Source organism: Perna viridis, chromosome 13, assembly GCF_037379345.1.
Source record: "Perna viridis isolate PV_CMFRI_1.1 ecotype Kerala chromosome 13, ASM3737934v1, whole genome shotgun sequence".
Lineage (NCBI taxonomy): Eukaryota > Metazoa > Mollusca > Bivalvia > Mytilida > Mytilidae > Perna > Perna viridis.
Window position 1 is genome coordinate 15,117,176 of NC_142457.1, and position 70,784 is coordinate 15,187,959.

The following is a 70,784-nucleotide window of genomic DNA, read 5'->3' on the forward strand; positions in this document are numbered from 1 at the left end:
TTTTAGGCAACTAAAAGAGTCAATGTAAATTGATTCAGTACATGAGTACTTTGATTTTCCTATTTTAATGACAATTTAAAATTATTAATACATGTTTATTTATCGTGATATTCTCGCTATGCTGTTGTTTAATTGTTAGACCATACATGGGGATGTTTTGCATTTAAAGATCGTAAATAGTGGTTTTTACTGACAAAAAGCTGGACATCCCCGATTTATGTGCCCGTGATAGGTCTAAGGCCCTTTTTTAAAAAAAAAAAATGTATTGGAAGTATACTTTTAAAGACAGTTTTCAGAAACTAACATTCACGCATGTATTAACATTATTTACTTATTGTCTTATAATATAGGGTTATTGCATGATACTGGTGAATATCGTCCGGGGCAGAATATTATATTGCACGAGCTTGCGAGTGACAATATTCACCAGTATTCATGGAATAACCCTTTCATTATATAGTAATAAATATTTCTGTTAATATTATACTAATTTGTTGGATATAATGCACTTGACCACGTTGTATATGTTTTATAGCACTAACTCAAATCTGATGCATAATAAATATATGAACTAGTGCAATATGAATTTACGATTGTTTGATAAATTGTAGTAAAATTGAAAGGAATCCATTTTTTGTTTGTATTATTTGAAAGAAAATTGGAATCACAATAACTTTCACCAAACACAGAAGTATGTTGAACAGTTCAAAACACATTTTAAGTGAGTTTTATTCCTGGGAACTGTGATAAATCCAGTGGAAGTATTCGCTTGAACTTTTTTACGGGTGGTAGTAACGATTCAAAGTTCGCCGTGCGCTGACCGCTGACCTTCACATACAGATTCCTTTTTCTGCTTGTCTATAAAGTCTTTGACTCCTTGTCTGTCAACATTCAATACAGCATTATTTGCCTCCTCTTGACGTATTTCTTCAAATTCCGCATTTTGTAACAACCTGTCAATACATCCCGTTCAGCCATTTCGTTAAGCAGACGACAACAGTGCAATAAATTTTAAAAAAATTTTCAAAGAAAGAGGTGATTTTCAATAACCAAAACCGACAGACACCACTAATATAGTTCTAAATGTCGGTGGAGACTTTTACTATATAGATACATATTCAGACAGTAAATACCGCGTTACCATTAGTTATAACTCATACTATAGAGACAAACAAAAAACTACAGCAAAAAGTTCCTAATAGAGATTCAGAAATGACCATACAAATGAGGTAAAATATCTTATCAAAGTTTGTCAAAGAACCAAGAAATGCAAAAACATACTGCAAATCATTTAAGATCAACAGTGAAGATCCCAAGTCTATAGGACTTACGGTTTAAAAGTTTAGTAACCAACCGAATAATTTCATTTTAGGTCGCGAAATCGCGTAACCAGGGAAACCTCATATCTTTTCGAAACTTTGTCAAATAGTACTGCCCCGGGTTTCTAAAAAATATGGAGCTTTCGGTTTGTGTTCATCTAAAGCGGTTTAAGAATTTTTTTACAAAATTAGTTTATCCGCTACGGGGCAGATAACTCTGGACCAACAATGATCACGTCTCACAGGGTGAATTCCAAAGTCTTCTGTCAGGTTGCAAAAGATTGTCAAAATCTGTCGTGATACGTTCAGCCAAAACTTTGGGAAAATGTCTGGCGGAAAAAAAAGAATAATAATAATCAGAAGAAATCCAAATGGAAAAGACCTTAACTATTAACTGAATAACATTCTAGAACCAATGGCAATTCTGAAATTTTCAATTTAGCACAAAAATAAGTTTTAGATTCATCTACAAAACTTGAAAAGGCAAGGTTTAACTAATGACCAGAAAAAGAACTAAAATTGGCCACATGACTACTGAAACAAATTAGTAACACATGCGTGATAAAAAAAAAGGAAACTATTGATCCTGTTGTAAATAATACCATTATGATTTTATATTGACAAGTCGGTTAAGAAATTGAACAAAAATAATTATCCTGGATAAAATGATCTTAGTTTCTTTTTATCAAAATTGATACCAACCTTGAAAGAGATAATAAAACCTCATTCCAGTGGCGCTAGTAAGGTTACTGGTGCTGCTGTTAAAACCGACTCCATAAAGCGCACATAACTTATCATCAGCTCTGAAGGCCAACATCACACACTTTTCCGAATTTAAACAAAATTCTGCACATTTTAACCGACTCCATCGGAAAGTCATAGCTAATGACGATCCTAGGAACAATTTGTCGGATAAACTCGGAACCAGTTCGGAATGCATGCTCCGGTGTGTATTTTGTGGTTTGCTTAGTGCGAAGAATAAGGGTGTAAGAAGACATAAGCCAGTTTTCATATTTTCGTTCCGTTTTTTTTTAATTGTTTCTGCCAACAAAATGGTCTTAATAAAAACACGAATATCGGTGTAAGTATAGGTCCGAACAATTGTGGTAGGTGAGCGAATCGGTGAGTATGCTTAAGGAAAATAATTCAAATGAATTATATAATGTTATTTAGTATACTTTGTTTCCGTTTTATTAATGTTACGTGATGTTTTCGATTTATCAACATTTTGATTGGTAAATGTTTGCATAATTGATCAATTTACAGAGAGTCAATATGATATCCATTAAGAATCATTTGTTGATTTCATTCATAAATTTTTCATTCTCGTTTTCTGAATGTCTAAATCTCAACTTCATGTGTTGATTTAATCAAAGTCACTTTTGATGACATTTTTGAAATTGATAAAATTGTACAACTGAATAAACGCGAAGTGGCAATTCATCCAGACATATACACAAAGCTTTTCCCTCATAACTGGTTACACTTCTACTTTGCATAAAAAGGCGGGGTTACATGTATGTATTGTGTATGGCAGATATGTTACTTTCAAAGAGCTAAGGGAATGCAACATGATGCTTTAACATAAATCATTGACAATAATCATCGGTTGCGGGTATTTCTACAAAAGCAGGGACGCTTACTTACCGGTGCACCCGGTCCATACTCCCAGTTTTTACTTTTGTTACTTTGTATGTATAATTTAGTTACTTTATGTTCTTTGTTGTGTTTGTCTGCTTTCCATGTCCATGTCTAGTCTTTGTCCCTGAATAACATTCTTTTGATTTCCGCTAGAATCTTGGTCCCTTTGTTACTCTTTAAATGACTAATGAATAACCAGAGTAAATTTAGATCAATTCATAGCCAGCGAACAATCCAATAGACCCATTAATGGTAAGTTTATGAGCATGCCCAATATACACTTCCGCGAAGACGGGTTTGGGTAGAACAAAAGAAGTTTCCTCGCGGAAGTATACTTTGGGCACGCTCCACGCAGGCTTATCGACTATCTCACTGTCACAAAATGGTCTATTACAGGTAGGTATAATAGAGGTTACTCAAATCTCACTATGTTTTTCAAGCAAAATTTCTGTTGCATGCAATAAGACAAATGTACTCATCTAAAATAGATGCACTCTTTGACACGTTTAGGTTTCCCGCACGCACGATACCTAAACGCACGCTAAACGCTTGAACCAAACGCACGATAAATGAACGCTTATTGCGTGCGTTCTGATGCACGATACGCGAACGATGAAAATAATAATATTGTAATGAATAAATAATAGTAAATATAAAAATAGTAATTACAAATAATGAAAAAGCAAAAAATGATAATAGCAAAAAAAAATCATAATAACAGTTGAATAAAGGAAACAATGAATGTACATGTGCAAAAATAAACGAACGCTTCTATCGTGCGTTTAAACGAATGCTTCTATCGTGCGTTTAAATGAACGCTCCTAACGTGCGTTTAAACGAACGCTTCTATCGTGCGTTTATCCTGCGTTTAAACGAACGCTTCTATCGTGAGTTTATCCTGCGTTTAAACGAACGTAAAACGATGTATAATGTAGTACAATACAGTTAGGTCATTTCTGAAAATTTTGTCTCATTTTGTTAAAAAAACAGCTGTTTTGAGGCAGTCCACACAGCAATTTCTAGTGTTTTGTCATAAAAAAGTGCATATTTTTTAAATCCTTGGTGTGTGGAGGTTCAAGCCATTTATAAGTAATTTAATGATTATTCTTATAAAATCCAGTAGCCATGGTAACATACTGAAAAAATATTACTGAGTTTTAGTACAAATCAGAGGTGCCTTTCCAAAACTAACAGCCAAATACTATGTTTTATAAAATATCAGGCACTTAGACACTACCACAGGATGAAAGCATGCATGGAGTAGGTGGAAAAAAGGTAAAAATAATAAGACCCTTTTCGATTCATTCTCTCACAATTTTAGTCCCAAAAGTTCGTGCGAAATAAGGTATTTTGAAAATCAGCCATCTGATGCTGAGGAGAGAACCTAATACGGCAGGGGACTGAAACGTTCCGCATACCATTTTTTATTTAAATTACACCTGTTTACCATAACATGTATTACATCTGTCTGTGTATAAATGCTTATCTACATTTAAACAATATATCCACCAAATTTCAACTTTTAATTTTAAGTTTTACAAAATTAGACAGGGGTAACTTGGTGTGCGAAACAGTGCGCCTTAATGTAACTGTATAGTGCACCATAAACGCGCGATAAACGATCCACGAACGTTAAAATGGGAAACGTGAACGTTTCAAGTAGTGTATATGATAGATATCTTGTAATGTTTTGTCATTTTAACTAAAAATCGTGTTAAAAATATAATACATGAAAGGTGTGTAATGCATGTTTTTTTTCTACGTTCATATGTTATGCCAGTCAGCTAAACAAAAAGTCGTCATTTCAATCATATATGCATCCCGATTATTAATTTTTGAACAGGATTGTGTTAGAATATTTCTAAGATCATAGTTGAATAGATACTCCAGACAATGACCGTTTCATGCGGAGTAATAAGTGTAGATATATTTTCATGGACAGAATTAAAAAGAATAAAATAATTGTCCGTCAAGGAAATTAGGTCTAGAATTGGAAACCACTTTTCTGTTAAAAACCCATTAAAATAATATTTTCTTAGAAAATATATAATTTGCAACATAAAATAAAGGTTTGTATAGTCCGATTTAATTAAATTATCCGGAAAATGGATAGCTGGATTAAAAATGATAACCGACTCACTGCAATATTTACGTATAAAAGCCAATATGACGACAAACGTTGAAGGACTTGTTTTAGCTTCATCGCCAGTCACTGCTCATTCTGGTAAAAAAAATCATTGGAAATAATCAAAATTAAAAATGAGCAATTCAACTCAAGGTCTTGAATGGCACCAACGGTACCTATTTGCAACGTTTATTTTTGAAATTGTGTTTGTGTTTCCAACAGTGTTTGGAAATTCGCTTTTAATCCATTGCATCCGGGCAAACAGGAGCCTTCACACAAGGAGTTTTATTTTGATGGCAAACTTGGCTGTAGCGGACCTTCTATGCGGACTTTTGTACATGCCGTACGATATCGTGGCCTATATTTTCCCACAATTTCAAGACTACAAAATAACTTGTTTACTGCGGAATTCGTTAGCTATCTGGGTTGTAGGAGCCTCGATTCTGAACTTATTGCTAATGTCGATAGATCGATTCTTAGCTATCTCAAAGCCTCTTCTTCACCTAACCTCTTCGAAGAACTACCTTGTTGTTTTAATAACTATATCATGGGTGGCGTCGGCGTCAATCGCACACTTGCCACTTTTTGGCTGGAATTCCTGGAACGAAACCGAGAAATGTACCGGAGGATGGCTGGTACCTATAGCAACAGGATACAACACAATGTTATCACTGGTATACGTGACGTCATTAACTATAACGTTCATACTTATGTTCTCGGTTGTTAGAACGGCAATAAAAAAGGCGCACAATAATGAAAGTACCAGTGGATCTCTTTCAAAATGTGTTTCCGCGTCTCGCTCTCAAAGATCTCTAGAAAAAGCGAAAATGTTTGTTACCGTTTTGGTCATTTTCGTCTTGTCTTGGCTTCCGTATACAATTTTGTCTGCGTTGGAGAGCAGCAGTGTTTTTGGAGGAAATGAACACATTTCAATTGCGAGAAGCTACAGTAGCTTTTTAACAGTGGGGAATTCCTCAGTAAACTGGGTGATCTATGGATTTAAGAACGACCGTATCAAACGTGCGTTTGTAAAGGTTCTATGTAGGAGAAAAGCCGAAACGCGCAACACCCGATCCATTTATTCAGTGAGTCCAGTAAGTTGTTCTATGGTCATTGGACAGGGAGACAGATATCAAACTGCAGCAACTTAGTTTACATACTCACAACCAAGAGGACAGGCATAGGGTTGTCGTTTGCTTTATGTGTTCCAAATTCAAATTGATTCATATACATAATTTATACGTTGTTTTTGAATCGTAACTTCGTCTGAATTAAGTATAAAAGAGAGAACTGATGTGTTCAATTAAATTGTTGGTCTTGAATTGCAGTCTTCTCTGTAGACCTAATAACCGCTCCCTAGGGACGGATCCAGAATTTCATGTTTTGGAGGCGTAAATAGAATGAAAAGCCTAGCGAAGGCAAGCATGGAAATTGGCAAAATTTATGAAAAATCTAGATCTCATGCAAAAAGAATTTTCCCCCAATTTTATAGGTGGGGGCATAAGCCGGGTTCGCACCCTATGAATCCGGGTATGCTCCCTGATACAAGATGCTTCTCACCACTGGATTACGTAATGAAACATTTACAAAACATGAACTGACTTTACTGGTTTATCTCCCTAGAAAGTTTGCGTCATAAAATTCGTTTTATATTTAACTTGTTGAAAGTTAACACTTCGTCCCCTTCTCCAGGGCGTCTAAAAAAAAAACCCAAAAAACAAATAAAAACAAAAACAAAGACAAAAACAAAAAAAAACAAATAAAACAAAAACCAACAAAAAACAAAGCAAAGAAACCACAAACAAAACAAACAAACAAACAAACAAGGTGATCAGATCAAGTTTTTTTATAAAGGGGTAGGGTGGGTGGGGTTGTTCCAAACTTTCATTTGCTCATCGTTTTACAATTTTTGCACACATTATCAACATTTTCCATTTTTTAACAGAAGAGGGTTTCCACCTCAGAGGCTCGATCCCTTGTTTTGCCGCTGCACTTTGAGATATTATATATTGAATAATATATTGAATTTCATTATTTTCTCCATAGACAAACAAAATGTGGATGCTGTCTAGAAATTTTACAAGTACTATCCTTAAAAAGGAGATAGCCGACGCAATAATTTTTTTTTCTTTTCATTTCTAAATTTCCACATTTTTCTTTCAAGAAAAATTTAACATATGACACGCAATTACAAACTTGCGATCAGGTGGCTTGCATTTCCATAGAAGAGCGTCATTAAGGTCAAAGGGTAAAAAGTGAAATTATACTGACTGCGTCGAAAAAAAATATTTCTTTTATTTTTTCATATGCAGAATAAGTTAACGCTCAGATTAAAAAAAAAGTAACCCTGTTTTGGAAATTAAGAGAATAAGGCGAAATGTCAAACAAACAAGTAACAAATACGGAATATTAAACCAACACATTGTTTTTTTTAGTTTGACACATATAAAAGCAGGAATTAACTAACAAAGAGTTGACTAGCTATACCTGAGTTACAAAATGTATGAAGATATTGAACAGAAACAAGTGCCAAATGGACTGTGCTCCATGGCGGGGGGGGTGTCTGGTATTAAAGTTTGAGGATATTTCTGCAATATGTATTACGTATCAACGGTACATGGGTATGGTGTATTTTATACACTTACATTTACTTGAACAGAAAAAAGTAAAATGATTCAATAATTCCCTAGTTACTTAATACTGAACAATTTAGATTTTCAAATATTTTCTTTTAACTTCCGGTTGCTGCTGTAAAAAAATCAATTATTTTTGCGCTGGCGCAAAAAAAAACTGACTGAAAATATCCCAGTTCCCCTCCCCCACGAGAAGAAAATGGTATGTGCTTAATTCATGAGAATTTTGGCAAGGTGAGCTAAACTTCTGGAACCCCCTACACCCACCACTGTCTGCATTGGGTATTCCTGATTGTCCCACACTGGAAAATTGCAGGTAATTCAGGTAAGATTTTTTGTGGGTCATTGAGGGAACGGTATGTGGGACAATCAGAATTTAAAATGATGAACGATCGGGGACTGTTTTGATTGTAATTTTGCTGTGTAAACATAATTATATTTATTAATTGTTCATACATGTAGTAATGACCAATTTTATACAACACTTTCAATATTTAATATTTTTATTTTAAATTCAGTGTCAATATCACATTTATGACACTATAAGTTAAGTCATAAACATAAAGTATTTACAAAATAATGTAACACATATGCAGCCATGTTTGTGTATTTGGTCACTGCAACTTCATAGTTCTGTATTGTTGAAGTCTGGTGTTGATCAGTGTGTATTTTTTGGGGTTTGCTAGTCGGATACCATCGGCTTGGTACTAATTTATGGTAATTTCATAGGCAATTTGCTCTTCTTCGTGGTACTTGCTTATGGTGTAAATATTTTGATGTGAGTGCTAAATCATATTCTTTAAGCAATCGTGTCCTCCTTCGATCCAGGTACAGTTCTGTCGTTGTTTTCACAAAAAGTCGTAAGTGTGAAATTGACCGTAAATTATGACGTCACAATACTGTTTTGAGTTCTTTGGTTAATGGTTTTGTCTTGATCCATTATATACTAATGTAGCCAATGAGTGATTAATTATTGACTGTTGAATTATAATCTTTAATGTCCTCTGTATTATACGTGCACATGTATTCGATTTCGTAAAATTAGTGTACTAAACGTATTTTGTTGCAGTTTCGTTTATTATTAAGGGAATTATAAATTAACATATGTTCAAATTTAAAACTTTTAAAAATTGACAAGAAAAAAATCTGAGCCTACCAATCATTTGAAAAAAAAAAATTAATGTGTTTTCTACCCTGAATTACTTGTGGGGCAATCAGAACTTTTTGTGTGGGACAGTCCTAACTATGATTTTGTTTCAGAAGTGGGGCAATCGGAAATAAAGTGCCTGCGCATTGTATAAAGGTAATTGGATTTGAGTATAATTATACGTATCCTGCATTTCGAACGATCAGAATTATGAAGACGTACGTTTTTAACATTAATCACTAAATATATTGTTCATGACATTCGATTTTACAGCGGCATTTTCTGAATTTCCGATACATAGCTCAAGTAAGGTTGTACATGTTTGGTGAATTATCTATTTTTGGTTATTACAATGACCCAAGTTATAATCAACGGCCATTTCACTTTTTGGAATATAATGATGAATTCCTAACATCGCCATGTATCTACAGGGAAGAAAGTGAAAGCCGTATTTTTCAAATATTCAGTCTAATAAGAATTCTTATGACTTTGAAGCTGAGGCGATATTTACTTTAAATGAGCTGTTTTAATATCAGTTTATATGTCAGCGTAACCAAGGATTCCTTTTGCATACGAGCAATTATAACTTACGGCGCACAAGCTGCTTGGAAAATGTTATTATATATCATATAGTCTATATATTAGGTCGTAATTCCAATAGTCATGACCTGATCGACCAAAATCTTATCTAGGAGTGTTCCGTTCCAATATTGTATATTAAAGAACGCGCAACATGCACTCTTCATCAATCCGAAACGCCAGAGTTCACCCTCGCTTTCAAGTACTATTCTGTCTAAGAATCGGGCAATGGGTTGCACATCATGATTCTCAATTTGGCCCTTCATTTGCTTCAAACGTATTTAATACTAGAAACCAAACAAATAGCTATCTAAATTAATTCTGAAGCATCTGTGACGTAAACATTGTTTTGGATTGGTTACAGGGAAACAGTGCGGTACTATTTTCCCGCCATTTGTCCTTAGTACATTTCAACAATTTAACCTGTCAATATCTTAAAAAGAGTAAAATTTACTAACACTTTTATGCTTATTTCTGTAGGTTATGATGTATAAATACCCGACCAAAACAATAACATTTCTGCGCAGTTTTCTTCATTTGCCACACCTTATACACATTTTGCCTGATTCTTATACAGAAAAGTGCTTAAGTTTTTTCTGTTGCCTTTTTTGAAGTTGTAACAGCTACAGATTTCACCGCGTTTTAAGCTTCGGTATTTCAATATCTTCTAGTTTAACATATTTTATTTCCCCAATAAACTTATCACGGAAGCCCATCGTTGAGTGAAGAGACAAAGAAAGGAAGAAAATTTCAAAAACTTCAAAAGTTGTTCTCACTAACTTGATAAAACTGTACGTTATTCTCACTAACTTATAATAATACCCCACACTCCCAATTTGAAACAGGTATCGTTCGACATCTAAATTGATATGAATTGAAATCTGAAATAGGACGTGTACAATGCAATGTGGGTGGATTATGAACTTGCATATGATAAAGTGATGATTGGGGTTTTTGACCTTGAATATAAATGCAGGCCTCTCACGGTTGATGTTAGTGGTTAGTAGAACCACCTGGTGTTGGTAGTGAAGAACTCGGTCAAAGTATGTCCTACTAGTGGCTGGGCTGTTGTGTTGACGGTCTGTCCTATTACCAGAATTCACATGTAGATTGCGCAGATGATGAATGTATAGTTTCTCATTTTATGCCTTGACATTTTTAAAACGTGATCTTCTATGTAAACGCGAGTTACCTGGTAATAATTCTTTTTTCCCAATTGGCTAAATACCGGTGACTTAATGGCTACCAAAAAAGTGTTTCGGAATGAAATGGCGTATTGCGCATAATTATCTTATATTGAATTGTAGAAAATTACAGATAAAAAGAACGAAAATTTTTCTTATTTTTAATGAAAGTCTTTGTTTTATATAGCATTTAGGGTTCAAGCCAGTCACTTATGACACGGCACGTTGGATTCGTTCCTCTAAACTAGGATATGAATGTTAAATAAATGTAGACACCATGATGTCGAGTACCATTATCTACAAGCAGTCTCTGTCAGAAGAAATAAGGAAAAAGGATACAGGAATACCTACAAAATGGCCAAAAGTCACAGGTAAACTTTAAGAAATGTGCATGATCCTTAATTATGTAAGATGTAAGGTCATAGAGTTGATGATCCGCCTAAAACCCAACTCGGGATGTTTCATTATTTTCTCAGTACCACAAAATCTTTCATTACGAAAATACATGGAGACAGTCATGCACAAATGGTGGTCGTCTTTGAAAACCATTCACAACATTGGCGGTCAACAGTATCCAAATTACCTCAAAAAGCTGTCTCCCAGGTCTTCCAGAACTTAGAGCTATGATGTAATTAACGACAATAAAACCAAATACGGCAAAGATTTGAAGAAATATGACTTTAAAGTGAAAATAAAAAATCCGGTGCGACTAGTAGGACATACTCTGACCGAGTTCTTCACTACCAACACCACTAACTCAGGTATGTGATTTTTATAGAAGCAGCACAATATTGTTTGTAGATATTACAGGGAAAATTGGAATCCTCCTAGGGCGAATCGGAAATCCAATTTCTACTAGGACAAATTGAAAGGATTTCGATCATCTTCGGAGGATTCCAGGTCGTCATGGATTCCAATTTCCCCTATAACATAGACATGATGTTGGAAAACCAGCGGTTCAATAACTTTTATAATCGAAGAAGTCACAGTCTGCACATTTTTCAAAGTATCAGAGTCTTACACATTGTACCCTTTGATCTTCAATTTAATTTTTTTAAGTTGATACACGTAGGCTTTACCTACAAGTGACGTAAGTCTTTGTACTCTTATAATGACTTTCTTGATGATGCACCGCTGTTTTTTTATGGGTGCTGTCTCGATCAAAAAGAGTATTGGATATAACGAAAATGGATATGGTGAATATGTCAAAGAGTTAATAACGTCAATGGGACGAAAAATATCAGTTCAAAACAATCTATGGGTCTTCATTGAATGACAAGGAAACCGTCACACACCAGGGTTGGCTGCAACTGGCTCTAAAAACAACATTTTAGACAAGTACAGCGAAATATTAGTAGTTGCTCACATAAACACCAGCAGCATTAAAGTAAACTGAAAGTGAAAACGAAACAATACACTGTACATGTACAATATCATAGATGCCTGGCATTCCTGACTTGGAACCGGTGCAAGAAATACGAGACTTATTGCGTCAATATTGCATTTGCAAACACGTTCGAATAACATACATCATTACCCAATTCATGTTTCAGCATGCTACATTTATGGGACGTCGACTATGAGCGATATTTTTCCAAACTAATTGCCCTTAGTCACTGGGTCGATTCCATTGTTGGTGTACCGAAGATTCCCGAAAGTATACGCACCAACTTGACTGATATCGAACTATCATAATTATTTACCGATATTTGTGGTTGAACAGAATTCGATTACCATTAAACACCAAGAGTGTGCATTCCTTGTATTAAACATGGCACTACATCCATGTTGTTCCTTTGACATACTAAAATAGAACTTACAGAGACTGGAATAGGGTAAGTAAGTATCGTTCTAGTTTCATTTTCTTTACCGGAATGTCCGACGTAGAACGTATTAAAAACCGAAGACCGAGCTGCATTTAATTGTTTACTTCCGGGTACTCGAAACGGTGTATTAACATGCAAAATCTTCCATTTTATTATTTTTCTAAATACCTTTATCATGTAGAAATAGATATTTGTCATTATTTTTTTATCGGCATTTTTACACAAACCGATGTTTTGCCCTTTACACTGAATTCAACGCTTTCTAAATGACTTATCTCCATGCTTTTGAATGGCAGATTATAACTGTTCTCGTGAAATCATGGAGTCACATGACGAGACTTACATACCCTATAGGCTTATTCGATATTTTCAGTTTTGAGTTCTTTTTGTAAATGATTAATTTTGAATCTTGAACTACCTACGTATTTGGTTCTATTGCTACAGTTGAAAGCAAACAATATACCGAAATTTGCCATTTCTATATAGTCAGTATTTTTGTATTTTTAAGAGCACAATGATGACTTTTTTTCTTTAGCTAAGAGAAGATGCACAAAACCCATGGGCTCATTGTAACTTTACGGAATGGAACGATGATAAATATTTGAAATGCATGAAATTGATAGAAGAACTGGCCAAATCATTCGGCTACAGAAAACAACCGAAAATGAAACATCTTGTCAGCTTTATCATTGGATAATTTATGGTAATCTGGTACCCATACATAGTTCTTCAGACAGTGGTGATTTAACGATTGTTCCCAGTGTAAAATAAATCGACAATTCACACCGTGAAATAAATTGGATAATTTCACTTTCGGATATTCTCCCTCCAAATCGTCACAACGCGAATATCAATACGCCAATCACAGATAGCTATAATTTATGTGTTAATTATCAATTATGGACTTTAACGAAGTCAGTGGCCAGTGGACCTGTTCAGATTATAGGCTAAAAACCACTAATTCCACTTCCCATAGGCTTCTATGCTAATTTCACAATATTCAATGGCTTCTCTGGACTTTACCTTAACTTTAACCTGCAGAGGACTATATATCAGCATGATTCTACATATGTCAGCTCACAATCCACAGAATGGCATGTGGGGTTAGCAGACTTGCAGTGCAGTACTGGTCACCGGAAGTGAAGTGTCTATAAATAGCATGGTAAATCCCAGTGTTTTCACAAGATAGGGGTATATTTAGAAATCATTATGGAGATTAGGCTTCACATCACAAGAAGCAAAATGCACCTATAAAATGTACAGAAATGTTTTTCCTTTCAGAAACTGTTTAAATTTTTTAAATGAGATGAGAACTTTTTTCACAGCACTATGAGGAACAGGGGTAATTTCTGCGTAGGACTATTTTTGCGTACGTTCCAAATGCTCATTGGTTGAATTGGTGGTCTGTAACCTTATATTAACAGAGGACGAATTCCGAGGCCAACGTAATTCAACAGGTCCATATATAAATTTATATATATACATATACATATATATATATATATACAAACGTCTCAGAATGTGACGACTCTATTTGCTACACTGCTCCATCGGATCGAATTTATACAGGAAGATATATAAACGTATATAAAGGTCTGAAAAATTCCCAACGATGTTAGAACTGTCAAATTTGCGATGCAAATTTTTGGTCGTTCCCTCCGCGGGACTCGAACTCGTACTGCTGTGACATCTATGGCAACACCGCCTGCACAAAGTCCAGCGCCCTAGACCACTCGGCCAGCTAGGCTATATAAAGTATAGCTTTCGCTGGCCGGGTCATTCCTCCTCGTAGGATTAATCTAGGGCTGTAACTTAGTACACGATGTATGGTAGTATGGGACAGTTCATTCATGTTACTATGTAGGATACCACTGCAAAAAAAAAACAAAAAAGAAACAGAATGGCTATTAGCGTGAAATCATTCATAACTGCAGTCATATTTAAATTGAGTACTCAATGAATATTTTATGTGTAAACATACTCACTTCCCTTCGAATGATCTAAAACATAGCGTACTTGTATATTGATTGTAAAATGTTAGAATCTAAATACATGTAAGTCATTGTAAATTGTAAACACAACGACGTTATATTTGAGAAAGATAGTCGACGCATTGTCTCGCTTTGTTCATTCTACTGTGTTTATTTAATAATGAAAATTATTTTGGATACAATAGTGCAATTATTTGTTTACATTCTACCGGTAACTTTTTTTACCCCAACATGGTACTGAGTATTGAATACAAGGTGGTACCTGGCTTGAAATTTATTTTCAAGCTTACCCATTTATGATTATTTTTTATTTTAGTAATAATTAATAATATGTTATAGGGTTGAAATGATTTCTCATAAATGAAATCTAGATGCTTCATTTTTTCCAGTGCATTTTGTGCTGAATTTTAAGAGTCCATAACAACTTAAATTTTTTTGTGCAAATGAAAGCTATGCTTTTCTAGTTTCAGGAACTGCAACCCATTTACTCCTAATTTGTGTGGTTTTCTTGAAATTAATTTTCAAATTACATAGGTACCCTGTGGAAAATGCATTAATAATAACTGCGCTCTTGTATCCTTTTGTTCTACCCAAGTCCTAACTCGCGGAAATGTATATTGGGCATGCTAATAAACTTAACACAGAAAGGTCTATTGGTTCAATTATTCAATATACATAATTCAATATATAAACGAGACTAAAACTGATCTTCCGGACACAAACACCCCCTAACGGAGCATACGAATTTCGCGATTGCTATCACTTATGGCTATTAAAACTCAATCGGTTACGTTGCCATGGTTACACATCATAGATATAACGTAATGTGAAATCAAACCCAATACCGATTGCGTCGGAACAGGAGTGCATTTTGAAATCTAATGATGATAATCAATAATTTTCGACAATAAAAATCTGTTTCTTTTGTAGGAGAGAAGTTCATAAACGATTCAACTCCTCAACAAAGAGATATGAACGATATTAGCAAAGTAATAGAGCTTCTTTTGTGCAATATCAGTACTTTTACATCTGAAATAATGTCAGACCACAAAAACACTCAAAAATGAATTGTTAGAAGCCAAGCATGTAATTCTTGATCATGCTCATAAAATTCAAGTTTTAGAAGAGGTAAGAATTTGTTTCTCCCATTATAAGCCGATTGTTAAAAATGTACGTGGCTTTTAAATTAAATTTCTGCGAGAGATTTCCCACCATTTTACCTTTCCGAGTTTAAGGTAGACTCATAAGATTATTGCCTTGAAAGGCAAGAATGATGTGTTCACAATTTTTATACTCCCAAAAACTTGCAACATATAAATGGTGTGCTGCTGGAATTCTGGAATTGATTTTTAGGGTCACTACTTGAACCAGATCTGTAATAAATCACAGGTCTATACTTGAACCAATTGGGAATAAGTGGTCAGAAACAAACATTTGCCCGATATATGGAGAAACCAATTAGGAATACATGTAAGTGGTCAGAAACAAACATTTTCCTGAAGTCTGGAGGGTAACTGAAATAAAAGGGTATGGATCTCCTTGAAATTGTAAGGCAAAGTGTCAAAGCACAAGACTTCAAAAGCAAGGCTGGGATTGATTTTTGGGGTTGAGACTGAAATTGTTTTGTTTGTAGGGGCCATAAAACGTTTCCCTTGTATCCACACAATAACTTATCAAATCTGTGAAATGGTATCACAAGGTTCTATAAGACAAAAGGTAGGTTTGGATTGATTTTAGGTATAGACTAGAATGTTTTCATAAGTAGGCCTCAAAAGAGACCAAGAATATTTTGCTGGTATGTTTCAAACTATAGAAAAATGCTGACCTCAAGAAAAACTAATGGGAATCTAGAAAGCATTTAGTTCATTGGTCTGTCTTATCAATATAATCATGACCAAGTTAAGTATTACAAGTTTTAAGTTCTTTGACCATTTTTCTGTTGTTATTCTTCAAGATTCCACATCTTCAGTTGTAGATATATCAAGCTGTGTCTTTGAAGCATTTTATAGGCTAATATATTGAAAAGCTAATTCAAACTGATACTTATATCATATAGAAACATGGAATTGAGTAAATGGTACCTTTGGTAAGGCCTGCAAGGTTCTTTTGGCTGAAGTTGCTGGATAACTCCTTGTTAAGTGCTCTTGAAAAGCAAAAATCATGCTTTTTGCAGTTTTAACTTAATATCTTAAAAACCATAAATTATAAGGAAAAAAACCTTTTAGTTGGTCAAATGCTTCCTTTAAATTTCATTAGTCTTAAGAAGTTGTATGAAATGTATTAAGAGTTATTGCCACAATGTATTATACCTTAAAACCAATGAAAGAAACTTTTTTTTTCACAAAAGGAGCCACCAAAAGCATAGAACTGGAATTACATTTACTTGAAGGCCTAAGGTAAAACACGAAATGAGAGAATGATATAACAAAATGGGTCAATCGAGGAGGAAGCTAATGACTGAAGAGGGTACCCGTAGAGTAAGGGACACAACTCTAACAAATCATTAGAACGTTTGTATTAATCTCATCTAAGCATCAAAGTAATGTGGACTGATTTCATTCTTATGATCTTGAGAGCAGTGTCATCGACAATTAAAAGAATACAAATCATAAATACAATGCAATTTTTGGTACAAATGTGTACTGTCAGGGCTGGATTCAGACTTGTCCAAAAGACGAGTGCTAGTCGACGTTCCTCAGAAAAAGAGGGTGCTAGGACATCATTTGCCATTTTCTGTCAATTTTACACAAAAAATGACAAATTCTGCAGTAAAAAAGGGCTGTTAACCTCCTGCACCCCTTCTGGATCCGTCACTGACTGTACACGCTCATCAGCAACACAAGAACCAAAGTCGTAGGAAACAGTGCGATGGTTGTGTATTATTTCTGATTTTAACGTAATGATAACAAGGGTCATCAAACACAAAAATTTATATGATGTAGAGAATCATGACTCTATGGTGGAAATATCTTATTTGCTGACAAATGTGACCATATCGAATTATTTCATGCAAACAAGGAAACGCAGTGAAAATAGGTGATTAGGAAAACGACAGAAGTTCCGTTTTGTGTAAACCCTTACGAGTATAATCTATTCCGTTTTAATACCATGAACTGTTTTATGAGAAAATTTGATTCTATCAAACTAGTAAAAAAAAAACACAATTCTGATGGTTTACGGATTAAACCAGAACCGATTTTTTTCTTCTCGTGTCTCCATTCTTATTCATATATTATCAACCTCAATAAACATTTCTACTGAAATCAAAGGAAATAATCCAGGGACAAAGACCAAACATGGAAAATAGATATACACAACAAAGAACATTAACTAACTAAAAACAATACACACGAGTAACAAAATCAAATGAGCAACTCGGACTCCAATAAAACCTGGGCGCATGGACTAGGTACACTGGTAGGGCAAATGTCCAATGTTTTTCTAGAAACACCAAGCGAGATGCTCATAAAAAGTCAAGTCCGGGTAGACGAAAGAGTAAAGGAAAACTATGACATGATGAACAAATCAGTTTTCATGGTGCAGATGGATACAACATAACGGTCCACGAGTACATGATGGCGGCCATAAAACTTCTATAGTTATGACTTCAATCCTATAGCAACATAACCTTGTTTCAGAAGCCTAACTGTAAGAGTCGTAGCGCGTTCCAAAAGTCTGCGTAGTTATAGCAAGCTCTGACATAACCTATGAGTTGTAATATGAAAACTCCATACGCAGGTGCTGAAGAATAATCAAGGGAACCAAGGTTATAGCGGTAATCAAAAGAATGTAATCCAGGGCTGTTGCCACCGATGAAAGGAAAGTTGACAATTCTGAATGAAAAGTCATCACGTTTGTCGTAGTTTGGTCAATAATTTTCTTTTACCATAGATATCTAAGTGTAGGTCAAGATATGAGGCTGACTTTACAGTTTCTGTAGTATCTTTGATTTTAAGTTTTTGGGGTAGATGCGATGTATCAAGTCCCCGAGACTAGGATTGTTTAAAGAAAGTACGTCATCTATATAGCGGAAACTGAGATTAAAGGATCTATCTAAACGATGCTCTTTCTTTCTGATCAGATCAGCTATAAAGTCAACCTCATAAGAGTGTAGGAATAGGTCAACAAGTAGAGGAGCACAATTTGTTCCCATTGGAATACTGACCGTTTGTTGAAAACGCGCCCACCACACTGAACAAATATGTTGTCGATAAAAAATTCCAGCATTTTGAAAACATTTTCTGTATATTTGGAAGAGGATTTGGGATTTTTTTTTTACAAAGTATGAGGAATCTCTACCAAGAACTATATAATCATATCTAGGTGTACCATTTTTGGAGAAACAACGATGTATTATATTTTTGAATAAACACAACTTTTTTCATGTACAAAGTTAGTAACTTACGCGACCAAGGGAAAATGAGAATGCGATCTAAACGACTCAAGTTGGAAACCAATCAGTACACCCTTGACTAATCCCGGCTATGCTCGGAATCAGCGAGATTGACCGAGAAGTTACGATTAGTTGGAAACTGAATTTGCAGAAAAAAATGATCAAGTTCTTCATTGATCGAGTGTTGGAATCACTTTTCTTTTCTTTTCAGACGAAGCAAGTAAAAACCCAATACCAGAATGCGTACGAAAAAGTCACACTTGTTTTAGCATGATCACACTATAACAAAAGTCTTTCCATGTTTATCACATACGTGGAACAATGTTCTAAAATATAAAATAAAAAAAAAGTCTGATATGGTGTGAAAAGACTTTTATTATTTTTTTGGAGAGAATATAAATGATACTTGCAACGTTTTTTTAAGATTTAGCTTTTGCATGCTCTATGTTAGAACAATTGCAGATGACAAAATTTAAACAAATATACTGGGTTTAATAAAGTTTCTTTGTTAACTTGATTCGGTGTTCTGTACAAAGTAATGTGGTCGTTTTTTTTGTTTTTGATTTTTTGTTTTAATTTGTCATAATTTTGTAAAGCGATCCGTTGAGGCAAATTTATAAGTATATATAATAAATTGAAACCGACCACTTCGGAGTTTTATGAAGGCATACTTTGTGCAAATGCAATGCTACAGTTTTAACATCCTTCCATGTTTTTTCCATGAGTTACATTTTTTGGTAAACTCACACTCAATGCACGATGAACTCCTTCATTTTTATTTGTTGTGTGGAACATTCTCATGCTATTAACTGCTTCCTCTCTAAGTATCATTTTCAGTAGTTCTAGCAGTATAATTTCATCAATTTCATCTAGTTTCAGCACAGTGATGTTGTAAGTGCTGATGTAAAAGGATCTGGTGTACCAGTTATCACTGACTGTACCTTTGCATACCACAGACTCCTTAAGGCAAGATGAACAGTCTCCACCATAACACTGGACTGTAGTTGAAAGGATGGTAGGTAGTTTTTTACAAATTTTTTCTGTGTCCTTGTTATATTCATTCATTAACTGGTTCAGTATCGTGGAACTGCGACACTTCAAGTCCAGGCTAAACATTTTCTTCAAGTCTTTGTTCTCTTCTTTAGTTTGTCCATGAAACATGGTCTCACTAAACTCTGCTCGCATTCCCGCTCGGAATTGATGTTGGCTTAGATGTACTGGGTCAGCCAGTCTCTGCCCTTCCCACATAGGATACAGTACATGTATGGCATCTTCTACTCCTTCAGCGGAACGTGCATCTCCATCTGTTGTGGCATAACGGATAAGCATACCTTGCAGTGCAAGCTGATTTCCAATTTCTTTTCCCATGGCATATTCTGATATTTGTATAGTTCTATGAAGGGTAGCAGTACAACCTTCATGGCCTGGGCACTCTGCATCAAATCCCTTTCCTCTGAGCCAAGCTCCGTTCCAACATCGCTGGTTTAGTGAAGATGCTGCGGCTACAAACTTCCATGGAGTATTTTGTTCAATCGCAAACATCTGTGCCTGTGATGCATTTAACCCTGGTTTCTTCCTGCTGGACCTTGTTGCAGTTGGGTACCTGCCATCTAAGGTCACATCTATCACATTTTCTGGTTGTCCCTTCTTTTTGTTGTATGCCTTCACTTGTTCAACCTTATGTTTCATGTTGTCCTTGTTCTGCTTTACCATAACTCTAGAAATTCAGTCGGTGTTTCTCTGCATACCACTCTTGCATGGAGGTGGAACACTTACACACGCTAAAATCTCCTGGGTCTTAGTGCTTCCTATTGGACTATCTAGTCCTGTTGAAACTAGTGCAATGTTAGTACCGGCTGGATTTGGCCCTGGCTTGTTGTTTTCAACTTCTGAGTACAACTTTGCTAGTATTGGAGTCGCAAACCAACAGTTTGCACACCAAACTCTGTACATGATACAGGCACCCCGTTTTCTGTCACTATGTGGCTCCATCCATGGCCTCTTGCAAGTTTTTGGTGATTCCCTGTGCTGTTGGTATGCCAAGTTGAACATGTCAAACATCTTTTCACTCTCAGTAACATGAGAATTATTTGATGTCACCTTTTCTTTGTCTGCTTTCAGGAACCGTGGCTGCAGGATCATATTGGATTTATTCACACCACTTCCATCTTCTTTTACCACCTGTGAGCTGTCAGTCCTGGATATGGAATCAGCTTTGATGCCATCTTGTTGGTGATCTTGCAGATTCATTCGGATGTAAGTTTTTGACTCTTCTTCATCTGATGAAACTGCATTCTCAAAAACGAGACCTTTCGACCATGGAGTATGATCTTTCTTGAACCGTCCAGCATTACTAACCTTGTGGCTTCCTGCTAGACCAGTTTTGCCTTTGTTGTGTGGGGTATTACCATCAGTAAACATATTTGAATCTTCTTCTTGTATGGTTCTGCAACAAAATTTGGTATGATGTTAGTCGCAAAAAGGCTACTATTTATACTTTTTGGTTCGTTTGATACTTTAGGTGAGAATTTCTAGATGCTGACAATGTTTACTTAGTCCTAATAAGGCTCAGGGTGCAGTATTTTACTCGTTAGATCAGATAATTTGATCCTAATAGGATACTAGATCACCCCCTGAGTGATGGGGGGTTTTCAAAGAATCATCAAAAGAAAGCCAATACGATGATTTAATCCCGTATTATTGATAACAAATATTTGATTTGGGATTGTTTTTGTAGTTTTAATTAGATACTAGTAAAAAAATAAAATGCCTTTAGAAAAAAAATGAAATTGACCATTTTTGCACCACTATATTATAATTTTTGTTCTTTGAGACCCAAATGTGATAAGTCAATTTTGTTTATTAAAATGTGAAGAAAAAAACTTGCTGTGATGAAAATTTCCTAAAATACCTGTGTAATTATTCAAAAATGTTCTTATCTGAAGAACTTTATGTATGAGTATGCAACCCTGAGCCTTTAGATTATTGGTCATATCGGCACCTGTAGAAAATAATTATTTACACAAATACTTTTCAACTTACCAAGAATCTGTAAATTGGGGCTGTTCTCTGAATCATTAAAGTAATTTATAATATTTTTTTCTATTTTTTATGAAGTAGAAGTATTTCTAATTTTAGCTTCATATGATTCAATTCTTTTTTTTTTCATATTTGGAATTTGAAAAAAAATAATTAAACCACGTTAAAACTATTTTGATAAAAGAAAATTTGTAATTCAAATACTATAATTATCCAAGAGAAAAAAACACTTTAGCTTGTGAAAATATCTCAAAAAGTAAAAAACTTATTGCAATATTGATAAAAGTGGTCATATCTAACTTTATGAATTTTTCAGATAAGAAAGAAGAGCTGAAAACAGTTTTGGGTAGCTGTCTTTGAAGCTGGTTTGCAGACATGATAATGGACCGATTTGATCGAAAGTTTGCAGAATGATTGGAAATATGGTGAAATAGCAGAAGATGGTTTTTTATTACAATATTTTAACTTTAGCGCATCTAATAGGTACGAGACCACAATTATCTCCCCTTAGCTTTTCGTTGTATACGAATATAGTTCCTATAATAATAGGGGATTTTTCAAAAATTTTTCAGAAACACTTCCTTTCAGAATTTCTCATACTTTTTTGTGCTCAAATGGAAGAGGAATAATGAAATTATTTTAGTAGATGTGTTGAAATGAGAAATTTGACAATTAGGTTGTGATTTGGTGAGGTAAAAAAAGGTCAAGTTTGTGACATCCGGAAGCCATTTTGGGTCATTTTTTAGGGTATCTCTGTGTTTATGCATATAAATTGAAAAAAATAATGGTAATTTTTTTATATTTTTTATATAAGTTGTTGGAAGGTTCAAATTAACATCCCTGAAAATCTGAATTGAATTGCGCTGGTGGAATTATCTAAATTACAGAAAGGCTATAAAGAAGACAGCGGGATAATTAATTGTGGTTTCGTGCCTTCATCTGAATAGGGTACATGATTGGTCAACCTAATGCAGGGAAATAAATATTACTCTTTTCCCTGTACCTCCACTCATCTGAATGAACAAACAGGAAAAGTGTTTTTTTCACTAAGTACATCCGTTTTATGACACAAATAAGAAGTTACAGAGCTCTGGTACATTATTTTGATCCTTGCCAGGGCATATTAGAATCACTGTGCAAATCATGCAAGACAGCTTTTTTCCCTTGTGAAAAAAAATAAATTCAATGCTGTTCATTCCATAAATAATGAAAGATGAACAAAATACAACATTGTTTCATCATTAGTTTGACAGAAACATAGCTCTAATACACGAAAATCTGTAAAATTAGCTTCTTTTATCCATTTCTTGCTATTTGCCGAGGGAAATTTGGTATTGAAAAACACATATTTTCAACTTAAATGCAGTTTTTTTTTTCTGGTAAAGGATAAAATCAGCATTCTAACTACACAATATGATTGTGCAGTGTATGCTAACAAATAAAAATACTTACATGAATCTTCTAAGAAGGTTATTTTCAAATCAAGTGTTCCAATACATATGGCTGTGGTGCTGCGGCAGGGCACTTTGTTCAGTCAAACTTCTAAAACCTGGCAATTGACATCTATTATTGATTGTTAATACCTATATAAGACAGAATATTGTATTTATTACATGAAAAAAGTACAATTGTCACCATATGACCATAATACATGAAATTCTTATGTTTTATGCTATGAAAATTAGGCCTCTGACTGAGTCACGGACAATTCAAGGTTTACAGAAAGAAATATCCCTAAAGTATGATAAAAAATTGTTATTCCAGACTTGTCGTAAACTATAATATGTATCGTAACAGTAATTTGCACCAAAACTTTTCAAGAAAGTGGTCAACATGAATGAATCTGATATTAAGTGACCATATGTCAGGGGAAATAACTGTTTTTTCTCAAAATCCTCAAGAACAGCATAAAACATTATTTTTTGAAAAAAATATCAATTGAAAGGAGCAAAAATACATTAGGTGAGTGATTCTTACATTCAAATATACATAATAAGTGTGCATCTACTTTGAAAACTTCTATATTAAGTCCTGCAAGTGTAAGTGTTTGTTTACGCCATGAAGCGGTGTCCGCAGAATCACAATGCAAAATCTTCTATTTTATGCTTTTCATAATATTTTTTATAATTTAGAACAAGGTATTTGTCATTTTTTATCAGTATTTCTACACAAAAAAAAACTTTGCTCTTAGTATTGAACCCATTGATGTGTTAATGACAAGTCTCCATGCATTTGAATGGGGACCCATTCTCATAAAATCACGGAGTCACATGACGAGACTTACATACCCTATTAAGTAAGGGTACCAACAAAATTACCAAACACTTCTCCAATCCATAATCAAGTCAATTTAAAAGAAACTCTGACACTGCAATGGTCCTGACTTAGAGTTGGTATACTCAGGCATTTCAAAATAATTACATGTATAAATGGTTGGTTAAATCTAGGTTTTACAAAGCGCCTGTAAGGTGAAACATGAAGTAGCACTCCAGATAAGAACCATGCAAAATGTGATGCATGGTTGGAAAGCCTACATATTTTTATTTTTGATATTTTAATTAATGTGTTATAGTTAACATAAATCAATTATTAACGTGGTTTTTCATATAACCCATGCTCTAAGGAGATAAAAATTATATAGAATATACTGTAGAATTCAAAGTTATGGGAGATAACTCTGTAATTGACAGTAAAATATAATAAAAAATGTTGGATTTTCCATGTGGATTATCTTCAAAGAGCAGACAGATTGGAATGAATAATTATTCATTTCATCATAAAGACCTATAAAACAAGTTAATAACAAAAATAAAAAATATGTAGCCTTTTTGGGGTATATCATATTTTACAGAATTTGTATGATTCTTACAAAGACGGCTACATTTTTGTAAACATTTTGGTAGAGATTACTCATACTTTGTAAGAAATAATTCCAAATCATCTTCCAAATATACAGAGGAAGATGTTTACAAAATGCTAGAATAATTAATCGACAACATATTTGTCCAGTGTGGTGGACATGTTTTTCAACAAACGGTCGGCATTCCAATGGGAACAAATTGTGGTCCTTTACTTGTTGACCTATTTCTTCACTCTTATGAGGCTGACTTTATAGCTTGTTTGATCAGAAAGAAAGAATATCGTTTGGCTAGATCCTTCAATCTCAGTTTCCGCTATATAGATGACGTATTATCTTTAAAAAATCCTAATTTCGGGGATTTGATACATCGCATCTACCCAAAAGAACTTGAGATAAAGGATACTACAGACACTGTGAAGTCAGCCTCATATCTTGACCTACAATTAGAAATCGATGGTATGGGAAAACGACCAAACTTTACGACAAACTTGATGACTTTTTATTCAGAATTGTAAACTTTCCTTTCTTCTGTGGCAACATCCCTTCGGCTCCTGCGTATGGAGTGTTCATATCACAACTCATACGTTATGCCAGCGCTTGCTGAAACTACGCAGACTTTTTGTGTATCGTGCTAGAACTCTAACAAATAGCTTCTGGAACAGGGTTATGTTGCTACAAGATTGAAGTCATCACTACAGAAGTTTTATGGTCGTCATCATGAACTCGTGGATCGTTATGATGTATCCATCAGCACCATGAAAACTGTATGTCTGTTTTCCATGTCTGGTCTTTGTCCCTGGATTACATTCTTTTGATTACGGCTATAACCTTGGTTCCCTTGATTACTATTTCAAAGAGGGTTCGGTAAAGATAGGTTTCACTGTACAATATCATTAATAGTGCAATAACACAATGCTAAAACGAGACTGGTTATGTTATAAGTCACTGTTTCTAAATGGGAATAAAAATGAATTTTGTAGGTTTGACATATAAATCACCTGAGTTTTATAAGAAAATGTTATTAAAAGTACTGGCATCAGAAAGTAAATAAGTACTGTATATTCCATGTTTGTGTAATAATGATAATAATCCGCACACAATTACAAGGACTCAGTCTCTTTATAGTTGGGGATATATCTATTGCGATTCTTATTTTAAAGGCATTAAATATGACGCTTTAAAATATATATGAACAACAAAATAATGTTTAAAAAATAAAAGATATTTTATTTGTTTCTGTATATAGTGCATTGTATATGAAAAAAAAAATGCACCCAGTCATATTCTTTTAGTGTACATTGTCCGAAATTAATTTTTAAAACATCTATGCTTAGGACATTTGTCTTTTAAGCAGTGATTTGTTTTTTTGGAAAAATGTTATGGTTCCAATAGCCGGGCCTGTTTACGACTTCATATTACAATAAATACATTGTCTATTCATTTCACATTTCTATCTAATGAATATAAATTGACTCTAATTCAAACTGTCACTTCGAGGCATTACGCGTCTGTTCAATAACAGTTGCATTGACTTGGCCCTATAATTAATTGTTATACAAAGCACTTAACACTACTAGTCATTCCCATTAGTTTTCCTCGCTTACATCCACAAATCATTGCGTCGCTTATATCAAAAATCCGATATCAATTTAAAATTATTCTTTCGGTTTTCTCGTTACTTTCCGATTAGATTGGCATTTTAAACATAGTGACAAGTACACTGAAGATGTTAATCATTTATTAATTCATTTTACAAGGTATTAATTGGGCTCTGCCAACCTGATTGTTTATCAATTTTACAAAAATGTGACCTCTCTTATTAGATTGGCTTATTTTGAAACTCAAGTAAAGGCTTCATCTGTGGAAAGCCTATTCATTTCTAAGTCTAAGTGTTAGAGCATTTCCACATAGTGCAGGAGTACTTATATAAAAACTCATTTTTAGAAGCTAAAAGGAATGAATCAACCCAAACTTACTTCCAAATTGCTATAGACACATTAAATGTACTTTAAAAACAACCAGAGGCAGTGTTTTAGAGTAAACTATCAGATCGGGTAATTAAAATCAAGCCAGGACCAGGGTTGTAAAACTGCACGTTTTGGTAAATATGCTGTTTATACTAAGATTTTACTCCTACAGCCACAAAATAGTGAAAAGATATTTTAAAATGCATGTTTTGATGCTTATGTGGTACATATGAACTCATCTGGATGTTTCTTTTTCATATCAAGTCAGGTTTTTTCCTGCTTTTAGGCTTTTTAGTGTATGACCAGCTCCAAAATAAGTGTTTTTTGTCAACTCAGTAGGGGTTTAAGTGGCACATTTATTCAAAATATATGTAAAAGAATGGGAAATCATGGTTGTTTTTACATTTTTAAGACATTTCCCTCCCATAATCCAGAATTTCATACCAACGCAGTGCAAGGGAGTATTCCAAGAGGTTGAGACAATTGACTAACACTCTAATTTTGCCAAATGACCTTTGCCGCAGGTTAAAAACAAATTCTAAATGTTAAAATTTTTACCTTTACCCTGTCTACTGCTGATGAATAGTGTTTATTTGCTATTATTATGACACTGTGTGTGCAAAAAACTCAAAATGAGACAATAATTAGCTCATTTGCCCAATTTTACCCTGATGCCATAAGCAATTATGAGTTTTACATTGAAAATCCCACAGAAACCCATTTTTGGACTAAAATGCAAAAAAAATGAGAAAAGAAATAGTTTTTTTTTTTGCAACATTTCATGTTTATTCCAAGAATTCTAAGAAATAAACCCCCAAAACATATAAAAATAGCATGTTTTACAAAAATGTGACCTCTCTTAAAAGTTGCGGTCAAGTTCTGGAATTCAAAATAAAGAAGTTTTTTGACAATTTTGATATATATGCCATCATTTGGACAAGTTTTGGTTAAATCCAACAACTTTTGATCCGGCAAATTGGATTCCAACACACCCATTGTGAGCCTTGCTTAACCACCTTCTTATACTAGAAAAAAGCAAAAATGACCACTTATTTAAAAACGTCTCGAACTTCTTTTCTAAACAAAGATTTTCTCAAAAACTAAAGTGGTAATTATTCTTAGATAATTATGTTATCAGTAATTAAAGCTGCTTTAACAAAAAACACTTATTAGAAAATAAGTATGAATTATCTAATTCTTAATATGGTAGAAATATGGGGAAAAAAACACATTTACAACAAAAAAAAGCAATTTTTAAAGTAATTCTTTGATATGAAAAAATATAAAATTGTAATAATAAAATAAAGAAATGATACAAAAACCAGAAACAATTCACAAATTGGGGACAAAATGATTATCCTTCATATTCAAATGTTGGATTGGCATCAGTGGGCTTAGACAGGCCAATAGGAAACAGGAAGACACAGGAGCAGAAGTAGCATGCAGAGAAATTAAGACAGAGTAGCAAAGGAGATGATAGACCTGAATATAGAAGACATGAAGGAGAAAACAGAACTAGTAAAAGCTGACAACAGAAGTAAGGGAAAGCCTGAAAATCTTGTAGATTTGACACTAGATGGTCGATATCCTGGTTCAAGCTGCTCAAGCCAAAAAAAAAACCAGGGCTTAACGCTTCTCAGTCACAGATGTTGGGGATAGAGCAAAACACAGACAGAAATTATATCATTGTTGCAGTGTCCCAAAACCTATTATGTTGGAAGGGAGCATGGTTACGAGGACTTGTTTTTGAAGTAGTGTGTCCCGGAGGCCATGAAGGATGTACTGCATCTCACAAAAGATTGGCACCCGTTCAGAATATGAGATGGGAAAGAATGTAGGAAGCCAACTAGCACTACAGGGTATTTTAATTTGGTATGCTACTACTGATGGAGATGCCAGGTCGGCACAAGGAGTTGAAGATGCTATCCAAGCCTTGGTACCTTTGTGGGAAGTGCAGAAACTTGCTGATCCGGTGCACCTGAGCCAACATCAGTTTCGTACAGGATTACGTGCCGAGTTCAGTGAGGCCATGTTTCTCGGTAAATCAAAGATGGAAAATAAAGAATTGAAACAGAAATTTAGCCTTGATTTGAGATGTCGATGTTCGATGATTTTAAACCAACTGATGAATGATCATGAAAGAAACATAGACAAAATTGGTAAAATTTTACCTGCAATTGTAACTGCTACACTAAAGTGCTAGGATGGGGACTGCTCATCCTGCTTCAGGGATTCCGTGGTGTGTGGTGGAACAGAAACAAGTAACTGGTGGTTGTGATCCTATTACCTCAGCTACTATAACATCACTGTGCTAAAAATGGACAAAACAGACAAAAAATTAGTCACTGAACTGGTAAAGATGATACTAAGTGAAGAAGCAATCAATAGTATGAAAATATATCACACGACGAACAAGAATGAAGGTTTCCACCATGTACTGAGTGTAAGCCTACCTAAAAATGTAACCCATAGCAAAAATATGGAGGGGAGGTTACATTCTGCAGTTCATCGCAACAACAACAGGCCTGGTACATCAGCCATAAAAAAAGAGCAAGAATTTGGGAATACAGATTTCAAATGACTGTAACGCTTTCTTCGAAAAGATGTACAAAGACTTTGTTTACCACCAGCAATATGAAAAACGTACTGAGGTAAAAAAACCACGACTTCAATAGATAGCTCAAAACATGGAAGATCACAAGGCTTACAAAGAGTACAACAAAAAGAGACCTGATTACAAAAAGAGCCAACTAGATGCTATACCAGGATTGCTGCAGCATAGCAATTACTGCAAAAAGATGCCCCAGTGATGAAAGAAGAAAATCAGACATAAAGGTCCTTTTAAGGACTACCTAAATCTTTCAAAAAGATTCTTAGTTGATGCCAAAAAAAATAAAAAATAAAATAAATAAAGACTGCCTTCCCCTAGCCTGGCCTCCCCCTCCCTTAATTTTGTCAAAAATACCTAAATAATTGTCTGTCATCCTGAGGGCTACTAAACAAGGTGGCAATGGGGCAATGCGACCAATACATTCCCTTTTGACACGCATGTCTGCCTACTGTTGTTAAAGCCGTGAGGCTCTAACACCAAATGGGCAACATTAATGCACCTCGTGTTATGGCACAAGTGAGAAACATCAACTGCAGGTAAATAAGCAGATTGATGCTCTATCATGTATGCTAGCCTGTGCACATAAACTGATTTCCACTCAATGCCAATGGCACCAAGAAATCTACAATTTATAATCCCATATCTGCCATTGGGTGTTGAAGTTCCTGTCCATATAATACATTCCCTGTTCTCTCCAAGGGCTGATTGATCTTGTAGCTTTGTTCTGTACTTTTGGTAATATGCCTCCATTTTGCTAAAATGAACTTTTTCAGTATGGGTGTGTAGGAATTTACCCCTAAACTTCAATTTGAAACCCCCTTTGACAAAAAGATTTGAAAAAAATAGAAATCTAATCCAATTCCCCCCCCCCAAAAAATAGCCAGAATTTCACAGAATTTCAGAAAAATAAACTTCTTCTTACATATTTCAGTACCCAAAGGTATTATCTACACAGAAATATAAAAAAAATACTCAGTCCTGGAGCAATAAAAGCTGATTTTATATGTAAACACACTCCTCTATTAGGTACGGGGACACAATTAATTTTCACACCGAGTTAATTATAGCATTTTTCAAATTAAAAAAAACTACCGCTTCAAATCAAATGCAATTTTGGGACCATCTTGCCTTAAACTTCCATAACAAAAATTACAAATTTTCACCATCATTTTTCAATTTTAACTACCTGAACACAGAGACCCCCTCAATTTGACCCAAAATGGCTTCCAAAGGCCAAAAAGTTAACCTTTTTTGACCTCACCAAATCACACCCTATATGTATTTTTTATTAATTCAAGACATCTATTAAATTATTTCCTTTATTCTTCTTTCAATTGAACCAAAAAAGAATAATAAATTCTAAAGGTAAGGTTGTCTAAATAATTTTTAAAGAAATACCCTAGTAAAATAGGAACTATATTCGTATACAAGGAATAGCTAAGGGCAGATAATTGTGATCTCGTACATTAAGCTGATTTTTGGTTTGTGAAACTACCATCTTGATAAACAGATCATGTTTACGTTTTGTTCTGCTGATTTTTACCGAAATTACTTGCATTGGACTGAGCAAATTTTCAAAAATAAAAGTTTTTGGGGCTTTTTTTCTAAACGCTTACAGATATCGAGCTGATATTTGGTATGTAACTCTACCATGATGAGTATCTATAGGTTTTGTTCTGCTCCGCTGACTTTTACCAAAATTACAGGCCTTCGAATTAAAAATTTCTTTTAAATCAACAGTTTTCAGGACTTTTTTTCTCAACATGTTGAGCTGATGCTTGGTATGTGAGTTTACAATGTATCATGATCAGTTACAGATCAAGTTCATGTCATGTTGTATACCAGGAATAGCTAAGGGCAGATAATTGTGATCTCATACCTTAAGGCACGAAACCACAATTAATTTTCCCACTGTCTTCAGGGATTTTCAGGGATGTTAATTTGAACCTTCCAACAACTTATATAAAAAATATAAAAAAAATTACCATTATTTTTTCAAAGTTTATGCATAAACACAGAGATACCCTAACAAATGACCCAAAATGGCTCCCGGATGTCACAAACTTGACCTTTTTTGACCTCACCAAATCACAACCTAAATGTCAAATTTCTCATTTCAACACATCTACTAAAATAATTTCATTATTCTTCTTCCATTTGAGCACAAAAAGTATGAGAAATTCTGAAAGGAAGTGTTTCTAAAAATTTTTTGAAAAATCCCCTATTATTATAGGAAATATATTCGTGAAAACAACGAAAAGCTAAGGGCAGATAATTGTGGTCTCGTACCTATCAGATGCGCTAAAGTTAAATATTGTAATAAAAAAACCATCTTCTGTTATTTCATCATATTTCCAATCATTCTGCAAAGTTTCGATCAAATCGGTCCATTATCATGTCCACAAACCAGCTTCAAAGACAGCTACCCAAAACTGTTTTCAGCTCTTCTTTCTTATCTGAAAAATTCAAAAAGTTAGATATGACCACTTTTATCAATATTGCAATAACTTTTTTACTTTTTGAGATATTTTCACAAACTAAAGTGTTTTTTTCTCTTGGATAATTATAGTATTTAAATTACAAATTTTCTTTTATCAAAATAGTTTTAAAGTGGTTTAATTTTTTTTCAAATTCCAAATATGGAAAAAAATAGAATTGAATCAAATGAAGCTAAAATTAAAAATACTTCTACTTCATAAAAAAAATAGAAAAAAATATTATAAATTACTTTAATGATTCAGAAAACAGCCCCAATTTACAGATTCTTGATAAGTTGAAAAATATTTGTGTAAATAATTATTTTCTACAGGTGCCGATATGACCAATAATCTAAAGGATCAGGGTTGCATACTCATACATAAAGTTCTTCAGATAAGAAAATGTTTGAATAATTACACAGGTATTTTAGGAAATTTTCATCACAGCAAGTTTTTTTCTTCACATTTTAAAGAAAACAAAATTGATTTATCACATTTTGGTCTCAAAGAACGAAAATTATAATATAGTGGTGCAAAAATGGTCAATTTCATTTTTTTTTTTTTCTAAAGGCATTTTATTTTTTTTACTAGTATCTACTTAAAACTTCAAAAACAATCCCAAATCAAATATTCGTTATCAATAATACGGAATTAAACCATCATATTGGCTTTCTTTTGATGATTCTTTGAAAAACCCCCATCACTCAGGGGGCGATCTAGTATCCTATTAGGATCAAATTATCTGACCTAATGAGTAAAAGACTGCACCCCGAGCCTTATTAGGACTAAGTAAACATCGTCAGCATCTAGAAATTCTCACCTAAACTATCAAAAGAACCAAAAAGTATAAATAGTAGCCCTTTTGATACTAAAATCATACCAAATTTTGTTGCGGAACCATACAAGAAGAAGATTCAAATATGTTTACTGATGGTAATACTCCACACAACAAAGGCAAAACTGGTCTAGCAGGAAGCCACAAGGTTAGTAATGCTGGACGGTTCAAAAAAGGTCATACTCCATGGTCAAAAGGTCTCGTTTCTGAGAATGCAGTTTCATCAGATGAAGAAGAGTCAAAAGCTTACATCCAAATGAATCTGCAAGATCACCAACAAGATGGCATCAAAGCTGATTCCGTATCCAGGACTGACAGCTCACAGGTGGTAAAAGAAGATGGAAGTGGTGTGATTAAATCCAGTATGATCCTGCGGCCACGGTTCCTGAAAGCAGACAAAGAAAAGGTGACATCAAATAATTCTCATATTATTGAGAGTAAAAGGATGTTTGACATGTTCAACTTGGCGTACCAACAGCACAGGGAAACACCAAAAACTTGCAAGAGGCCATGGATGGAGCCACATAGTGACAGAAAATGGGGTGCCTGTATCATGTACAGAGTTTGGTGTGCAAACTGTTGGTTTGCGACTCCAACACTAGCAAAGTTGTACTCAGAAGTTGAAAACAACAAGCCAGGGCTAAATCCAGCTGGTACTAACATTGCACTAGTTTCAGCAGGACTAGATAGTCCAATAGGAAGCACCAAGATCCAGGAGATTTTAGCCCGTGTAAGTGTTCCACCTCCATGCAAGAGTAGTATGCAGAGAAACACCGACCGAAGTTATGGTAAAGCAGAACAAGGACGACATGAAAGATAAGGTTGAACAAGTGAAGGCATACAACAAAAAGAAGGGACAACCAGAAAATGTGATAGATGTGACCTTAGATGGCAAGTACCCAAATGCAACAAGGTCCAGCAGGAAGAAACCAGGGTTAAATGCATCACAGGCACAGATGCTTGGGATTGAACAAAATACTCCATGGAAGTTTGTAGTCGCAGCATCTTCACTAAACCAACTATGTTGGAAGGGAGCTTGGCTCAGGGGAAAGGGATTTGATGCAGAGTGCCCAGGCCATGAAGGCTGTACTGCTACCCTTCATAGAACTGTACCAATATCAGAATATGCCATGGGAAAAGAAATTGGAAATCAGCTTGCACTGCAAGGTATGCTTATCCGTTATGCCACAACAGATGGAGATGCACGTTCCGCTAAAGGAGTAGAAGATGCCATACATGTACTGTATCCTATGTGGGAAGGGCAGAGACTGGCTGACCCAGTACATCTAAGCCAACATCAATTCCGAGTGGGAATGCGAGCTGAGTTTAGTGAGACCATGTTTCATGGACAAACTAAAGAAGAGAACAAAGACTTGACGAAAATGTTTAGCCTAGACTTGAAGTGTCACAGTTCCATGATACTGAACCAGTTAATGAATGAATATAACAAGGACACAGAAAAAGTTTGTAAAGAATTACCTACCATACTTTCAACAACAGTCCAGTGTTATTGTGGAGACTGTTCATCTTGCCTTAAGGAGTCTGTGGTATGCAAAGGTACAGTCAGTGATAACTGGTGGACCAGATCCTTTTACCTAAACACTTACAACATCACTGTGCTGAAAATAGATGAAATTGATGAAATTATACTGCTTGAACTACTGAAAATGATACTTAGTGAGGAAGCAGTCAGTAGCATGAGAATGTTCCACACAACAAATAAAAATGAAGGAGTTCATCGTGCATTGAGTGTGAGTTTACCAAAAAAATGTAACTCATGGAAAAAAACATGGAAGGCAGACTTCATTGTGCAATACACAGGACTAACAACAGACCTGGTACATCAGCCAAGATGAAAAGCAAAGAGTTGAACATTAAAGTGTCTGAAGACTGTGAGACCTTCTTTGATAAAATGGACAGAGAGTATACTTACAAAAGGACTTATGAGCAGAAACCTGAAGTAAAGACAAGAAGGTTACAACAGGCAGCTGTCAGACTAGGAACACAAGATTAATAAAGAGCTCCACAAAAAGAGACCAGACTATGTAAAAGGGCAACTAGATCCTGTACCAGATAAGCTGATGCATGATGCATACTGCAAGAAGAAGATGCCTAAGTGAAAGACAGACAGCTTAAAGGTCCTTTTAAGGACTACCCAAATCTTTCAAAAAGATTTCTTATATTGATACGAATAAAATGAAATTTAATGAATAAATGAACACTTTCCCCTGCCCATTTTCTTTTAAATCCATTAAAATACCTAAATTATTATCTGGCATCTTAAGGTGCACTAAACATGGCGGAAAAGGGGCAATGTGACTTATACATTCCCCTTTTGACACACACGTTTGCCTACTGTTGTTGAAACCATGTGGTTCCAACACCAGATGGGCTATATTTATGCATTTGGTATTGTGGCACAGGTGTGATACATCAACAGCTGCTAACTGTGCAGCCCTATGCTGTATTATGTATGCAAGCCTGTGCACATATAATAATTTCCAACCAATGGCACCAGGAAATCTTCAATTTATGACCCCATATTTGCCATTTGGTGTACATGACCCTGTCTAAATAAAACACTCTCCATTTAGCCCAAGGGCACATTTTTCCTCTAGCTTTTGATGGTACTTCTGAAAAAAGACATCAATTTTGTAAAGTTACTTTTTCAAGCAAGATTGAGTAGGAATATTTCTCAAAAAGAGGATTTGGTACCCCTCAAAACCAAAAAAAAAGTCCAAATTTGAGATATTCAACCCCTATCTTTTGAAAAATGATGAGTATCTATAGGTTTTGTTCTGCTCCGCTGACTTTTACCAAAATTACAGGCCTTCGAATTAACAATTTCCTTTAAATCAACAGTTTTCAGGGCTTTTTTTCTCAACATATTGAGCTGATGTTTGGTATGTGAGTTTACAATGTATCATGATCTGTTACAGATCAAGTTCATGTTATGTTGAGATTTTCTATAAGACCCCTGAACTTTCTTTTTTTTTAAAGACTTTTAATTCGAGAGTCATATTTGTGGATGTGTGGGGTATATTAGCACACTCACTAAGGTTCTTTGTATTAAAAAGTGTCTGTTATAGACAGGTATTCAGGTTCAGTTAAGACAGGTTTAAGTGTTCTGTTTTAGATATAAAAATAAAAATTTCACTGTAACTTATTAGTGTTCTTTGTTAACTCCTAAGGTCATTAGTTAACTGATAACAGATTAGTGTTTAGTATTAGATATTAAGGTCATTCGTTCACTTGATACAGATTTTATGCATGGAAGTACAGCATTCTTATTCTTGTTCTTCTTTTTCAGGACTTTGTATCTCTAGTGGCATTGAAGAATTTGTCAGATGGAATCAAAGTCTGCTTTCATCTCAATTGTTCCATGTTCATCTTGACTGTGTATATATCATCTTCCAGTACTATGTGCATGGGGTTGTTTGAGATTATGGCATTTCATCATCATCCGTAGATTGAGCAACTGGGGACCTACCATAGAATTTCTACTCTTCAATCTTCCAGAATGGATTTCGACTCTCCCTTTCTAAAGACAAATGTAAGATCAGCTTGACCTCTTGAGCATTCTAAAATATATTTAGACCTTCCTTTTTTAAGACTAGACTACCCTAATTTTGTTTTTAAAGACCAGCCAAAACCTCTTTTTTAAAGACCAGCCTAACCCTTTTTTTAAGACCAGCCTAAGCCTCCTTTTTTTAAGACCAGCCTGACCTTTTTTCTTCGGGGGGGGGGGGTTGAAGTATAACCCGTGAGGATCATCTTGTTACATTTCTGATGTATTTTTTTCAGTGTAATAAACTCAGAAGTGGTTAAGGCTTTCCAAATCTGTAGGGTTTAGGCCATTTGATATGACAATTTACATTACAATTCACATATTACACAAACAAACAGTGCAACTAACAATCTGTGCTATTAACTCAATTAGCTACTAATTGAACAATCAATTTCAGTAATTTTTTCTTGATAACACAACTGAAACTCTCACATGTTTCAATAACCTGTCAGGTTTTACTAGTTTCAGGTTTCGGGCAAGCTGTTTAAGGCACAAAATGAACTGACGAAGGAATGTCACAATATTTATTTATCTATGAGCATTATTTTATTAAAACTACATAGTGAGAAATCTATCTAGACCTATATATTTCAAATTTAAAACTGGCTCCGTTCAGACTTGTATAGATGGTTGGTTTTCTAAGGTTCCAAAATGTACATTTACACTGATATAAAGTATAAAGCCTTTAAAAAAAGTGTTTGGTATAGACAGGTTTCACCGTATATGTTTGTTTGTTTGTTTGTTGGGGTTTAACGTCCGAGCAGCAATATGTCAGCTATATTCAGACAATGAACATGAAATGGATGATAAAATGAACATGAAATGAAAAAAAAGGATGGGTCACAAGGATAATAGGGTCGACAAAGTTTGATTGCCACTGGAAAAAGGGGGGATGGGTAAGGTCGGGCAATTTAGCCTCCTGTGGCGGAGCGCAAAGGTTCCTACTCCTATCGAATACCACAGCAGGGTTCTTTAACGTGCGAGGAACGTGGCATCTTTCCCAACACGGCGCAGCACTATGGTTTGCGGTCAGGTTTTCCGTATTATAGCCTGACAACCCCAGCATGCAACACGCCAGGGGTACCCCATTCCACCACCTGGGGCACACATCTCAGTTGCTCTGTGGGCAGAGCGCCTAGCCCCCGGCTAGGTTTCTGAGCACTATTTAGTCGCCTTATACGACAAGCTTAGGGCTGCAGCAGGCCTATTCTTTTAACACCCGGACCTGCACGGGAATCACCGTATATGAAACCATCTTAGTTTTGTGTCAAACTTTTTTTTAAAGTGAAGTGAAAAATTTGACTTTTCTCTGTGTTAATAGCAAAATCAATCTTCATTATGACAGGTGATTATTGTTTATCAGCAATTCAGCATAAAAGGAAGACATGGAAGAAGAATTGAGTAGAAAAAAAAATTAAAAATTGATTTTTGCCTCAGAAAGGTATTAAAATTTGCCAAAAAATACAAAAATGCTTCAGTTTATCTTAGTGTCAAAAAGATTCGGAAATGGGAGGTATAAGGGTACCTGAAAATCATAGTTTAGTTGATTAGGGTGGGGGGTGTTCACGGGTGCTATCTCAACTCACATGCTATAGTTCCATGTGAGCCACCCTTTTGATAAGTTTGTCTTCTTAGTCTAATAGATTTCCCTTTAATCTGTTTCTTGTACCAATTGTTAGGCACATAACATTTTTTTGTACTGACGGGGGGGCTTGGTTTGTTACGGAAAAAATAAGATTACTCCAAATTTTAGCCATAAGTATTTTACTCAGTCATTGATTAAAAAAATTTATTAATATTGTTTAATATTTCCACCATCCCTTAACAATATAGATATTCAAATACAATTTTTAACTACGGCTGCTGCTGAAAAAAAGAAATACTTTTCGTGTGTGGGCAAAAATTAACTCAACATTAAATCCGAGCCCCTTCAAAAAGAAAATTGTCTGTGTCTTACTTTCATATTAAGCAAAAGAAATGCTTCGCAGGGCAATGCTTGATTAGAATGCAGATGTATAATCATGAAAAATAGGGCCAAAAGTTTACGCGCTTTCCAAGCTTGATACAGATCTCAATTTTAATAGCAATTAGCCAGGAAAAGAACTTGATCCCAAAGTCCCTGTTTTGGCCTTTATTGCTCAATAAGCACAACCCCACAATCAAAAAGCCTTTCTTTTAAGGATAGGTATGTCACCTTGAGGCTCATTTATAAGATCCATTCATCTTTACTCAAGCTATTATCTGCAAAACAGGGAAATGTTTGTTTCTGATCCCTCATTCGTAATTAGTTCAAGTTGAAACCCCTAAAATCAATCCCAGGCTTTCTTTTGTGGTTTAATTTCATGAAAATCGATACACCCAATGTATACTAACATGAAAAATCTACAGACGACAACTGACGACAGCATGATACCATTTTTCCACTGCAGTCAACAATGATGAAATTGACTATAGCATATCATTTTTCTACCGCAGTCAACAATGACGATAGCATAATGTCATTATTCCACCGCAGACAACAATGACGAAACTGAAGACAGTATGATATCATTATTCAACCGCAGACGACAATGACGACACTGATGAGAGCGTAGTAACATTATTCCACCACAGACAACAATGACAAAAATGACTATAGCAGGATACCATTATTCCACCGGAGACAACAATGACGAAACTGACGAGATTAATACCATTACTCCACCACAGACGACAATGACGACACTGATGAGAGCGTAGTAACATTATTCCACCACAGACAACAATGACAAAAATGACTATAGCAGGATACCAATATTCCACCGGAGACAACAATGACGAATCTGACGAGATTAATACCATGACTCCACCACAGACGACAATGACGACACTGATGAGAGCGTAGTACCATTATTCCACCAGACAATGACGAAACTGACCATTGTTTAAACCATTAATCCACCACAGACAACAATGATGAAACTTGACATCATGATACCATTATTCCACCACAGACGACAAAGATACTGACGACAGCATGGTACCGTTATTCCACCACAGACAACAATGATGAAACTGACTAAAGCATGATACCATTATTTCACCGCAGACGATAATGACGAAACTGACGACAGCATGATACCATTATTCAAATACAGATAACAATGACGAACTGACGACAAGCGTGATACCATTATTCCACCGCAGACGACAATGATGAGAGCGTAGTACCATTATTCCACCACAGACAACAATGACGAAACTGACTATAGCATATCATTATTCCACCGCAGTCAACAATGACGACAGCATGATGTCATTATTCCACTGCAGACAACAATAACGACAGCATGATGCTATTATTCAAATACAGAAAACAATGATGAACAGACGACAAGCGTGATACCATTATTCCACCGCAGACGACAATGATGACATGATGAGAGCGTAGTACCATTATTCCACCACAAGACAACAATGACGAATCTGACTATAACTTATACCATTATTCCACCGCAGACAACAATGCTGAAACTGACGACTTGTACCATTATTCCCCCACGGACGACAAAGAGGAACTGAGAACAGCATGATACCGTTATTCAACCGCAGGCGACAATGACCAAACTGGCAATAGCGTGGTGCCATTATTCCACCTCGGACAACAATGGTGAAACTGACTATAGCATATCATTATTCCATTACAGACAACAATGACGAAACTGACGACAGCATACCAATATTCCACCGCAGACGACAATGGTTAGAGTGTAGTACCATTATTCCACCTCAGACAACAATGGCGAAACTGACTATAGCATATCATTATTCCACCACAGACAACAATAAAGAAACGGACAACAGCATGATACCATTATTCGATGGCAGACAACAATAACGAACTGACGACAGCATGATACCATTATTCCACCATAGTTAATTATCTGTTTCAAACTTTTCTTGTGTAAAATGTTGTTATACTAGTGAAATTGAAAGGAACCCTCTTTAATAAGGCCTCCAACATGGATCTCCTTAGTAGATACAATCAGGAAGACATGACCTCTTTAGTAGATACAATCACGAAGGCATGAAACATACCATCATCATATGGTAGCGATAAATTGGACATATCTTGACAAAACATCAACAAGACAACACTTTAACAGCCCTTCCATTGACACTAGAGTTAAAGCCAAGAAGAGATAACATGGCGTCATACCATTGTGTTGGAAATGCGCAAAATTAACCCATCATGGGAACATCTTCAGAAAATGGCCAGAGACAGGCCAAGACATTAAAACTAGCCCTTAAGGGCAAAGAAAAGAGATTTTCGTAAAATGTTTTATTTTTTTTTACACCAGCAGTCTGAATACTATTACATGGCAATTTACACAAAAAATATCAAATTTGCTTGAATTAGAAGTAAAATTCTGGATACTTGAAAAAATTCTGTAACAATAACTCTTCTCTTCTAATATGGAGGACTGCAATGGCTTGCTAATGTTTCGCAGTAATTTTGAATTGAAAGCATATTTAATTTACACATGATCAAAATTGACATACAAGTTACTGCAATAGTAATTTTAGAACTTTAACTTCTATAGCATTAAAAAAAATTACAAAAACATTAAGTGGTAAATGTTGTTAAAATATTGTAATAAAGTGTACAAAAAAGAACAAAGAAAAAAAAACAAAAACAATAAAAGTCCCCACTATGAAAAAAATCTTGATGATTCAAACCCTTGTTTGTTCACAGAAACAAAATTTTACTACTGATGAATGATGGACAGCATTGACATGGAAGCAAAATGGATTATCTCCCTTAGAACTACCTGTACAATGTAATACAATGTACTTTAGAATTAATATCATTGGACTGGATCTCTGTTGATACTAAATAATTAAGTGTAAGTTTTAAATCAGGAAAAATGCATGTCCATAACCCACAAATATGACAGAATAATTTTACTCAAGGATACTTTCTTTATTTGAAAAGATTATACTTTGATCTCTACATCAATAGATTTGTTCAGAATAATTTTTTAAGAGAATGTCAGAAAAAATAAATTTTTGACAGAATTAGCTGCCCTTGAAATGTTCATTTTGTGTGCATTTCACTGAGATTATAACTCACCATACCAAAATTGTATGCTTTTCAAGTGCACTGTGGTGTGGTGTTAAAATAAAAAAGAAGTAATATTGACATGTATTTTTTTTTTTGCCTGATAACAATTTTTTCCAATTTAGCCAATTACCAATAATGTTTTTAAATTTGGAAATCTCTACAACTGAATGAATAATTACAAATGAACACTACATGTACATGTATTTTATAAGTTATTAACTTCACTCTTCAACATGCTGAAGTGCAAGTTCAAACAAATAATCAAGACACAATGTATAATACATGAAAAACCTTCGATAGCTTAGTTCTACAACTAGAGAAAATAATTCCATCTTAAAAAAAGAATCCAAATAGTCTGCCTTTCATGCGATAATCCATATTGGCAGAGTACATAATTAAAGACTCCGTGAATTGGCAAAGTCGCTTGAACTATAAGCAATCTTTAAATAGTCCATGTTGACTGCATCCTGAAGATGAATACATATTCCACAGACTCTATTGTAATGTGTCACATTTTTGATGGACATTAAATATTAGGTTTGTCATTAATATCCATATTGATCATGATAAAATATGTTGGATTCGCCCATTATCGGAAAATCCAAATTCACTAAGTGTTTAAAACCAACTTCCACCATGCCTTGGCCATCTACATGTATACACGAATATTGTTCCTAGTGTATCAGAAGATAAATTCCAAATCATTCTACTGTTCAATGTACATGAACATGTAATTCCATAAGGCTAGGCCTCATTAGTTCTAAAATAAAAACTGGGTTTATCCATCTCAGGAAAAAGCCTTGTTAACAAGTCACTTGAGATTTCCTATTAAATTGTCAGACTTTGGTGGAATTGAATTATAAATAATTGATGTAAACATATTTACAGTGGGTATCCAGGGGGTTCATGGGGTGGTGGAAAATTTGTGTTACATGTATCTTCATTCAAAATATCCAATGAGCAAATAATGACCTGAGTGCCCTTGGGAGACTCCCCTTTTTTAAAATTTCTCAATCCAACTCTGTAAGTACATTGTACATACACACGAAAACGAAACATATATATTTACAAAAAAAAAATAAAAATGAAAAATAAACAAATATTGTAAATAAATAAATGTGCATTCTACTCATGCCATGTACATTTATATACTGATAAAAATTACATTTAAACGTAGATGATGTACTGTACACATGGTAAGTATTGAAGAAATCTCCATGTATTTACAATTAGTGAAAATAATTTCCAGTTTATTTACTTAAAGTCAAAAATATTTAAAATTTCAAGAAAAAAAATGAATATACATGTAACTTCAGAAGGATTTATAAATGTACAGTACATGAAGAAATGTATTTAAATTAAAAAAAAATTAAATTTGACTTGCATGCACATGTACAAGGATATCACAAGTTGCCAAAGTTGAAGGTGAAATGTCTTGTAAAACAATTCAAATCCTGGATAAAAATAAAAATTAAGTACAGTACATGTTTTTACATACTACTTCTTTTACAGTTTCATTTTAATTTTTTGAAAGTATTGTTTTTATAATGAGTCATTAAAAAGATACATAAGTGTACATGTATTCATAATATTTATAACTACAATAAGTTATATTTGTTTACAGTGCCTAAAATGTTCATTGTTTTAAAGAGTCTTTTCAAAGAATATACATGTACATGAAGAAATGTATTTAAATTTTTTTTAAAAATATATCATTGATATAATGAATTGATTCATGAAAAATAACAAATAAATATTTCTTAAATCATATGAGTATGACTAAATCAAAGATAGAAACATGAAAATGATAAATACAACTATATACATGTACAACAACAATGAAGTGAACAGATTTTCACTGATGACACATCTAGATACATGTATTTGAAAAACTTGATGAAGACCAAGACTTATTAAGAAAGAAATATAAAATAATTTCCAAAAAAATCAATCATTTTACTAAATAAACTAATTTTGTATTATTTTCTTTAAAGATTTTTAATTAAGTTAATTGCAAAATGTATAACATTTATGTAAATAAGTTATTAAAGATAATTAAGTCAGTAAATTAAAACATGTTTCTGAAAAACATTTCTTAGAATAAAAAGATAATTTCTGAAATTGTTATAAAGATTTCTGATAACTTAAATCATTATAGATTAAACATATTTTATTTATTTTTAAATCTGAATTTGTTTAATAAATTAATATTGTCTTAGCCCATCAAGAGAAAAAAAAACACCAAATCATTCTAAATGCACCATTCAAACTACATATACATGTTATAATCTTATTAGTCATAAATACACGAACTGGCATTGTTCCTCACATGAATCATTCATTAAATTTGAACTAATTATAAAATACAGGTATAGGTGTTAACATAATTACAGTGGCGGATCCAGGGGTTCAGGGTGTAACCCCCCCCCCCACCAAAATAATTATTAATTTTTGTAATCTATGGACCTTAATGAGCAAATAATAACCTGGCACCCCTCCCCTTTTTCATAATTTCTCCATCCGCCCCTATTAGTGCTAAATATATAAAATCAAATACACATACATGTACATATATATTTACAACAACTGACTTAAAAATCAACATTTTTAATTTTAATTATTTTCAGTTTTCAAACGAGAAAATTTCATTTATTTAGAAACATCAAAAAGCAAATACATACAACAAAAAGCAAAAATTATTTTCAATGATGACACATCTACATGTAAGTACATGTACATGTATTTGACAATCTTGATGAAGACCAACACTGATTGATAAAAAAATATAAATTAAATTTATTTTACACTGTACTCAATATGAAATTTCTGAACTATTTGAAAGATTTTTTATAAGTTAATAATTATCATATTTTTGTAATCTTATGCCAAGATAAAAGTAGAAAGTTCTGTCAAATATTGTTAAGATTTTGAAAATAAAGTCGAAAAATTAAATCATGTCTCTTTTCTTTTAATCAAGTTAATATCATATGAACAAATGCATGTTTATTTATGTCTGACAATTAAAAGAAAAGGTGGAAATGTCTGATATTATTAAAATCACTTTAGAAAAACAAACCTTATATACTCGAATTCACCTCAGCCTGTTTTTATTTTTTTTAATTGTATCATATTTCTGCTATTTACATTTAAGGAAGAAAAACCAGAAGTTCCGAATGAAAATGTTACAACTGGTACCTAATATATAAATTACCACATATAGTATTCAATTGACAGGGAACCAGAAATGTGGCGGGAAATCATGGTATTTCAGCTCTTCAATTGTGATAAAATAGGGAACATTTCAAAATATCCATAGAAACAAGATGGCGGATAAGCAATACGCTCAATGCAAAATTCTCATAAAAAATAAATATGGAAATATTTCGATCTCGGAGGTAAGAACGAAAAATATTTGTATGAAAGTTGTAGTACAGAACGACATGAATAAAATGGCAATTTTTTAAAAAGAACTTATGAGTAATTTAAAAGATAATTAAAAAAAAAACTTCAAACAGGCTGAGGTGATATCGAGTATACATATAAAAAATAAAGTCAAAAAATTAAATCATGTTTCTTTTCTTTTAATCAAGTTAATTATCACATGTTTATTTATGTCTGACAATTAAGAAAAAGGTGGAAATGTTTTCTTACCTTGAAATCTAATTAATCTCAATAATTTGTTTATCTCAGTGTTGGTTCTCCATCAAAAGTCAATATACAGTAAATATCCTGACCACCTTATTGTCATCAACAACAGTGAGATGATGAGTCACTTTATCATAATGTACACACCGAGGGTAATACAACTCATCATCTCTACCGACTACAACTTCATGTTTATCTCCGTCCCTTGAAATTAGTAATAAATTATGTCTGCCATAATCACACACAAAAATATTCTGCTGTTCATCCATTGATATTCCAAGAGGATATGACATTGTATTGTGATCCTTGAATGTAAAGATAACTCTGAGGTCAGAATCTAAGACAGTAACTGTGTCGTTGTTTTTGTGAGGACAGGTATAACATATTCTGTTGCCATCTGTGTCTATATATGAATAATTATAAACAGTCTGGTCATCATGGAGTTTGTCTATTTTTTCTGTATCTATATTAATTTTTCGGATTCCTACCTTAGGTACACAGAAGTATAAATGTCCATCACTATGTGTAATTCCACTGACATCACTCTTTATCTGAAGTGTTTTAATGATTTTACTCCTGTCTACATCTATGATGGAGATTGTTTTATGGAGAGGATTAGAAACAGCAACATGGTTCTCATTGATGACTGTTACATCCTGTGGTCTTCCTCCATTAAATCTGACTGATGATTTGTGTTGACCATTACTGTGTAGTATGTTTACTACACCATTGTCCCCATCAGTCAACACCAGGAGTCCATTAGGCAGCGTACAACAACCAAGATACAAACCTTGACGTGCTGTAAACTGTTGTTTAAGTGTCAGTTGTCTGGGGAATCTTGTCTTCACCTCTGCCTGACCTATGTTTGGTTTGTTTATGTCTATGGATGTTGTATTTTTTTCTTTTGATACTTTAATGTCACACAGAGTTTTTATTCCAAAAATTGTGTCGTCTGCTGTGATGTTTTCATTCATTTCTATGTCTGTATTATCCATGGCTCCTTTTTCATATAATTTGTGTAAGATTTCTTCTGATTCTTCAACTTCTCTCTCCATTTGTTTTGTTGCAATGAATGTTTCGAAATTTGATGCCTGTTTCTTAATGAGTTCCTCCTGTTCCAATAATTCACCAAGTTTTCTTTTATTTGATTCCAGGATTTTTGTGGTGGCTTTGACTTCATTTATATTTTCATTTACAACTGACTCTAACTCTGATAGTGTTTTGTTTTCTAGTTTCTTAATTTGATCAATAAGATTTTTTGTTTTTTTTTTCACCTCAGTTGATAGTTTTTCCTTCTTTTTCTGTAGTTTTTTCACATTTTCTTCCCTATCAATGATTGCATTCAAGACAGCTTCATGATTTGTTTTTATATTGGTCCACAAATCCTCGAAAACTGCAGATGATTTTACTTTACAGATGACATCTTCTATATCTAAAGTGTCTTTACACTTTTTATGGGACTCCAGTCGACATTTTTGACAAATAACAGAGTCATGAGATCTACAGTAATATTGATATCTTTGCTTGTGTTCTTCACAGTCGAGTTGAATTTTTTTGTTGATGAATGATGCCATTTTTCTGCAATATAAAGAGAAAACTATGAATTTTAATTTTAGTCCAGGAGACAATTCTCTTAAAATCAATTATATATAGCTTAGTATAATCTCTTTTTGGGATTTGGCATTGGTTATATTTTTTTGTTTTGATGTTGGTGGTCAAAGCAAACAAATTTCTCCAGCGTCAAATCCAAAAGCAGATAAAGCTTGTTACAAAATGTATTTTTTTATCGACTTTTGAAGGAGTTTAGACCTTTCATACAGGTTAAAATCAGTTACATACAGCTGTGCTGCGAAACGTAGCTTGAACTATTATTTTGTGATTTGGCACGGACGATATTTTTTTCTTTTGACGGTGGTGGATTCAGCTTATTACCGATTTTTTTTTTATCAAATCATAGAATGAGTTTATATAAACCTTTCATCTTTCAACTACCCTGTGCTTTTATGAGCAACTCGGCGGGTGTTTCTAGAAAAGCAGAGGACACTTAACCTACTTTGTATGTATTATTTTAGTTACATGTACTTCATGTTCTTTTTTTTTTTGGTATATGTCTGTTTTCCGTGTCTTGTCTTTGTCACTGTATTACTTTCATTTGATTTCTGCTAGAACCTTGGTTCCCTTGATTACTATTCATACAGTGGGTAAACCCTCATGGAGCGGAGTGGTCAAAATACTAAGCCTTTTGATCTGACTTTGCAGATACGTACATCAGTCGTTTTAATTGTAGCGACAAGTAGCAATATTTGACTCTTTTCTTGCTATTTGTCACTAATGTTCAAACGTCTGTGCGTACATGTATATTAAGCCCTTGTTTTCCGTTAAAAAAATCCAAAGTTGTGAATACACAGGTTAAACCTACTCCAGCAATGCTAGAGTAGGGAGGTCGGTAGTGCGTTTATCGATATTCTTGCGAGTGCAAAATTCTCAATTTTGAGTCAACTTTAACACGTTAGAAAATGGTTAAAAATCCATTGCATGACAATAAAAAATATATGTAATTGAAGATGAGACATTTCTCTTTCTAAATATACAACTTTCATTGTTATTGGAGTTGATGGTCATTTGGTACAAACGTTTGAAGTGACGATACTTTGAGAAAAATGGCCGCCTGAAAAACTATGTGTCAAAGATCATACCTATTTCAAAATTCATTCCGCAAGCTATTACTGGACCGATTTTCTTCATTTATGGCTTAAATTTTTGGAAATATCTTCAATTTTGATAATCCGGTTGTCAGGCTAATTTTTTTGTTACAAAACATATTTTTTACGTAATTTTAAGGAAAAACATGTTGAAAATAAATAGTTTTTGCGTACCCGGAATGCACTGACAGTCGGATTCCGAAAATTTAATCCTTTCTGCGTTCATCCGTAACCCTGGTTTCAGAAGAAAAACAATAATAGCTTGCGGAATCGATTGGATATTAGGGTGGTCAGGGCGTGGTTTTCACAAAAATTAAAGCGGGACCGGTTATCGTTCTTGCTAACCGGATGTTACTGATCCGCCATAGCTTCTGTTAAGATTTTCGAACACTCGTGGATAAATGCCTTTTACCGACTGTTTTCTGGACGGATTTTTGACTGGTGGTGCAGACAACGATGGACCTAGGCCATGGAGGCCAATCACTTACGGTAAGTACCTAAATTATGTCTAATATAAGCCTAATCGCCCTGTTTCCGTAAGGTCAAATTCTAGAATGACCTTTTATCATCTGCAAGCTTAAAAACTATATTCACCTTCTTGGAAGGTCTGATTTTCGTTTGATTCTGCATGAGCTGACTTAAAAAAGATTACTCTCATTTAGCATTAGTTGGAATATGTTTCCATAACATTTTTATTAAACGATGAATATGTAATGAGGTAAATTCTCCCAACGTTTGATTGCAATCCATTCAAAATCTTTCGGACTTTATCGACTTTCCTATATTATCGGAAGTCTCTGTATTTTACCTAGCTTTTTTCTATTGGTTGGGAGAATTTGCACATATTGCATTTAATTTCCTTGATAATTCAATTTTAATTTATATGTAGTGCCCAATTTATATGAAACTCACATGTTTAAGCATAAACCTTCTTTATATTCATTTTAACTGCATCTTCTTAAGTTTACTTTATATATTCATACTGTACAATTTTTAACAGCTAACTTACATATTCATTTTTTAGAGGATTGTAGATGCTCTACTTATTTAATATTCATATACATGTACAATTGCTTGGAAAAGGTTTAAAATCCTAGTAATATACATTATTTATCATTAAATTTTAATTAATTATGGTTTAATATTTTTTTGGCCTTTTTAGGATCACATTGATTGACTCATAATACCAATCTTTTGTTGTATGTATATGAAACATACTTGTACTATTGTTTTTTCTTCTAATTATTGATTTATTTCAGAAGAAAGTATTAGTAAACAGGCTGCCTAAATATTTATTTTATTTTGTCATATAAAAAGTAAACACTGATGTAAATTTTATTATGATTTAGTTTTATTTTCTGTTTGTTTTTCATCATTTTAGTTTCATTTTGTTGAGTTCTGGAGATGTTTCGAAGTCATGGTAAGTTAGTTTTTATACTTTGATTTAGTTTAGTAGCTTTATTTATTTTAATAATAAAACTTTTGAGTCTTTTAATTATGGTAATAAATAAGCATTTACATTTGAATCATATATTACTTACATGAACTGTCGATTAGTTTTGTGTTTAGACTCTGCTTTAAAACTGCCTCACAGTACATATTCATTGAATTCCACTACTTGTTTATTTCAGATGGCCTGAGCAGCATAGTGGGCTATGCTATGAGACGAATATGGACTGAGTCTGAGGTAGGACCATGTGGGGTACAGTAAGTAGGGTAGTTCCAGACACACCTGAACCCGATAACCTGATTGGTAAGAGAGTTCAACACTTGATAGAAGAACCAGACAGATCACGCAGCGAAATTATTCATATTAAGTTATTTAACATAACATTAATATAACCTTATAAAACAATCTTCTTGTTTTGAAATGAAGATAATTATTCTGGAAAAGGAAGTTTGGTGTTTTTAACTCCTCGCCACATCTTTTGTCAACCGCTTTGTGAGCAACCAACATCAAATAAAGTTTTACATTTTTTCAGATTGTTAGCAAACCAGATTATGATTTAATAGAAAGTAAACTAATTGTAAGTAAATTGATAAGGTAAATGATGTTAATAGGTGTAATGTCCTTATGTACATAATCTCTTTTGTAGATTTGGCAGACATAGTAGATCCTGGTGAAGAAACCCTTCTGGCCTGAAATGGAAACTTCGAAAAGTTCATTAAACTTGATCAAATGATGATATTTTGTTTATTATCATTTAATGTACATAATAGTACACATGAGGAAACAGCTAGGGCTTCAAAGTTCCATAGTGAAAGGATGCGCATTGGTTCAAGTCAATGTATTCATAAAAATTTTCTCAATTTCTTGGGAAAACAGCATTTGTTTTTGAAATTTTATTCAATTTTAACATAATAATGAGATTATTATTATGTTAAAAGACCCTATTTAAACAAGAAAACATTACAAGACTACATTAGGAATCTTAGAATTGACCAGACCTTGATATAATATTATTTTGCCACTTTTTGCGGGAAAAATGTATGTTTATTTTGATTATCGTCTGGCTTCATTTAAGGTATAGGCCTAACAAATTTTCATCCACATTAAACATTTTATAGCAAAATAAGATGAAAGTATCTTCATGTGATAGCTTAGATTCTAAGCTTTAAAATGGTACCACATAAGTATATGGTAGGTTGATATTTTGATAAATATAAGCATAAATATGCGTTTTTTTTTTTAAATCTGAAATTTTCAAAAATGTTCGATTTACCCCCATTTTTCAACATTTGCTTGTTGGTTTTTAAATATAATTCAATTATTTCTTGATAAAAATGTGTTTTTACATATTTAATCACAATAACAATAACTGTCATGTGCTAAAAACTGCTTTTAAATTCAAAATGTCTTTTTTTGTCTGACCTTTCGCCATTTTTTCCACTGAAAATAGCTCTAAAATTTACCCTAAAATGTAAATTTTCGACCTCAAAAATTTTTTTTGAGCTGAAAAACATGATTTTTCAAGTCAAGCAACTTTATTGCCACACAAAACAAGTGACAGAAAAAATTAAATATTTTTTTTGAATTCTTAGTAAGCAAAAATGTATTTTTTTGTTGAAAAAACGCATTTAAAAAAAAGGGGGTCTGCCGCAGTGTTTCTGATTCCAATGAAAAACAAATCAGAGGTTTTGACATAATATTTGTTTATTTATTTCTGTTTAATGGATTACTCTTGAAAGAACAGCAAAGTATCAGATTTCTACTACCTTCCAATTTCCAAATATGAATATCCAAAAATGGCACTTTAATTCACGATGCTGTTGACACATAGCAAAAAAAAAAATAAGTCCAAAGTGTTTTTTTGCCAATTTTAAAAAAGTGTAATTTTCTTTGTATCTAAGATACAAGTTTCCTGAATGGCTTAAATCAAAGTATGAAATGGCTTTATTTAAATGATTAAGACACAATGTATGAATTTCTTTATCTGTTTGACTTATGTGGGCCACAGAAGTGCCCAAAATGTGACATTTTTGCCTTCGCAAGAAAAATGACCAAAATTTTTAACTTTAAATTGTAATAACTTTTGAACCCCTTGACCGATTTTAAAAATTTTTGCACCAGTAAGTTACATTTCTTGGGCTCTTTCAAACTAATATAAACTTGTACATTTTCTATATACTTCATATTTTGACTGACCTCCCTAGCTAGAGGCCATCTGGCAAGCTATTTTCTGACTTGGTGCCATCCTACGAGTTGGGGTATGGGGGAACGGAATTCAAACTTCTTACGTTGTAGGAGTAAGGTTAAACCTCTCAGGAATCTCTAATTTAAGTACTAGCATGTCTAATCCCTTTCGGGATCGGTGGTGGTCAAAACAAAATTATATCTCCTGCACCGAATCTCAAAAGGTTACTGTCATGTCTTAATTTGGCACAACCGTATATATCAAGTTTGAAAATCCACACAGTTATTGAGGGACAATATGTTTGTATGACTTACAGACATGCAACACAGTCAGGGATTTAAATTAGCGGTGTTCCTGCGCCTTTCAGACAGACGCGGAGTTTCTGTTTAAATGATGACGTATGTCTGCGGGTCTCACTAATTGACGACAAGAAGTGACAAAAAGCGACAAGAAAAAACAAGTCGAATAGCGCAAAGAAAATTTTGTTTTCATTTAAACAGAGAATTACAATTGTTTATTTATGTGTTTGATTTAAAGCAAAAAAAAAAAGAATAAGAAAATATTGTTTTAAAAACCAGGAAAAGAATATTTTTCAGGTAAAAATGTGAAGATAAAAGGTTGTTTGAAATATTTTCAAAATGATAGTAGCCTCAGGAAGATTTTTTGCATTAAAGAAAAATAATAAAAAAGAAAGAGATAAATCAATAAAGTTACAGGAAAACTGACTTCAAAATATGTTATAAAGATTCAATTCTCTCATTTATTAGAATAAGGTATATTGCTGAACTTGGTATTATTTTTGCAGTTTTCATATCTCTCAAAATAATAACCCATTTTATCATATATTTTGAACTAATTTCTTCTATAACAATGCATTTTGCCATATTTTTTTTTCTTTCATTAAAGAAAATATATAAACAACTGCGCTTTAAAGCACAGGATATGCCAGTTGCCTTTTTAACTTGTCCTTATGTTTTAATGAATTTATATGATCAACTAGAAATACTGTGAAACCCTCCCCCCAAAAAAGTAAATAAAAAAATGCTAAAAAAAATTGCATTATAAATGCTACCTCAATATTAACTAAGTTTGTTGTCTTGAAATTAGTAATAAATTATGTTTGTCATGATCACACAAAACTATTCTGCTGTTGATCCATTGATATTCCAATAGGCCGTGAAATCTGACTTCGAAATATGTCATCAAAATTCATTGAATATAAAAAGACACAATGAAGATAACAGTGAGAGGGGATTATTTGTGTAAATTTAAATGATAACTTTTAAACAAGAAAATATTAAAAAAAAAAAAAACAAAAAAAAACGGTTGTCAGAAATTTAATACAATGTCGAGTTACCGGTAACTTTATTTACCAGGTACGTGAACAATCTAAATTTGATATTTTATTTCTAACTTTTATAATTAGAATTTTAGAAGTAAAGTTTTTAGTTGAAGTACCATTTAAAGCAACTTAGTAAATGCAAAATAATTAAATTCTTATTTATCAAAATAAATAAACGAAAAAGTATATTAATCAAATAAATAAAAGTATAAAAAGTATTAAGCTTAAATAATTAGAAAAATATATTTTGATCAGTGTGTACGTTTAGGACAATAAAGAGTAAAAACTTGATATCTTTATTTACCAGGCCAGCCTCGAAAGCATGCAGTGTCCGATGGGCCACGGACAAAAAACAAAAAAAATACACGTACGCCAGAGTCATATCAAGAAAATACCACCACCGCTCCACCAGACTCCCCAAACACCAAAATGTCACTCGAAAAGAAAACTATAGTGACTGTCCATAAAAACGTGTCGGAGGGGGAGGCAGTCGACATCTCGAGGAACCATGCCATGCCCTTAACCTCTCAGCTCCGACCATATAATTTTTTTAGAATAAGGCATATTGCTAATCTTGGTATTTTTAAGTTTTCATATCTCTCTAGATAATAACCTATTTTATAATATATTTTGAACTAAGTTCTTCTATAACAATGCATGTTGCTATCTTTTTCTTCCATTAAAGAATAAAAAAATCACCTTTTCTTTTAATCATACCACTGAATATTGTTTCCAAGTAATTTCCTTTTTGTTATTTCACATAAAACATGTTTCCATACTTTTATCAATTTGAAAACACATCAAATCAAATCTAATATATATAGAGATATAGTTTATTTATGAATTGTAGTATCTAATTTGTTCTAACTGTTCATTGGTCAAATTGAGAAAATATGTTTTTTTTTTTTAATTTTAAATTTGTATCAATTGACTTCCGTTTTTTTCTAAATTTTCCTAAAAATAATAAACTCATTTTTTCAATAATTATCTCATTTTTTCCTATGTCACTTTATTTTGCCTATAAATGAAAAAAAAATATTGTCGCTTGAATTTCTCGAATTCTTGACCTTTCTTGTACCCACTTGACACGTCTTGTCACTAATTAACTATTAATTTCTATAGGAAACATTTTGTTAGTATTCTCTGTACTCCAATCCAAAACTTTACATGCAAATGTAAAGCAGCATCAAAATCCATTCCTTTACATGTAAATGTAAAACAAAATTAAATCCGCATCTTTACATGTAAATTATGTAAAGCAATACCTTTATTTGCCTTCAGCAAAGCAATACCTCCTTAACACTCTAAGTGTAAAGTCATACTCGTATATATAAATGGGCTAAAAAAAAACAAATTAAGACAATATTAATTTGCCGACCAGCCAACCGTACAAGATAGACTTACAAAGATAGGGGGAACCGAAGAAAAAGTAGAGCGTCTATAAACCTAGTTTTTGTGTTTGACTTCTAATCGTTTCTCTAATGAATCGGCAACGTACCCGTCTTTGCTTGTATCTGACCTGCACCTTCCATGCCTCTTCCAACACCTATCATTTACGTTGGAATTAACAACTGCTGTAGCACCCCCTGAGCGCATGGAATGTAAACCTAAATTCAAACTATTGTCAATCATCCTCAACCTGTTTAGAATACTGTGACGTGCAGCTGTATAACTCAGTTCCTTGTTTTTGTAAATCAATTTGCATACGGACTTGCTCCTAAATATGGGTCTGAACAGATGATAATCAGAAAACAAATTTATGTCCGAGCATTTAACATACCTATTAAACATATTTAAAGGGCAAGCCACCGTTGAACCTTTCGCAATGACAACCTCATTACCATGTCTGTATTGATCAGTTTTAGATTTGTTTATATAAATAACTAAGTAATCATCAAAAACCTTAACATCTCTGCAAAGTAAAGAACTTATTTCATCATATCTGAGGAACCCAGCGTAACTCAAAAGAATCATGGTTAGATCCCTAATGACCAATAAATCTTCTGAATCCTTAAATTTTCCGCAAAGTTTTATCAATAAATCCGTATCAATACAGAAGTACCTGTGAAGTCCGAAACGAAATCAATATAACATCAAACGAAACGAAGAACGAAATCGAAAGAAATGAAATATAACAGAACCAATCAAACCAGATCCATTATTTAAATATAGAAATTGAATTATAATGAAATTGTCCCAATAATCATTATAATTAATAGGATTTTAGTCTATGCCAATGATGGACGGAGCACTTGTGCAATCGTCTACTTCCGTCAGAATATTTTAGCCATTAATAGTTCTGATCTTACATTCCACATACATGTATATAGGTCGCTGACGCTCCGTTAAAACAATTAATTATGTTTTGGGTAGGAAGGAGAAACTATTTGAAAATATTATACGTTGTGAAGTGGCTCAGTTAAACATACATAAGAATAATGAATAAGTTAACAATAGCCACATTTAAAGGTAAAAAAGGAACTACATACGAGTATATTCAAGTTACCTATTTATTTTTAAATGCATAATAAATCATTTGATGTTTAACTAGAAATGAAAACCCAGCGAGATTGTAAATAGTCTTCAATCATAGAAAAGGAATGATAAAATGAATGCCGAGTACTAATTGGGAAAACTGTCTTATGCATGCCTTGAGGCAGTGGTTCCAGTCAAGAAACATTATAAAGAAAGGGATGTCATGCTTTTATTTGCCGCTCATTGTTTGCCCATTTTTGTTACAAAAAGGTAGCATAACCCCCAAAACCATCCTGACGTATCATCAACTGTATCATAAATATATTTTTATTACGATTACCGCCTCATGACAACGGAAGCTACGAGATGGCAAATAAAAATGAAACTTTGCATAGACGATGGCATAGGAATTTCGATAATGCATTTCGTGGGAATTGTGCCATTTTTTGGTCTGCTATTATTGCTTTTTGCAAGATTAATCATTATATTTTGCTATTTTGGCCATGATTGGTGGAATTATATCACAGGGGCTTGCTCCTACTATCAAATATGCAGCCCGACTCTATATATTAATAAATATTGGTGGTGATACCTGTGTTTATTTATTAGGTTGTTTGCAGGGCAGTAATAAGTAATAATTATATTTGATTTTATTCGGGGGGAGGGGGGTTGAGTTGAATCGAGTTACCCCAAAATCTGGTATCCCCGTTTTCTTGTTATATACTATTCGGACTGCATATTTGGGAGTGGGAGCAAGCCCATGTGATAGTATTTTAATACTTTATCGTTTATGTTATTGTACATGTCTCTGGATTAGGTGCCCAAAAACTAAGCGCTTTCACATGACACATAGGTGTCTATGAAACAACTTGTAGCACTTGAGCTATTAACCTTATCAACTGAGAAATGAAGATAGTTGAGTGTAACACGTTTCTAAGAATATGATTTATTTCAATGATTTGTCGCTTAAGGAGTTAGAGCTGGGGTAAGGGACGCCTCTTCAATCAGTGATATGGTTGCATCATATTCGATTTCACCAGAGCATATAACGCTTTCATTTGAAACGTAATGAAATCAGTCCAAGTTACTTGATGCTTACATGAGATTGATGTCAAATGCAGAATACAAACGTTATGATAATTTGTAAGAGTTATATCCTTTACCCTATATCTACCTCCTTAAATTTGAATTATTTAACAGACAGTTTCGACCTGGGGGTCGATAAACTGTATTTCGTCCTGAAAATTTAGAAACTGGGAATGGTCAACTAGTAGTTCGTAGTTCAATTATGGGCTATATCGGAGTATTCCATGTAAACCGATATCGAACCTGAACAATAGGCAAACTGGCACGTTACTATGGTGTATTATAATGCATTTTGGTGTGCGTGTTTTTAAATGTCCTTCATAATCAGAATGGTGAATTTAAGAAAAAATGAAACGGTGAGTTTAATATTAACCATTTATAACAATAACCTTATGTTAAGATACGTTTGAATTCGATTCCCGTACTTTCCTTTTATTCCATATTTTGCAATACGACGAATATTTGAGGCGCTAAAACGATCGATATAAATTGATTTAGTACATGAGTACTTTGATTCTACATCATGAATCACTTCTACCATTGGCAGTGCCTGAATTCTACGTGGATTGTTACTTGAATATACATGTATTAATACTTGTTATATATGGATTTAACGTGTGTACATTGTATGTGGCAGACCTCATTCTGTTTTGATATTTAAAAAAAAAACAAAAACAGAAACAGAAACAAACTAGTCTTAGTCTTAAAGTTTGACCCTTGACATATTTATCAACAATTATGAAATAATAAAGTACGGACAATATAAGAAGATGGTACAATGAACTGAAGTAAATGCTGAATGGAAAAGTGAATCTTACTCTTTACTGGTCAGTATTCCCAATCAGCACGAAGTTAACTTATTTGAACGTTAGCCAGGAAAACGCCCTGTTGGTTTAGTATGGAATGTTATCTTTTTACTTCCTGGTATAACCACAGATTACACACGATTAGTTATGGAAGCTCATAGGGTACAACCAATTCCTAGTTTTTTTTTTCAAAATAAGTCAGAATAATTGGTTAAAACTCGTCTTGTCGACATTTCAAAGGTCAGAATGCTGTTTTATAAACAAACATGTCGACTTTTATCATCAATTATTTCTCGTTTTTTTTTCCTAGTTCAAATGATCGAAGTGTGTGCATTATACATGTATCCTGGCGGCTTGTTTTTGTCAACTTTGTAAACCACATGTCCACATGTTTAATTTCAATACATAATTACGCATGCGCAATCACGAATGTCGAACGCCTGTCAGATCGTTATTTACATGGCTAGTTCTACTTCCCATCAACAAATAATTTGCTGAAAGATAATTTATCTGAACAAAATGCATCATACTAAGCTAATGTAATGTTATTTCCACAGAAAACACAATATTAATGCTACAGGCGTATGCTTTTCTCCCACAGGCGTATTTTAACCTGGCAGGCGTATGCAGTCGTAATTAAGTAGGACCGGATATATCTGCCAATCAAAATCGAGCTACGTAAAGGACTTCGTCGACATTAAAATGATTTTTTTTAAATAATACTTCACTTGAGAAATAATTGCTTAAAATCACGTTTTTTTAATTAAATCATTTAAAGAAATCCTCTTTTCAAACTATTTTAATTCAGTATTATTTTAAATTTACGATTTTCGTCGTATCTCGAAAATGCCCGTATGCAAATACGATCAACGGCGGAATGCTTGAAATCGAAGTGCGACGAGAATACAATGATATCTTGGTAGGTATCTGTCGAAGAAGAAGCGAAGTTATATACCAAGAAAAGACACATACAACGACAATATTACCATGATGCTTGAAGCGGAGTTTTGACGGAGGTGCCAATAAATTCAAACCACACACAGTTACTGTACACAGGTTAATTTATAGCACGCCTGAACTTCGTCAAGTTCATGAAGTTTTTTCTAATATTGGGTAGGCATTGCCTAAACCAGCGAGCACCATGAGCTTTACCATATATGTACCGTCTGTGCGAAACTCGTAAAAATATTAAAGGATATTACAATGATTTTTTTTTTGGGGGGGGGGAGGGTGGGTGGGTGGAGGTGGGTCGACCCGCATGAAAATTTTTGTTTCGCAAGTTCAATATTTTTTTTAACATTTAAGCAGCAAGCAAAATCAATGTTTCTTTTTAAAAAAACAGTCTTGTTAATATATTTTTTACTTGAACATCCCCTCCCCAAAAAAAATCCAACCCCATACCCCCCTTTCCTCTCACTCTCAAAATGGTCAATAACTTTACAGCACTTTGCAATACTTAACATTTTTTATCCCTTAAGGGCATCTCTAGCAACATCAATTTTAGTTTCAATCTGTACAGATACCGAAAGTATTACAGTTCTCCACGGAAGGTTGGAATATTTTACATTTGACATAAACAAAGTTCAGATGACAGCTGCAAATTCCAAACAAGAAAATTATTGCCTTTCCTATCTTAGAAAAGCTATGCTGCGTTTTTGATAATATAATCAGAGTTATATTTTTTCTGAGGCGGGTTAGGTTCTTGACAACAACAACAGCGGAACAGCGGAGATACACGTACGTAAATCCACGTGTTTCCCAAAGTTTTTATAAACATAGCATTCACTTCTTTAAATAATTAAAACAAATTAGAAAAAGCCTTGAAAACTATCAGAAAAGATGAATTTATTTCTACTGAAACGCAATCTTAACCCATATTGTCTTATTTGTTTGATTGAAGGAAATGACGTATTTTCTCCGTAAGGACAGTCACTTTTTGTTACTTCCGGGACATGACCTTTTTTTTTTTTAGTGTATTGGGAAATTTAGAAAGTACACATAATAACCATAGAGCTTGTGGTGCTCGCTAATGATTATTATGGACAAATGTATTTTGGCTTCAGAAATATTAAATTGGTGATTTGTAATTTAAGTAACGTAAATTCCGCGACAAATTCTCCACAACAATCAAATACTGAATGGCAGTTTCTCTGTACTTCATTACATAGTGAAACCCAACAATTTAATTTCATACGTTCATTCTTTTTAAGGTATGGGTTGCAGTATACAGAAATGGTGATTTTTTTTAATTGTAAACATGGAGGTTTTGAGAATATAATTGTACCAACAAAGATAATCAATGGTGAGATGCAGACTGTTATTGTCCAGTCTGCAAAATTAATTAGATTACTAGATTACTTAAATAATACTGGTCATTATCAAAACAGGTTAACTAATTATGGAAGTGGTAACATGCATATGTGTGGTATATATTTCATGTATTCTAAAGAAAGATGTTGACATTTTCTCATGTAAATTCTGGATTGTGATGGGTATATAATACTGAATATTTCTTTAATTACCCTCAAGTTAAAGTGTGCAAATTTAAATAAAATGGTAGTAATTCAGGAATGGCTGTCTGTGCAGTAATATCCTCAATTATGTGATGCACACAACAGGTTTTGAGGTTTTGTAAACTAAAAGAGCGTTACATCCTTGTAACTTCAAAATACAATAACTTAGCATTTAATAATAAGTTTGTGATGTCACTGTCATACACATGTAGAAAAAAAGATGAAAAATAACTTCCTTTATGTAATCAGTCAAAATATTAAACTTAAAAAGATTTTTATAATACTACCTATGTACTTGTACATTATCATTCATGTATCACTGAGCAATCTGGACCCAAACAAGGGTACATTGTATATCTATTCTAACTTTTTATTTCAGATGAGTCGTTTACAGTTTGTCAGAAGAATTGAAACCAGATTAATGTCCTTGTATAATGTGGATGCTACTCCATGTGTTTTAAGCTCGATACTGTGATCTAAAACACAAATGCAGATACACGTACTGTAGTATAGTGCTTTGATTGAGAACTTTTGAAATTGTACTAGTTCAGACCCTTGAGCGTAAATGTAGAATTTTTTTCAAACCATTGTACATGCTATGTTTCTATTGCAATGAACTTTACAAATTATACTGTACAATTTGATGTATGGAGTCTTGTTTAAACCATTTAAGAGCAAACAATCTAAATCCAGCTTTTCTATTATACTTTAATTGGAAAAAAAAAATTCTTTAGTCCAACTCTCCGAATGTTTTCCGTGGGAAAAAATTCTAAGTTCCTACTTTCCGAATATTTTCCGATTGAAAAAAATTCCAAGTCCCTACTTTCCGAACATTTCCCGAGTAAAAAAAATTCGGTCCATATTTTCCAAACATTTTCTGAGTGAAAAATGCCTAAGTCCTCACTTTCCAAACTATTTCCAAAATTAAGTACAGATTTTCGAATAATATATTCAGAATTCCAAACTTAAAGCTCGGAATTCTGAGTAAAGTCAGAATATCCTGCTACGGGTTAACAGAGTAACAAAAGCAAATGAGCAACTCGGACTCCACTAAAAACTTTGAGCATGGACCTGGTGCACAGGTGGGGTAAGCTCCTCTGCTTTTCTCGAAACATAAAAAAAAATAAAAAATCAAGTCCTGTGTAGACGGAAGAGGAAAGGAAAACTGACTTTCTTATCTGCATTGCAGTACTTATTTTCACTGTAAAAAATGTTTGGTTATCCGTTTTATTTATTATAAGCTAAAGGAGTAACATATTTACTTAAAAGAGGTTAGAATAGCATATATCACAAAAAGATACTAGAATATCTTCTATGACGTCGCATTTGAAATGATGAAACTAAAGAAAATTTGTAGCCAGGTGCACATGGCCACAATTGTGTTTACTTTTGACCACATGATGAGAGTTTTGATTGGCTCAATGATATACATTTGATTGACACCTCCCATTAGGATATATTGTTTACATGAAAAATAGACAAAAAGTGGCAAAAGTTAAATCTGGTGGTATATTGTTGGGATATCAGATAAATTATGAAGATTGTATTGAATGCTTCGACACTGATTGTTAATATGTTTTATTGTTTAGAGTAAAGGGTGCACTATACAGTTACATGAAGGTGCACTGTTTTGCACACAAAATTACCCCGGCCCATTTTTGTAAAACTTAAAATTAAAAGTTGAAATTTGGTGGATATGTTGTTTAAATGTAGTTAAGCATTTATACATAGACAGATGTAATATATGTAATGGTAAACAGGTGTAATTTAAAGCAAGCATGGTATCAGGAACGTTTCAGTCCCCTGCCGTATAAGGTTCTTTCCTCAGGATTAGGGTGCACTATACAGTTACATTAAGGCGGACTGCTTCGCACACCAAGTTACCCCGGTCTAATTTTGTAAAACTTAAAATTAAAAGTTGAAATTTGGTGGATATATTGTTTAAATGTAGTTAAGCATTTATACATAGACAGATGTAATATATGTAATGGTAGACAGGTGTAATTTAAAGGAAGAATGGTATCAGGAACGTTTCTGTCTCCTGCCGCATTAGGTTCTCTCCTCAGGATAAGGGTGCACTATACGGTTACATTAAGGCGGACTGTTTCACACACCAAATTACCTCCATCAGATTTTGTAAAACTTAAAATTAAAAGTTGAAATTTGATGGAAATGTTGATTAAATGTAGATAAGCATTCATACATAGACAGATGCATTATATATGTTATGGTAAACAGGTGTAATTTGAATGAAAAATGGTATCCGGAACGTTTCAGTCTCCTGCCGTATTAGGTTCTCTCCTTAGCTTCAGATGGCTGATTTTCAAAATACCTTATTTCGCACGAACTTTTGGGACTAAAATTGTGAGAGAATGAATTGAAAAGGGTCTTATTATTTTTACCTTTTTTCCACCTACTCCATGCATGCTTTCATCCTGTGGTAGTGTCTAAGTGCCTGATATTTTATAAAACATAGTATGTGGCTGTTAGTTTTGGAAAGGCACCCCTGATTTATACTAAAACTCAGTAATACTTTTTTCAGTATGTTTCCGTGGCTACAGGATTTTATAAGAATAATCATTAAATTACTTATAAATGACTTGAATCTCCACACACCAAGGATTTAGAAAGTATGCACTTTTATGTGACAAAACACTAGAAATTTCTGTGTGGACTGCCTCAAATCAGCTTTATTTCAACAAAATGAGACCAAATTTTCTGAAATGACCTAACTGTATTGTACTACCTTAAGGCAAGTTTTAAGGAACCGTACATCTGAAAAAATAGGATTTTCATCGTAGAAACCACAATTTCTTGTGTAGGTTAAGGTGTACTGAGTAAGAAAATGTAGTTTGTGTTAAGAAATTTAATTGTTTAGTGCAAAGATGTCCTTAGCAACCAAATTTTCTGAATTTTCATCATTTCAAATGCGATGTCAAAGAAGATATTCTTGTATCCTCTTGTGATATGTGCTATTCTAACCACTTTTAAGTAAAAAATTTTACTACTTAAGCTTATAATAAATAAAATGGATAACCGAACAAACTTTTTTTCTGTGCAAATAGGTATTGCAATGCAGAAAAGAAAGTCAAAACAAGCCTATTAGTACCCAGTCGTAAGTTTTGGGAAAACTCCATGATTTTCTATACTTTCATCCTCATATACTATTTTTTTGGGGATATGAAAACCAACGATGAGATAAAAACATCAAATAAATTATTTTTCAGTGCCCATAGTGTGAAAAAAATCTGTGTCTTAATGTGTTTTCTCATTTTTGCCATGTATACAGCCTTTTTCATTATATGAATGCATGTAGCAGAACACAAGGCAGAATTATCCCCAATCTAGGGGAGCAGACCAAGCATTAGATTTGCTCTAGAATCAACATCTTATGTTCAATTTCAATAAATCTGGTATTTTTTAATTCCATACTAATAGAGCTTTTAAAAAATTACAAGACGTACACAACTTAAAAAGTTCTCTTCTCCTTAAAGGTGCACTATACAGTTACATTAAGGTGCACTGTTTCACACACCAAGTTACCCCGGTCAAATTTTGTAAAACTTAAAATTAAAAGTTGAAATTTGGTGGATATATTGTTTAAATGTAGATAAGCATTCATACATAGACAGATGTAATATATGTTATGGTAAACAGGTGTAATTTGAATGAAAAATGGTATCCGGAACGTTTCAGTCCCCTGCCGTATTAGTTTCTCTCCTCAGCATCAGATGGCTGATTCTCAAAATACCTTATTTCGCACGAAGTTTTGGGACTAAAATTGTGAGGGAATGAATCGAGAAGGGTCTTATTATTTTTACCTTTTTTCCACCTACTCCATGCCTGCTTTCATCCTGTGGTAGTGTCTAAGTGCCTGATATTTTATAAAACATAGTATTTGGCTATTAGTTTTGGAAAGACACCTCTGATTTGTACTAAAACTCAGTAATATTTTTTTCAGTATGTTTCCATGGCTACTGGATTTTATAAGAATTATCACTAAATTACTTATAAATGACTTGAACCTCCACACACCAAGGATTTAGAAAATAAGCACTTTTTCATGACAAAACACTTGAAATTTCTGTGTGGACTGCCTCAAAACAGCTTTATTTCAACAAAATGAGACCAAATTTTCAGAAATGACCTAACTGTATTGTACTACCTTAGATGGCTGATTTTCAAACTACCTTATTTCGCACGAACTTTTGGAACTAAAACTGTGAGAGAATGAATCGAGAAGGGTCTTATTATTTTTACCTTTTTTCCACCTACTCCATGCATGCTTTCACCCTGTGGTAGTGTCTAAGTGTCTAAATATAACAACATGTTTATACTTAACGGAAGGGTGAATGGTGACCAACAGACAGGATAAATTTACATGTAAAAACGCGAGCATTGTTGACTATTACATCAGTTCTATTGATTGTTTGAGTAGTTTTCTTAGTTTCAAAGTTCTAGAGTTTTCGAAACTGTATTCAGATGTGCATTGTCCATTGCGTATTTCCATGATTATGTATAATAGTGAGAAAGACAGGGTAGTGAAAGTTACAAATGTACTAGATCTGTCACATGAAACATAGAAAGATAAGAAATGGAATGAAAGTAAAGAAAATTATTTTATATGTAATATAGATCAGGCTAAGCTAATGAAATCACCCAAATTTTAAAATTACCAAGAGAAAATATTAACTCGAATATTTTAAACGATCTTGTAGGAAAGATATGTGATGTATTCATTAGCACACTTTAGGAACTTATATACATGTACCTCGGCATTCTAACAAGGCAAACCATAGGTGTACTATGAATGATAAGCCTTGGTTTAATATAGACTTCAAATTTGCAAGAATAAATTATAGAAAATTTAGAAAGTCAAGATCAATGGCAAACAAGGAACAGTTAAGAAATGCCGTTATGTAAGAAGACTCTTGAGAGCAATATAGAGCTGACATGGTCAGACAACTTAAGCGAATGGGATCACACAAATTCATCGAAATTTATAGATGTTTATGAAAAGTTATTTAACCAGATGTTTGATACAGGTACTATGCCAGAGACCTGGTTAATTGGTAATATTATTCCAACATATAAGAGTAAGGGAGGTTGCAATGACCCTAAAAATCTTAGACCCATTACGATTGTAAACTGCTTGGGTAAAATTTTTACAGCTATACTAAGCGAACGCCTGAACACTTTTTCAGATATCTTTCTGATATTGAATGAGAACCAATACAGGCTTTAGACAAAAAATTCCATCATTGATAACATATTTATTTTATGTTCATTTTTCGAAATTCTTAAGACGAAAAAGCGAAAATTATATTGCGCGTTTATTGATTTTGAGAAGGCGTTCGATAAAGTTTGGAGAAACAGTCTTTGGTATAAATGTATTCTTAATAGTATAAATGGTAAAATGATAGATGTTATTCAAAATATGTAGAAGAATACTAAATCCAATATTATTTATAACAAAGGTGCACCTGAATATTTCCCATGTGAGTCAGACAGGGTGGAAATCGGTCTCCTTTTTTGTTTGCTCTTTTTCTTCATGATGTAGAAGATTTTATTGGTAGATATGATGCACCATGGTTGTCAACAATATGTGATGAGATAGAAAATTAGCTAAATTTATATATGACAATTTTTATTTTATTATATGCAGATGACTCAACTCAGAATCAATTAGATATTTTTCTCCAGTACTGTGAAACTTGGAGACTTAAAGTTAATGTTAACAAGACTAAGATTCTTTGTTTTTGTAATGGTAGATTGCCCAACAATCTAACATTTAATTTTAGTAACGAAAATATCGATATTGTCAAAGATTTCAATTATTTAGGTGTTCTCCTTTCAAAGAGTGGAAATTTGCGAAAGCAATACAAGCACAGGCATAAAAGGGAATGAAGGCTATGTATGAGATACTCAAGAGAGGTAGACACCATAGCCTATTGATTTCTTGTCAACTAGATCTGTTTGATAAGGTTGTAAAACCTATATTACCATATGGTTCAGAAGTTTGGGGCTTCGGAAATACTGTACCAATAGAAAAGGTTCACCTAAAATTTTGCAAAGGTTTGCTAGGCGTAAAGTCTTCAACTCCAAGTGTTATGGATTATGGTGAATTGGGTCGCCATCTATTAGTTTAAGAATTAAAACATAGAACGGTAACATACTGGACTAAACTTGTGTCTGGAAAGCAAAGAAAATATTCGTATGTAATGTATAAATTATTGTACAAGATACAATCAAACCGTGGTATTTCATTTCCATGGCTTCTTTATGTTAAAAAGGTACTCGGCGAGTGTGGTCTTTCTTATGTATGGATTACTTAGACTTTTCGTAGTGATACTTAGTTATAGGCGGTGGTTAAAACATGTTTATCAGATCAATTTCAACAAGGAGTGGCATGATATGGTTTATAAAAGTGCTAAAGCTGTAAATTATAGAATTTTTAAGGGAGATCTCGTATTTGAGAAATATTTTGATATTTTGGAAGATAAAGATTATTTTTATTTTGCAAATTTTGGACCACTAATCACAGACTGCCTATAAAACAAGGTCGATGGAACAACATTTTACGAGAAAACAGATTATGTACATTTTGTGATGTTAAAGATGTAGGTGATGAATATCATCATATGATGACGTGTTCTTTTTTTCTTGAATATCGAAAAAAGTTTATCTATAGAAAATGTTATACTAGGCCAAATGTTTTATTGTTTAATGAATTAATGTCTTCATATAACAAAAATCAATTGGTCCAAATATGTAAGTTTATACGTGTTATTATTAAGAATATGTGCCCTCCTGGCTAAACACATACGCTGTGTTGTAAATACTGTAAATATTGTACATATTATCCATAATATATCTGTACCTATCTAATATGACGATGAGTATAAATAAACGGAAGGAATAAATTGTTACACACGGTCGCCTGGTCTAATTACCTTTAATTGCCTTCAGTCGTAAATTGGTCACGGTAAATTAACTCTGACCAGGTCTCAACACAATTGTTTAATTAGAGAAAATATCTGTTGCTGATAAACTTCCTGTCAATTTTGATACACAAAACTTAGATAAAATAAAAAATCGCAAATTGCGACATTGGCGAAGCCCAGCGCGACCCCTAAATCAGTATTATCCATGTTGCAACAAAGATAGTTTGTTTTATTTGTTTGCTAGCATTTGTTTTGTTTTTATCATATTTTGGGGGGGAGTCTGTTTGCTTCAATGTGAATTCTTTTTGTACACTTAAAAAGTTTTGTCGTCAAGTCATGTAAGAGGAGGGTTTACTGTTTTACCCTTGTCCGTGTTACCATAACATTTGTTTCCACCATAGTTTTCACAGCTACTAGATCATCACAGTGGCTTGAAATTAAACACATTCTTCCTAAATCAGGATGTGACGCTTTAAATTTGTCCAAGCAAAGGAATCTTGCAAACGTTCAACATCACGTCTTCTTGACACTCAGGGAGCAGAAGCCACCTCGAGCACATATCGCAGGAGGAAAATTGGTAATATGACCAAGGATACCAAAAAGTTGAAAATAAGATCACAAAGACAAAACATAGTGAAGAAAGTGAAAGTGTAGTATTTGATTTACTGTGTGCCGCAACCGTTTCACAACAAGGAAAGAAGGTAATACACCTTGACCATCACCTATATTCCCAAATGTCAGATACATGGGAAAAACGTCATTCACAACCACAACCATTCATCAATAGCACTGTTAAAGTCGTTGAGGATGATTATAACCAGCTAGGATTTAACGTCGTAACCTCTCAACAGAGAAACGTCGTCATCCCTGCAATGGCAGACACGAGGAGTTATCTTGCTTAAATTAAAGTGCTTCACAAAATTGGACTGAAACAGACCGACCTCATTCCGGTGAATATAAAAAATGCACGCAGCTAATTATAAAGGGATTATGATTCCTGGAGCGATTATAGTGCGATTATCCGAAAAGGACCATGAAAATCTAGAACATGAAACTCGACAAATCGTATACATTTCTGACAGCTCCTTTTGATTAGTTCAGTTTCCAAGACTTAATGTGTGGATCAGAATGAATTTATTAAAATATTTCAAAACTTGAAGTCTCCAAACATCAATGCTTGATACAGGTAAATGAAATATGTTTTGGGCTTATGATATAATTACAGAAATTGGAGCACGGAATTTCATTGAACACTGTGCATTGACTTGACATGGTACATGGAATAGACAAGGTACGTGGATTGGACATAATACACGGTATGAACATAAAACATGGTACAATGTACATTGAAATTGGTACTAGGTACACAGACCGTTGGGAATACTAATGCAATTGAAGAAGCCCCCTTTTTACTTAATGTTTTCCGTAAGAACCTCCAAGATCTTTTAAAGGTTTCTTTCTTGGTATGGCACCTTGTGGTACAAACTTAAATAATTATATTCTCCAATACTCCAGTTATTGTCTACACAAGATATCTAAGAAGGCGACGACAACATAATATTATTATACAAGTGAATGAGTAATCAAGGGAACCAAGGTTATAGCGGTAATCCAAAGAATGTAATCCAGGGACAAAGACCAGACATACACAACAAAGAACATAGAGTTACTAAAATCATACATGCAAAAGTAACAAAAGCAAATGAGCAACACGGACTCCACAACAAAACTGAGAGCATGGACCAGGTGCACCGGTAGGGTAAGCGTCCTCTGCTTTTCTAGAAACACCCGCGGAGTTGCTCATGAAAGTCCGGTGTAAACGAAAGAGGAAATGAAAACCATGACACATTGAACAAATCAGTTTTCATGGTGCAGATGGATACACCGTAACGATTCACGAGTTCATGATGACGGCCATAAAACTTTTGAAGTCATGACTTCAATCTTGTAGCAACATAACCCTGCTCCAGTAGCCTATTCGTAAGAATTTTAACGGCGCGATACAAAAAGCCTGCGTAGTCTCGGCAAGCTCTGGCATATCATATGAGTTGTGATATGAACACTCCATACGCAGGTGCTGAAGGGATGTTGCCACAGATAAAAGGAAAGTTGACAATTCTGAATGAAACATCATCATGTTTGTCTCAAAGTTTCGTCATTAGTTTTCCTTTGCCATCGATTTCTAAGTGTAGGTCAAGATAAGAGGCTGATTTCACAGTGTCTGTAGTATCCTTTATCTCAAGTTCTTCGGGGGTAGATGCGATGTATCAAATGTTATTTCAATTTCCTACATAAATGAACCACGAAAAACTAATTTTCAAAAATGACGTTTCAAAAATGTTACCCCTACCCCAAAATGGTCTCTGTCAAACATGTTTCCCATTCATAGCACAGTGACATTGAAGAATTCATATTTTAGGCATTCATAATTTGATTTTCTTGTTCCATAATCATTGGAATGTTGTGTCAAAGATTGCCTTGTTTCACAATTATTGAAATGCTGTCACAAATAACCGTGTCCTCACTAACTGGAATGATGTGACACAGATTGCTATGTTCCACACTCACTTGAATGCTTTGTCACAGATTGCTTTGATCCATAAATATTTGAATAAAGTATCACACATTGCCGTGTTCTGTGTCACAGATTGCTTTATACTACACTCACTAGAATGCTGTGTCACAAAGTACCGTGCTCCACACTCACTGGAATTATGTGTTACAGATTGCCATGTTTCACAATCAGTTGACTGCTGTGTCACAGATTGCCATGTTTCACAAACATTGGAGTGCTGTCACAGATTGCCTTATATGACACTCACTAGAATGCTGTCACAAATTACCGTGTTCCACACCCACTGAAATGCTGTGTTACAGATTGTTATATTCCACACAATGGCGAAACTGACGATGGCATGATATCATTATTCCACCGCAGACAACAATGACGAAACTGACGACAGCATGATGCCATTATTCCACCGCAGACAACAATATCGAAATTGACGACAGCATGATACCATTATTCGACCACAAATTCTTAGTAGCCTATCTGTACCCTGTTTGAACCTTAATAAGTCTTTTGTTTGTTTCAAACTTTTCTAGTGCAAAATCTTGTTATACTAATAAATTGAAAAGAACCCTCTTTAATAAGGACTCCAACAAAGACCTCTGTAGTAGATACAATCAGGAAGCATGAACAATATCATCATCAGATGGTAGCCATAACTTGGAAACAAAAAGCCAACCAGAAATAACGTGGCATCATACCATTGTGCACGAAAAGCGCAAAGTCAACCCCTAATGAGAAAACCTAAAGAAAATGACCAGAGATGGACAAGGAAATTACAACAAGCACCTGAGGACAAACAAAACAAAAAACAAAACAAAGCAAAACGAACAAAAAAAATAAAGCAATGAAAGTCCCCACATTGAAAACAATCTTGCTTATTTAAGCTCTTGTTTGATATAAGTAAGCTCATTAAGAGAATTTAGGAAAAATGTACATGTTCATGTATATGTACATGTATATACCCCTTTTCAAGTGCACTGTGGTGTGTGTTAAAATAATAAAAAAAAAAAAAAACAAGTACTATTGACATATGTCCTAATCCTTCCCCCCTCTCGACAGAAGAAAAACAAAACACGACAAATACATATACATATATAAATGTACATGTATAATCCTTCTAATCCTTCTTTTGCTTTTGTTACTTTGTATGTATAATTTTAGTTACTTAATGTTTTTTGTTGTGTATGTCTGTTTTTCATGTCTGGTCTTTGTCCCTGGATAACATTATTTTGATTACCGCTATAACCTTGGTTCCCTTGATTATTCATAATAAAGAAGTTGTATAAATATCCATACCCTTTACCCCGGATATGTAATGTGAAAGCTTATTATCATCAACGGTGTTTCATATACAGTACAACTTGTCTTAATCACATTCTGAATATCCGAAAATCTGTATAAATCAAAAACTTTAAACAGTCCTTTTAATCGGCTATTTGAACAATGCTTAACCAAACACGTGTCTAAATCATTTTTAAGTTCAAAGTGAGATTGGTTAAGGCAGGATTAAATTCATATGTAATAATTGATAGCTGTATCCATAAATGTTTAATGTTAAAATATCGGGTATAAACCGGACAAATGTGACAGACTAATATGTCGATGTTTGATACAGTATGGCTTTACTCTTGCCAAAAACGTACAGTGAAATCTGTCTAAACAAGACACCTTTTGGACTTTGAATATGGTTTGGTTTAGAAAGGTGTGCAGTTGACAAGGTTATAAATACATGTTAATTAATATTAAAGGATTATAAAAATTTGGT

At 33.7% G+C, this 70,784-nt stretch overlaps 3 protein-coding genes and 2 long non-coding RNA genes across 8 annotated transcripts; 2 read left to right on the plus strand and 3 right to left on the minus strand.

Annotated features, from left to right (window-relative positions):
* Positions 1-13,119: 13,119 nt before the first annotated feature.
* LOC148599709 (uncharacterized) lies at positions 13,120-20,551 on the minus strand. Its single transcript, XM_088558436.1, has 2 exons — positions 19,586-20,551; positions 13,120-14,325 (listed from the first exon to the last, which is right to left on the minus strand). The coding sequence occupies exons 1-2, from the start codon at positions 20,549-20,551 to the stop codon at positions 14,311-14,313; spliced, it is 981 nt and encodes a 326-aa protein (XP_088414562.1). The 3' UTR covers positions 13,120-14,310.
* A 12-nt stretch (positions 20,552-20,563) lies between these two features.
* LOC148599710 (uncharacterized) lies at positions 20,564-34,633 on the minus strand. Of its 3 annotated transcripts, XM_088558439.1 has the most exons (7): positions 34,561-34,633; positions 34,111-34,246; positions 32,673-33,012; positions 31,605-31,771; positions 28,876-29,015; positions 23,330-23,460; positions 20,564-21,284 (listed from the first exon to the last, which is right to left on the minus strand). In XM_088558439.1, the coding sequence occupies exon 7, from the start codon at positions 21,257-21,259 to the stop codon at positions 20,564-20,566; it is 696 nt and encodes a 231-aa protein (XP_088414565.1). In that variant the 5' UTR covers positions 21,260-21,284; positions 23,330-23,460; positions 28,876-29,015; positions 31,605-31,771; positions 32,673-33,012; positions 34,111-34,246; positions 34,561-34,633. The 3 variants fall into 3 exon arrangements, with proteins under 3 accessions (XP_088414565.1, XP_088414563.1, XP_088414566.1); XM_088558437.1 differs by lacking the exons at positions 31,605-31,771; positions 32,673-33,012; positions 34,111-34,246; positions 34,561-34,633 and adding an exon at positions 30,502-30,642; XM_088558440.1 differs by lacking the exons at positions 28,876-29,015; positions 31,605-31,771; positions 32,673-33,012; positions 34,111-34,246; positions 34,561-34,633 and adding an exon at positions 28,645-28,818.
* Positions 34,634-40,501: 5,868 nt separating this feature from the next.
* On the minus strand, positions 40,502-57,129 carry LOC148599711 (uncharacterized). Of its 2 annotated transcripts, none has more exons than XM_088557266.1 (2): positions 57,003-57,129; positions 40,502-46,522 (listed from the first exon to the last, which is right to left on the minus strand). In XM_088557266.1, exon 2 carries the CDS (start codon positions 46,516-46,518, stop codon positions 45,010-45,012), a length of 1,509 nt encoding a protein of 502 aa, XP_088413392.1. In that variant the 5' UTR covers positions 46,519-46,522; positions 57,003-57,129; the 3' UTR covers positions 40,502-45,009. The 2 variants fall into 2 exon arrangements, with proteins under 2 accessions (XP_088413392.1, XP_088413394.1); XM_088557268.1 differs by lacking the exon at positions 57,003-57,129 and adding an exon at positions 51,596-51,708.
* Positions 47,382-50,775, plus strand: LOC148599712 (uncharacterized). The gene is made up of 2 exons (XR_015917669.1): positions 47,382-48,135; positions 49,278-50,775. It is a non-coding gene; the product is annotated as an uncharacterized LOC148599712 (long non-coding RNA).
* A 151-nt stretch (positions 57,130-57,280) lies between the features above and the next one.
* On the plus strand, positions 57,281-60,147 carry LOC148599713 (uncharacterized). Its single transcript, XR_015917670.1, has 3 exons — positions 57,281-57,909; positions 59,201-59,292; positions 59,883-60,147. It is a non-coding gene; the product is annotated as an uncharacterized LOC148599713 (long non-coding RNA).
* The last annotated feature ends 10,637 nt before the right edge of the window (positions 60,148-70,784 follow it).

Bases quoted from the DNA above. Each gene is read 5' to 3' on its own strand.
- LOC148599709 (XM_088558436.1), bottom strand. From the start codon at position 20,551: ATGGTAAAGCAGAACAAGGACAACATGAAACATAAGGTTGAACAAGTG.
- LOC148599710 (XM_088558439.1), bottom strand. From the start codon at position 21,259: ATGTTTACTGATGGTAATACCCCACACAACAAAGGCAAAACTGGTCTA.
- LOC148599711 (XM_088557266.1), bottom strand. From the start codon at position 46,518: ATGGCATCATTCATCAACAAAAAAATTCAACTCGACTGTGAAGAACAC.